Genomic DNA, 72,089 nt, shown 5'->3' with positions numbered 1-72,089 from the left:
TTAGCTCCCTTTTTGCCACCTTTCGTCAGGCGCTTGTTCTTGCCGACCGCCATGGTGCCGACCGGAGAGCCAAAAGGCGAGGGCTGCTAACTTACTGTCTGGTCTCCATGGCTTGTTCATACAGCCCAGAACCACCTGCTCATGGGTGGCACCACCCACAATGGACTGCCCCCCATATCCATCTTGAATCAAGAGTCTTTCCTATAAGCTAATCTAACGGAGGCAATTTCTCAACCGAGTGTCCCTCTTCTAGTTTGTGTCATGTTGTCAGACACTTACCAGCTCATTGGATATGCAAATGCCTCGGATACAGAGGACCTGCTGCAGCTGACGGGACATTACTTGCCACCTTACTTACTGCCTACCAGGTGTCAAAGTCCATTTTACTAAAGGGGAAAATCCTTTTGGATATTTTTCTTGATTTTTTTTCCCCAAATGGGATATGAGAAAACAAGTATAATGTTATTGTGCCACTATTGTTAGTTGTCAACTTGATAGAATCTGAAATCATCTGGGAAATGGCCTCTGGGCTGGACCCTAGAGTCTTGTGCCTCCCACGGAGGCACCGGCCCTTACGCTGAGCTACACCTCCCTTGGCCTCATATCTTCATTTCTAAAAATAATGTCAATGTCTAATTGTGAGGATTAAAATAACACAGAGACAAACTTGACTACACACTTTGCATGCTTCAAAGCGGAGTCATGCTTAGGAGCTGCCTAGAGTGGACATCTGTACCAGGAGTTGCCTGGGATGTTTGTAATGAGTCACAAAGTCTTCAACATGCTCTTTGACACAGTTCACGTCACTGGTAAGGTCTTAGCCAGCTGTTCTCCAATGTGACCTCTAACTGTATGCTCTGGAGACATGCCAGGAACCCCTCTGAGAACAGGCTTTTGTTGTGTATCAAGGCCTACAACACTTGGTTTTTGAGACACTATCTATGTTTTCCAGCTACAGCTGTTGGTGGCACACCCAGGCCTGTTCCAGTCTATCCCATGGAGACTGTTCACCTGCCTTTTTAATACTACATAAGTTTTCGGGTAAGCAACCTGGCAAGGAATGATGACTGTAAGAAGCCATTTCCAACAGTAGCTTAGGGTCCTGGTGGCTCTCATGATGCTCTTCTGTGGAGCTTCCGTAGACTTCAAGGACCAGTGAGCAGTTTCACACACTCAGTGGTACTGGCTGAGGGACTGGATGTGAGAGAGGCATTCCCTTGCTTCGCTCTCTAATAACTTTTCAAATTATATGAGTGTAATAAAAAATGTATTATTAAAAATTTTAACTAGGTATTTCACATACGGAGCTGTGAAAATTTTCTTTTGGTGCCAAAATATCATAGGGAAAAAAGTATGAGTTTTATGATTTGTGAACCTGCTATGCAGGAGACTCTCTTTCAAATTTACATTTTTCAAGAGGTGTTGGAACATGTATTTCCAGAAGGATCACAGGTGGGAAACTCTTCATATACTTCTTCTACAAGTTGGAAATTTTCCTTGTTTGAGAATAATGCAGAAAACTTTCAGTCCTCCATATTTGTTTGCTTTATTTCTTCCTTTAACCATACTGCAGAGAATTTTCTAGAAAAGAAATAGAACATGCACCAAGAAACTCATCCCCACAATGGAGCACGCACTGGTAAACAAGGTTATTTCTAAAACTGTACTTTATACATTTTTAAAGACTCAAAAAGAAAAATCAATGTGTCTCATTTTTAAATGTGTTAGAGAACATGTCCAGTAAATGATTAAGCAAGCTATAAAACACGGAGATGAAAAAGCTTCAGAACTTGAAAGACATGTTACTTGGATAATCAAGTAATTCATGAGAGAGTTGATATAGGAAAGAATTTCCATACATCCTCTAAGAAGTGGTCCAAATGATGAGCCTTTTTCCCATCCTTCTCGGCAGCCTTTATTGCCTATGTCTCCCATTCCTCTCCTTCAGTTGGAGTTCATTAAACTGTTTTAATTCAAACTAATTACCATTTAAGCCTTTGACTTTAAATCTCCTGGATGAAAACTTTGGAATCTCTGAGTCAGATGAACTTATTACATAAGTGTGCACCAAGGATTCATAAACAGAAAAACATATTTTAGCATTCAGTAATGCCAAGGGACATTCTTTCAGGGCATCATTCTTCTGTGCTTATCATTTTATCTCCGCCTTTCAGTTATAAGTCAAGTATTTGGTCAACATTTTAATTTAAAAAAAAAATTATTTCCACCATGCTAGTTACAAATGTCATTTTAAACATCCTTTGCTTCAAATGGTATGCATGTTTAAATAACATTTGAATATTTTAAAATCAATGTTAAGAAGCATGTGAGCCTGCTGCTCTTGGTTATTTACCCTGCATACCCAGCTCATGGTTATGTGCCCTTCAGGTACCTCTTCCTGGTACCCCATTTGTCAGTTTACCTAATGGAGCAAAATTAAAATTTAGATCCTAGCCCCCAAACATTATGTAACATAGAAGGGCTTTGGTTTTTGTGAACTTTGGAAGTGCTAGGTCAAGCTAAACAGCTTGAATGTAATTGTGTTTAACTAGAAAATCTGCATCTCTACTTTTTTAATGTCCCTGAATCACCATATGAGATTCAGTCTCTAAATGGGAAGCTCTCTGAAGAGCAGATTTCTCTGGGAAACAGGATCCGGTAAGTATGTAGAAACTAATGTGACACATGACTGTTTTGCAAGGTGACATAAGCATGCAGTTGCTTTGTGATTACCAACCTCATGAAAAATGAACAATGGACATTGGATGTATGGGTTCATGCTGTAGCCACTGCACTCAGGAAGCTGTGGGAAGACGAACCCAAGGTGGAAGCCAATCTGGATGCATAGGGAGAGCCTTCTAAGAAAACTAAAAAGTATATTCTGAATACAACCCAGTGACTTAAAGTATCACTTACAGGGAAACTGGAAACTTGCAAAACACATAGATTATTTTTCTAAGGTTCCAAAGTAAATGTAATCAGTAAAATTAAAAACTGAAAAGAGACAATTAAGAGCATGTATTAGCCAGATACCAGAAACATGGGAAGAATCAAAATCCAGATGAAACATTGGTTCTAATGAGGATGTGCCCCCCGAGCACTATGTTTGGTGGAAGTTCCACTAATGTATCCACCAATAATAAAGAGGACCTCTGCAAGTGTGTTTGTGCTGGGATATTTCTCAACTCTCTTTTCTTTTCCATTTCTTCCTGTCTATTCATTGCCAGTACCATTTCTCCTTAGTGTTCGTCACAGTGGAGTGACGTTCTGAGGTTGGTACTATGCCAGCTATTTGTAATACTCAACTTGACACAGTGAGATGAGGAAGCCCCTGGGTTAGGTTGGCCTATGGGGATGTTTGTGGGTGACTGTCTTGGTTACATGAAGATGTGGGACGATCCACGCACAGCATTTTTCTGTGGCTTTGGGTCCTGGACTGTGGTTCAGGCAGTAGCTCGTTGCATTCTGCTCCCATTACTGTGCCTTCTCAGCTATGGTGAACTGTCACCAGGAATTGTGAGCTAAATGAGCAGATTCTCCTTAAAATTGCTTTTTTTGGGGGTATTTTATCATAGCAACAGGAAAAGAAACTAATCTAGAAACTGAACTTTAAGAATTTATTTAAGCTTCACTTTGGCAACCTGATCACAGCAGCTAGTAAATGGAAGGGAAAAAACATTCATTCCTGGGGAGACAATTATACTTTCTCAAACCATCGTGCTTTCAGGAGTTATTACCATTTGGCTGGAATGGCATAGCCCTGGCTGTTTAATAATAATGTCATACTAGTTTGTAGCATTCTTAAGGAATGAGTGAAGGGCAGGTCTTGCTCATTCTTCCTGTGTGCACTATACATATCAAAAGAAAAATCTACCTAAGTTGACACCATCATTCCATCTGTTACCATAACTGCTTGGAGTTTGGGACCCTATCCACTCCCAAGAGCACATGGTTGAAGGCTTGGGGTGGAGTCAGGAACATTGGTTAACATGCTCACCCTGAGTAGATGCTGAGTCAGGCTATCATTACATCACTTCTGCTCATCGGCTGCCCCAGGCCCTCCTCCAGGCCATGCTGGACTCCTCCCTGTCATGTCTCCTATGCTTGGTGCCAAGCTATACTCTGCCTCCAGTCTCCTCCCGCTCTCCACATTGGAGGCAGACTCCGTGTTATTGTTGTTTGCTCTGTCCAGATTTTGGAGGTCTTTTTTTTTCTTTTTTCTTTTTTTTACCTTTCAGCTTAACAATGCCATGTTGGACTTTGCCCCACTAGCTGGGCCAACTAGAACAGAACAATGCAACGGTGACCAGTCAGGTCTTAGGCAATGATATTAGAGCTATTGATGCTCTCTTCAAAGGGTACCTGAGACCCTCACTTGGGATTCTAAACTATTATTTTCTCCCTAGCTGTTGGGAGATGCCTGTCCTTCTCTGAAGGGCTTGAACTGCTTGCTAATAAGTCTTACTTTTGCTTTGGACAATATTCTCAATTGTCTTTCATTCTTTAATTGACCAAACAGACAAACTCAAACCCTATATGGCAACATGCAATGTTCCCCCCACCCCCTGCTGCTACTACCACCTGAACCCACTCCCATGCTCATACATAGACTAATAAACTTAATCTAGTTTATTAGAATTGAAGTCCAGCATGTGTGTATGTGTGTGTGTGTGTGTGTGTGTGTGTGTGTGTGTGTGTGTGTAGGGATTGTTCATCTGTCCCTCCTCAGTTTGTTTAGAACCACAGGCCAGTTTTTCTTCTTTCAGGATGAGCCTTAGTTCCCTGTATCCTAGGAAATACTGGAGAAGTTTCTTCCCCTTAGCTTTCACTTGACAATGAGAGCCCTATGTCTTAATCTTTCTCCAGAATGCCTGCCTTCTGAACTTGAGAAACAGACAGAGGGAAATTGCTAGTTTGAAGCCAGCTAGCATCACATGGTGAGAACTTCTCAAAAGTGTTTTTTTACCAAGTACTTGAGAATCTAAAACTGGTTTATTTTTAGGTCATTCTGCTTCCATTAATCTAAATGGAAACAGTGGTTATCCAACTTTCCACATCTATAAATCAATGTGTTGGAGATGTGAGGTAAAGTGGTGTAAGGATTTTTGACTATGGAGTCAGGGCTCAGCTCTATCGTCCACCTGTGAAGGAGGCTGGCAACAAGTGTCACCATCTTAATCATCCTGTATCTTACATGGCATGGACATCCCACTGAGGGTCAGGCACCCAAAAGGAAGGGACATAGACTCATTCCCTCTTCTGAAGAGCTCACCACAAGCTGAGGATAGTCATTAAGTCACTTAGGTATGGCCCAGCTGTGACTGCCTTAAGTACATGACAGAAGACCCACAGGCCAGCTTCTTAAACTCGCTAGACATTTTCTGGAGCTTTAAAGTATCCCACTGTCCAGCCCATGGCTCTCCACTAAGTGGGGCATGACACCAGCAAGCAGGAATTCTGAATACCCAGATGCTTCCCTGACACAGCTGGGCTTGGGAACATTTCACAGGTTAGAGAATGTAGCTGATGGTAGCTGATCAGAAAGAGGCATCATCACATGTGACGCATAACTGTATGAGAGGTGAGGTATTTCTGTCACCTAAAGAAAGATAGGATTTGTGGGGATCATATGTGTGAGTCTAGTGAATTTGCTTGGCTGAGATACATGTTTCTAGATAAAAGAAGAGCTGTGAGTTGTTTCATGGTTTGTACAGCCAGGAGAACCTTGTAAGCTGCCACTCAAGGGTAGGCAAGCATGTTCCCAGACTCTCCAGCCAGCCATGAGCTGAGCACATTTCCTCATTCTCTTCAAACTACAAGTGCACAGCCACCTTTATCAAATATGCAGACTGTTACTAGCTTCCCAGGGGTGTGATTCTTGGCCTGAGTTTCCCATGCCTTTATCATTCATTGACTATTTGTGCGGGCAAACTATTTCTTCCCAAATCCATGTGTAAGAGTCCTAACTCCTAGTGCCTCAAAACGTAACTGTCATTAACAAAGTAACTAAGTTAAAAATGGGTCACCAGAATGATCTCTAAACCAGTCCAAGTGCTGTCTCTATCTGAAGGGGATGCAAGGACGCATGCAGAGGGATGCCCCAGGGACACAATGCCATCTTCAAGTCAAGCAAACAGGGCTTGGGAGAAACCTGTGTTGTTGGAGTCACTCAGTCTGTGATCCTTGTACTATAACCTTTCTAAAACCCTATTATATATTCCTCTAAAAATTAATAGACTTTGGATGAGCATGTACTTAGTGCTTCCAAAAATAGCAGGAATTTGATGAAGGGACTCCTAATGCCTATAGGCATTGATGAGTGTAATCCCTTGAACATGATTTCCTCAAGACGAATCAGATGTCTCTTTGTGGTTTTTATTCTCCAGAACCTATCCTATACACGGAGCTGTGTTTTCTAATTTCCAATACTCACTGCCATGTGATGTCAATTAGAAATGAAAATAGACTCTTTCTGAGCATCACCATGCCCACATTGAACAGCTCAGTGCTGAGTTGGGACATGTGTATGCCTGGGGCATTGTGTGATTGTTTACAAATTATTTTATACATGTCACTCATTTAATTACAATTTATCTGGCTTGTTTTATCCACATGGTTTCTTAACTATAAAACCCCTTTAAAGAGTACTGACTTTGGTTGCCCCCAGGAAATTTTTACTGTGTGATATTAAACCAGAAACCCACACAAATTCCCAATGAAAATAACATCCTTTTATCAAAACAATAGAATTGTCTCTCAATTCCTTGGTGCAGTCCTTGGTACCATGCTTCTAAATATAGAAAATGTCTCAAGTGCCACATTTCACTTGCTGACTTTGCTGGACTCTTTTTCTTACACAGATCCCACCTCACATTCTGAGTAACTGCCCCAGCTTCTGAAGAGCAAACAGAAAATATAAGGGAGGAAGCACCCTTGAATGGACTTCTGTAATTCTTTAGAACCGACCATGCGACTTTCTAGATTGAAGTAGATACTAAACCTGACATGGTTAATGGAAGGAAAGAGTTTCTGACTGAGTCATTTTGAAATTCCAAACAAACGAGGACAGAAATGATTCTAAAAGCTTTTGAAAGAAAAAAACCCAAACGACGACAGCAGCAACATAGAAGGAACCCAGGACAGGCAAGAGACAGGAACCCAGGGCGGGCAGGTGATGGGAACCCAGCTTTGTCTTTTCCACATAGCAGCATTGGGAGGTCGACTGCAAAGAAATGATATTTTTAAAATCTTTTAATTATTTTAAAGGAAAGTTATTCCAAATCTGAAACTATTCCCAGACAAATTGTACAACACTGGTTCATACACTTTCTTAAGAAGGTAGTGGAAATTAATGGTGGTGATAGAGATGTATTCCAGAACTTAAGGCCAAAAACCCAGTGAAGATAAATACTGACTCAGAAGCTGGATTGAGAAAGAATGAAGAACATAGCCCCAAGAATATGGTGGATGGAGATCTGCCAATGGCTCCTCTGCAGTAGGGATGAGGAGAGGGTGTCCAGAAGGGCAGACCTACGGCTGGCAGATGAGGAGTATGCAGATTCTTTATGGTCAACCACCTTATAGGCTAAAGAACATGACATGTGAAAGTCATTAGAGAGATCTATTCTCCTAATGATGCTCATGAGGAAAATGATATCAAATGGAAAGTCAAAAGTATATTTATTCCTGGTCTATGCTGTTCCTTGGACACCTGATCTATCTCTCCTGCTTACAAGAGTTTCAACAATGTTCACACATACAGATGCCCCCAATTGGGGATGCATCTATAAAACTCTATGTAAGTTGAAAGCATCATTAAATAAAAGGTATGTTGACTGCCTCTCACCCACTGAACATTTGCTCAGCCTAGTGGTCCTCCACTCTACTCAGAACACTTCGTTAGCCTACTCTTATAATAGAGTATTGACTACCTCCGTGGTTACTGAATACGGCACTGAGAGCAAAGAATAGAATGGTTGTGTAGCTATGCATGATCACAAGTTAGAAGTGGAAGTAAGTTGGGAGTGCTGATTGGTGGGAAAACTCATTAGAAGCTGCTACCCTGGGGAGGAGAGGAGCAGCGTGGTTGGAGGAAGATGTGCTAATATACACTTCACATATTTATTTTTTTAAGACGAGTTTTACCTGGAACTATAACAGTAAAACGTCAAAGAAAATCCATTCTTGAAAAACAGAAGGATAAGAAATAAAGGAGAGCTGATATACCCAAAACAAACAGAGTGGTCAGTAAACTTCTCTGACAACACGGGCTTGATCCATGTGTCTCACAGAGCACCAGGGATCAGGTACCAATAGACTGGGTCTCAAGATGTTAGAGTCCGAGGTTGTGGGGTGTGAGAAGATGAGGTTAAGCTGTACAAAACATAATAGAAAAGTTAAAAATGAAATTGAGAGCAAAACAGAAGAATTCAAGCACATGGCAGATCAGGACAAAAGCAGTAAGAAAATGGCAGCGTATTTAGATGTTACTGCCCGAGGTGTGCAGTGGCTGCCCGCGGTGTGCTGTGGCTGCCTGTGGTGTCCTGTGGCTGCCTGAGGTGTGCTTTGGCAGCTGGGGTGGCACTGTGACTGCTGATGTGATACCCAGAGGTGGGTGACAGACAGGAAGCTGCTAACAATCTAAGTAATGAATTAGCTGACCTTCCTCTGGAAAATGGAAGTCTTTGCTAGATGCCAGAATCCAAAATTAGTAAACACGAGACAGACACTGCCACTGCAGTTGTGAGGAAAGACAGATTCTTAAAACTTGCTGTTGTACAATTTATTTAATCCCAATCTGGGGTTCCTACCCTGCCTTGATTATTAAGTTTTGGATAAAAGACATATATAACTTTATATTTATAATACTCTTTAAACAGCATAAAAGCCTGGGAGATATCTATCCTCTATTTTACTAGAATTTATTCTTTAGTGATAACCGAATTGTTAATTGTTGTATTTTATTTGGGCTGTTTTTAATTTTAATTGGTCAGCCCTCAGGGCCATGTTTTTATGACTTATCCAACCCATGTGGATATTTATTTTCTGGTTGTGTTTTTTTAACACCCCCTCCGAAGCCCAAGAACTCTAAACTCTGCAGAGGGTAGATATCTGCCTTCCTCTTATGATGTTTCAGGCTTATTATAAAAATGAAAGTTGTGTGTCTTTTAGCCAGGAACTAAATGATCAAGGTGGGGTAGAAACTCTGGATTAGGATTTTTAAAATTATATAACAACTTACTACTCAGCCATCAATACGGTTTACTTTCGCCTCGGATCTTGTACCTGTTTGTAGTTTTTAAGATCATATTTTACTCTAAAGAGAATTCCTTCCTTTCATCACATCAACACTCTTTATCTTTGTGGAGATCAAACTTGGGCCATCCTTATGCTAAGCAATGCTATACTCCTAGCCCAGATCCCATATCTGAACTGCTTTTAAGGTAATGCTGTTGGAAATTACCTGCTTATATGTCTTGAATAGGTTCCTCAGAGAAACAGCCTATGGGGATGGGAGTGTTGGGCAGAAATCTCACCAGACTTCTGAGAAGTTGAAAAAGAAGTTGGCATCTCATTATGTGGAATTCCATACAGACACATAAAAGCCACCTCAAATCTAGCATGTGGAATTCCATACAGACACATAAAAGCCACCTCAAAATCTAGTCTGGGACAGAACTTTTTGTGCAATGTGATTCATACCTTCCCTGAGGAAGATACAATTCCTGGCCAGTGTTTAAGCAGTTAGCTGACAAAGTTCAATGGAATGAAAATCTCTGCTGGAACATGAACTTCTCCTCTCTCACTCTGTCAGGAACCTAAAATCTTAAGGATGTCTCTCCAAATAGCCTTTCCTTACAGTCACAGAGAGTTCAGTATAATTCTTGCTTGTCCCTAAAGTGTTCCTACTGTTAAATTAAGTTAAGTTTGATCTAAATTTCTTTCCATACTTTGATGATAATACTTGGTCCAAAGTAGCTTCTGTACTTAGTGAACCAGACTCTACCTTGATCTAAAACACTCTAAAGCCTAACCTTGTACCTAAGCATGGAGTCCCAGCCAGTCATAGCAACCAAACCAAAGCCAATTCTAGTCTTAAAGCTTCTAGATGAAGTCCAAGTATGGAATGTGCTCGGCTACGCTACCAGGAGATCTCTGTGTCACTGTCTCTTTACCAGCTAGAGAAAAATATCTCAGCAGTTGGGGTGGTGCCTTTGGGACCATGTTTGGCCTACAGCGTTATGATTCTAGACTGTTTTCTTGCTCAGGTAATTCCAAAAATATGTAACAGGTTCCTTGAGATTGTTATGCTTTGTTTTTTTTTTTCATTGTTTTCTTTTTAAAATCATTGTTTTCTTTTTAAAACTACAATCAAGGCCACTGATTTACTTGAGTTAATTTTATATCCAGCTACTTTGCTGAAATTGTTTATCAGGTTTAGGAGCTCTCTGGTGGAATTTTTGGGGTCACTTAAGTGTACTATCATATCATTAGCAATTAGTGATAATTTGACTTCTTCCTTTCCAATTCGTATCCCCTTGATCTCCTTTTGTTGTCTAATCGCTCTGGCTAGGACTTCAAGTACAATATTGAATAGGTAGGGAGAGAATGGGCAGCCTTGTCTTGTCCCTGATTTTAGTGGGATTGCTTCAAGTTTCTCTCCATTTAGTTTGATTTTGGCTACTGGTTTGCTGTATGTGGCTTTTACTATGCTTAAGTATGGGCCTTGAATTCCTGATCTTTCCAAGACTTTTATCATGAAAGGATGTTGGATTTTGTCAAATGCTTTCTCAGCATCTAATGAGATGATCATATGGTTTTTTTCTTTGAGTTTGTCTATATAGTGAATTACGTTGATGGATTTCATATACTGAACCATCCCTGCATCCCTGGGATGAAACCTACTTGATCATGATGGATGATCATTTTGATGTGTTCTTGGATTTGGTTTGCACGAATTTTATTGAGTATTTTTGTATCGTTATTCATAAGGGAAATTGGTCTGAAGTTTTCTTTCTTTGTTAGGTCTTTGTGTGGTTTAGGTGTAAGAGTAATTGTGGCTTTATAGAACGAATTGTGTATAGTACCTTCCTTTTCTATTTTGTGGAATAGTTTGAGGAGTATTGGTATTAGGTTTTCCTTGAAGGTTTGATAAAACTCTGCACTAAACCCATTTGGACCTGGGCTTTTTTTGGTTGGGAGACTATTAATGACTGTTTCTGTTTCATTAGCTGTCTCCTGAGAGGCTCTGACAGTACCTGACTAATACAGAAGTAGAGGCTCACAGCTATCCATTGGACTGAGTACAGGGTCCCCAATTAAAGAGCTAGAGAAAGGACCCAAGGAGCTGAAGGGCTTACAGCCCCTTAGGACAAACAACAATATGAACTAACTAGTACCCTCAGAGCTCCCAGGGACCAAAACACCAACCAAAGAGTACACATAGTGAAACTAATGGCTCCAGCAGCATATGTATAGTAGATGGCCAAGTCGGTCATCAGTGGGAGGAGAGGCCCTTGGCCCTGTGAAGATTCTATGCCCCAGTGTAGGGGAATGCCAGGGCCAGTAAGCAGGAGGGGGTAGGGTGGTAAACAGGGGAGGGGGAGAGGGAACAGGGGTTTGTTCTAGTTTTTGTTTATTTTATTTTATTTTATTTTATTTTTGGAGGGGAACCGGGGAAAGGAGATATTGTAAATAAGGAAGACATCTAATAAAAAATCATATTGTAAAAAGAAACTACAATCAAGAATTAATAATTAATAAGTAGTTCATTACTGGTCTTTCTCCTTAAAGAAATTTGGAAAGAAAATTTTGGTACATAGTTATCACTAAGGAGTGTGACCATTTGAAAACAATGCTTCCAGTTAATATCCTTGTTTTGGGGGTAAATAAATCAAATGGATCTGTGACCCAGGAAGTTTATTTTTAGCACCATAGAGGACAAAACCCCTCCAAAGTGCTGTCTAGTCATAGAGCCCTCCAAGGGTTCCAAAGCCCATCTTTATTTTGGCCACTACTTCCTCATCTCTGTCTTAATACATTCAAGTTATATCAACTCATCATCTTCTGGTTGTACCCCACTGTCACCTGGAGGCTTTCATCTCCCTGGTAGCCACTGCCACCCAAGGTGCCCCACACCTATGGTAGCCTCTGCCACCCTAGGTGTCCTACACTTATGATAGTCACTGCCACCCGAGGTGTCCCACACCTATGGTAGCCACTGCCACCTGAATCTTTTCTGTTTCAGGAATGTTCTCCACCAGCTCTCCAGCTAACAGGGCCCTTCCTCTATCATTCCTCCCTGTGTCCCTCCCTCTTTTCTGTGGGTTGTTAGATATGGAAGAGTAGATTATCCACCTGCTGACCCTGGATTGACTTCTCATACATATCATGTTTTATTTCCCATCCCTTAGTCTAAAATCTGATAAATTTGAAGGCAGTAGCTCCAATTTAAATCGCTGGAGCCTCTTTTCTCTCATTGTGTTCCATGTTTTCCCATTTTCCAAGTATGTTATATCATCATTCTGTCCTATTGCAGCATACTTAGTATGTCTCTTAGTATGTCATCTGTCTCTTTCTTCTCCCAGGTTTGGAACCTGCTCACATCCTGCCACTCAGACTTTTCAATATCCATATATGAATCTCTCTAAAATCTGAGAAATGTGTGCTTCCATGTCTCTCCACTCACACACTGATTCCCTTTTAGCTGCTTACTAGCACAACCGCACACAGTCCTGTACTCAAGGATGCTAAGATGAGGCTCATTGAAACCTGGGTGCTCACCTGAGCCAAAGGATGCTGAAGCTCTCAGGTAAATATACCTTCTGGTATATGTTCCTAATTCGTTGCAACAGGAGGTTTAAATACTTCAATGACGTGACGATGGAGTGTCTACTTCTGCTGAAGAGTATTAAGTCATCTACTTGAATGCCTATGTATTAAAGAGAAGGAAAGCCAGCAAGCTTAAGTTGCTGCAGCCACATTGGTTGATCACATTGCACAGGCTGTTCTAGTCACACAGAAAGTGCACAACTGCACCGGATATTTCAACTACACTTCATTGAAGCATCACAGACAGTTTGAGCTACACCTTTTAAGTCTAAAAGGCAGGTTCTACACTCAATTTTGGGTTCAGCATATTACAATGTCATTGGTCATTTCAGCCATATTGGTCACATCAGTCTTGAATAGTTTCAGCTACTAGCAGTTACAGTGACATGGTCAGCTTTTGCTGAACATTTCAGCTGCATGGCTACTTGAGGTCTTACGGGGTTCCAGTCTCACAAGTATTATAGTCACATGGTCACTTTCATTGCTGAGGTGGCCTGACTAGTCATCAGTGTCATTATTCCTCCTGAGTCAGCTGCTAGAGCTCACCGGAAACTGGGCTCTGTCTTTAAAAGTCCATTTCATTCTGTGCATCTATCACATTACACTTAATGTGAGTGTTGTGGGCGCCTTAATGTTCTTCCAGTGTTTCTCAAATGTTTTCAGTTTGGCTAAACCCCAGATATATTTTTGCCAAACTTCTTTTTCTTCAATCTGTCTGTGTTTCAAAGAAAATTCGAGCCATCTGTTTCTGTTTCATTGGCTTCACTCCTTAACGTTCTCCTTGGTAGAAATGGAGTGCAAGAAAATCTTTTCAATCCCAGCTCCAGCCTTCCACGCCCTTCTCTGAAGCTCCTCATAATGAAATCATTCACAGGAGCAAGGTCTTTCTAGAACTCCTTGCTTTGGCTAAATGTCCTCCCACCTGGATGCTGCCCTGTTCCTTAAGAAAAACCCAGAGAGCCAGTGCCCCCTCGCATGAATGAATTCTCGATCGGAAGTACCCTCCTTTCTCCACATCTTGATCTATTCTGTTTAGTTCAAGGCATTTACTTTAGGATGGTACCCATGGTATTTCTTTTCTATATTCTTCTCCATAGTTTTAATAAATGCTCTAAAATATGAGCCATTTATATTATGATACTAAATATGAACAGAAAGAATAACATGGTACCATGTTTCCTGTTTAAGCACCATCTGCAGGGGGAAGTAGTTTGTTTCATACCAAATTAAGCGAACTTATTGGAAATGATGTTGTAAGGATGTGTGTGCACATGCACACACATATACACACTCGCATACACACATACGCATGCACTGTATAACCTGCAATCTTTTCATGATCCCTTTCACTATGCCTAGTTTTAAAAAAATTATTTTATGACTATATATAGCATTTAATGAAATAGTTATCCTTTAATCTTCATTATTATCTTCATAAATCATACTCAGAAATACCTTCTAGGTAAGAAGCCTAACCCTGATGATGTCCTTAGGACAGATTCTTGGAGCAGGGCTTACTAGATAAAAGTTTGGAACTACTACAGAAACACTTAATGCCTGACGTACAGTCATCATAATACACACTTATGTAACATATCAGCAGTTCTCCAGAAAGTTGTGCATTTAGTCCTCATACATTTCTGGTCTTCAAGCAAGAAAATGCCAGGGACATAAATTTCAAAGCACATCTATTTTATTCAATTGTAGAGATTAAATTACTACAGAGCTATGTTCTGATCTTCTCTGGAATACTTTAAGAGCAAATAAAAGAAATGCCGTCCTGTGCCACTTAGATTTCAGTTACCCTGCACTGGATGGAACTGTACCACATCGCTTTAGTGTGTCTAGACGATGTCACCTAGATTGGTGTTGGTGTGTGCACTGAGGAGCCCGTGAAAGGGAAAATCTACCAAGTGCAAATTCTTCAGAATGGGTCATTGTCATTAAACAATGTGCAGAGGCAGATTCTGCTTAGAAAGGTAGTTTGAAAAGACATTGAAAAATTATTCAGAGATTAGCCAAAAGAGAAAACCATGTAAAAGTAAATGAACATTTTTTTTATCTATTAATACATTTCAAGGTTGAGGTAGGGCAGATGAGACAGAGAAAATTCAATAAATCCATCAAGGCAAATAATAAAACAAAGACAAACAAGCATTAATCCATACACAAATATGATGGGTGGAATTTTAAAGAGGAAATGATGATGATGATGATGATGATGATGATGATGATTATGATGATGATGATGATGGTGGTGATGATAAGTGATGGTGATGGTGGTGGTGGTGGTGGTGGTGGTGGTGGTGGTGGTGGTGGTGGTGGTGATGGTGATGATGGTGATGGTGATGATGATGGTGATGATGATGATGATGATATTACAGTGTTTTATAAAAGGTACATTTAACAAGGTACCAACGATGATAGAGATTGAAAGAATAATGAGAGGCCAGAGGGTAAGAGTCAACTCTGGCTGAATGTGAACTGTTCTGTTGGATAATTTACATGGACAATTTTAAATTTGATAATATAGCCCTAATGGGTAACCAAAAGCTGTAATGACTGAAAAAGAGATGGAAGTTATGCAGTAGAAAATTAGGCAAAATACTTTCTGAAAGGTGAGCTGACAAGAAACCCAAGCCTGAATTCTTGAAAAAGCTGAATGCATGGCCCTGGGTTAAGAGGAGAGAGGAAAAAGAGGAGGAGGAGGAAGAGAGGAGAAGGAGGAGGAGGAAGAGGAGGAAGAACAAGAGGAGGAAAAGGAGGAGGAGGAAGAAGAGGAGGAGGAAGAAGAAGAGGAGCAGAGGGAGGAGGAGGAAGAGGAGCAGGAGGAGGAGGAAGAGAAAGGTGGAGACCATTGAGAGAATACTAGACCAGTGGTCAATCTTCCTAATGCTTCAACCCTTTGATATAGTTGTCCCTCATACTGAGGGAACCCTTAACCATAAAATTATATTTGTTGCTACTTCATAACTAGTTTTGCTACTGTTATGAATTGTGATATAAATAGCTGATATGCAGGATATCTGACATGTGATCCCTGTAAAAATGTTGTTTGTCATGGTTCCCCCACCCCCACCCTCAGGTCACATCCCACAGGTTGAGAAGAACTGCACTAGACTGATCTGTAGAGCATGGGACTTGGCTGCTCTAAGCTTACAGTATGGACTTAATAGCACACACTACACTTGCTGCCCGGAGATGCTATTGGATGAGCATCTGAGTGCTGTGAGGGGCTGTGCATATGTGATCTGGGGTTCCTGTCATTCTACTAGAGGGCTGGAGATTGTTGGAGATCAGCACTGAGAGGTTTTAGATGAGATACAGGGCAAAGAGTAAGCCTCCTGGCCTTTGTCCTCTCTTGACCCATGTGTAGACGTAAATACCTTTCTAGCTTACAAATATCTCAATCTGCCAGGAGTGGTGCGAAGCTGTCAGCCTTAGAGCGTCCTCATCAGAGAGATGGAGGTGAGCTACGCATGTCAAATCCTAATAAGCCTTGCTGTGCAGTTTTTCCCAAATTCTGTCTCATGGCTCACAGCTGACCCCTTCCATCTTCCTTTGACCCCATTCACTTAGGATATTCCATTTCCTCATCTCTTCTACCTCATACACAGCAATCTGCTTTCTAAATTCCTACCCACAAGATTAGAAATAAAATCCCTTAAAGATGCCCAGGAGCATCTCACCCTTCCATAACGGAACATGCTTTCTTTAGAAAGCATTTGGACCAAAGAAGAGGAAAAATATGATTTAGAAAAAAATCATTTTTCTAAAAAGAGACACCCTTGCATAGAAAACAAATCAGTAGAAATTTTTATTATTTTAATTAGAATATTATGCTAATAATCTTCTTTTAAAAGTATTATTTGGGGGCATTTTAGAAAGGAATGAAATGAGTCAAGTAATAAAAAGCCAAAAACAAAAACACAAACAAAAACACAAAAACAAAAACAAAACAAATGCACAGACAAAACCCACATCATTTGAGGGGGTCCTTGACTATTAGAAACAAAGGTGCCAGAGTCAGGAAATTGCAAGTGAGGCAGGCAGCTTTCGAACACACATCTCAGTAGCTTCTTTGCCTTGTTTTCCTAGTTTGCCAAACTGGAGATTGTCTGATGGAACTTTCCAACTATATTTGGAAAACCCTCAAGTGTTAGTAGGGTTTTTGTTGCTGCTTGTTTGTTTATATTTTTTTGGTTTTTGTCAATTAGCTTTTTGGAATCTTACATCAAATTTTGGAAGAAAGAGCCTCAACTGAGAAAATAACCTCCATTAGGTTGACCTGTATGTGAGTGTGTGGGGCATTTTCTTCATTAATAATTGACATGGGAGGACTTGGCTTTCTGTGAGTAGTACCACACCTGGACAGATGGACCTTAGCTGTATAAGAAAGCAGGCTGAGCTAGCTCTGGGGAGCAAGCCAGTAAGCACCATTCCCCCATGATCTCTGCTTCAAGTGCCTACCAACATGTTCCTGCTCTGAGTTTCTGCTCTGACTTTTCTCAGTAATGGAGAGCATCCAGAATGTTGTATAATGAAATAAACCCTCCTCTCCTGCCTAAGTTGCTTTTAGTCACTGTGTTTTCTCATATGGATGGAAAAACACAAACTCAAAACACCCACTACTGCAAGAAGGAGGTTTCCCAAGAACAAAGCTGATGCTGCAAAATCCAGTCGCTGCCTCAGGGACTATGGCCCAGCTGTGAGGGGAGGGGCAGGAACTACCAGGGGTGCTCACTTTGGGGAAGTTCTGAAAGAGGTGTCATTGCTTCTTGTTGAGTCCAGTTTTAAGGCAGCTTCTCCCCAAGTAAGTGCTGAAGCAAGCAGATCGAAAAAGGAGCACAGGAAGTTCACCTTTCACCCAGCCTTAATCCCAGCACTTGGGAGGCAGAGGCAGGCAGGTTTCTGAGTTCAAGGCCTGCCTGGTCTACAGAGTGAGTTCCAGGATAGCCAGGGCTACACAGAGAAACCCTGTCTCAAAAAAACAAAAACCAAAACCAACCAAACAAACAAACAAACAAAACAAAACAAAAGAATGACAAATCTGAAAGCAGTGGCAGAGTCATTAGCTCCTGGCAAGACCACTGATGGTAAAGTCACCACTAGCCACAGTCCTGGCACTAGAGAAGCCAAGTGAGGAGGGTACTACTGAGTTTGAAGCCCACATGACCTATATAATGATCTCATGTTTTAAAAACCAAGCCAAAATGAAGAAAAACCTTTACATTTTCCTCCCTAGAATGGGTTCAGACGTTCTATAGGATTTTAATAAGACTTTTGGGGCTTGTAATCCAGTGAACTATTTATTTTGAAGAGGCTTGGATACAGACCAAAAGCCTTCTGAAACACAGTCATCGTTGATTCCGTATCTGGAGAAGTCCTATGTCTGGCCCTTCCCAGAGAGAGAGCCATACAACTTCATCAGCTAAGCCTGCAGCCCCTAGAACATGGCATCTGCCTGGCATACCCTTGGCCATGCAAATCACATGGGCAACATCCATCTGCTTCAAAATGGCTTCTTTAATGAGGAAGAAGTCCGTGCTTGTAAATAAGCCCAATTCATTGCTGTTAACGCTTCTAGTCTATAATGAGAATACCTACAGCCTAGTGGGGCATTTATAGTCGTCTTAATCAGTAAAGCACATCATTTCAGGAAATAACCTTTCAACAAACTAGGGGGTATCTTGTGTTTGCTACTAATTTTTTTTTTTTTGACTAATCATACTTACTACACTGATACTAGCTTTCCCTTTCTTTACTCTGTCTTGATTTAGTGTTGTCTGGAAGGAAAGAACTCAGCGTTGAAAACATTTGGTTTCGTGGAGGAAAAAGAAGATAAAGGAGAGATAATGTGGACATGTGAAAATAACAAAAGAATATAAAGAGTCACCGCCAAGATCACTGGTGAGACACTGAAGCAGGAAAACAGCCCATTTGTTCTAGAATAAAAATAGCATCATATGAGAATAAAGAAGATTCACCGCAATGGAGAATGGATGCCCTCTGGGCATCAGGAAGGGGCAGGTGCTTGGGCATTTGGCCTTCCAGTCTGTGTATCTTTCTGCTGACAAAGACCCAGATTCCCTGCAGCTCAACGAACCCTTGCTATTTGAGGCTAAACTGGGAACCAGATGAAAAAAAGGAGTAACCGATCATCATCTAAACAAACAAGGATAAATTACTTTTACAAGTCGTTACATGTGTTCATGTCTTAATGATTTGATAATTTGATAGAAGAATTTCATAACTAATTATATCTTGCTGTTAAGAAGCTAATTTTATTTTTAAACCTCTGCCAATTACCAGTCGCTAAGAACATAAAGACAGATAAGTAATCATGTAGTTTTATATTATAATAGTACAGTATTAAGATGTAGTATATGCTAGGCATCACATAAACTTAAGTATAAATACTTTCTCAAAGTTTCCACTATCTAGTCCATGTAAGTCATGATTGTGAATTAATCCCCCCTTAATTGAATCTTATTACTTTCAATTAAGTATGTTCAACCAAGCGTTTCCAAAGAGTTTCACTTTGCATTTATGAAAAGACCCCATTTGGAAGATGGAGTGACTTTGGAGGGGTTGTTTTCGTTTTGTTTTGTTTTCAGTAAGGATACAGTTTGGGAAGAAATAGTGGCACTGAGTTCTTAAGCCAAAATGAGTAAAAAAGAGTTACTCTGGTTTTTCAGATAACTGAAAAGTCAGACAGTACTTGGATTTGCCTGAAGTCTCTAGATTAGCACTGTTTGTAGAAACAGCACAAGAAACCAAAGTGTGCCATTTTAAACGCTGCAATACACTGGCAGTCTACCCTGTGCCTAGTGTGCATACAGCACTTGACAGGACCTCCAGCACATGACACACAGGCACACAGACACACTATATCTCACTAGCCACAGTTTTTTTTTTGACAAATGGAAAAATTTATTTTTAACAATCCATTTTCTTTAATCTAAAATATCACTGTTTGAGCTTACAGTCAATTAAAGATGGTGATGCAGACTTTACACATGCAAAGTCTGATATTGTAACTTGGCTGAGGCCTACTCAAGATATACTCAATAACTGCTGGATTTCTGTACTGATTAATAGCTACTATAAGACCTACGTAAGCCTGCTCTTAAAAACAGATGTGAGATTGTATCACCCTTTCAACTACTGATTTGTTTTTTAAAAATTTACAGGAAAGACAAAGCAAATGAAGGAAGTTGGTGTGATTAAATATGTTTTAAATCTAATATTTTAATACTGCTTTGGAAGATTACCATATTAGTTACTTGTGCTTCCCTCTGACCTGTCAGGAACGACTTAAAAGTGAAGATTCCTTTTGCTCATTTTTTGGTTCATAGTTGCTTGTCTTTGTGGGATTGGGCCATCATGACAGCCTGAGTGTCGTGGACATCTGTTTACATTTTGATGGACAGGAAATAGATACTGAAGCATGAAGAGGCCTGAGGATACCCCAGTGACCTATCTCCTGCATCTAGGCCCCACCTTATAAAGTTTCCACAACCTTCTCAAGTTATAGCACCAGCTGAGTACAAAGTGTTCAAACCATGAACCTGGTGGGGGCACATTTCATGGTAAATCTTCTGAGGGTTGCTTTAGTAGTCAACTTGACACAACGTAGACTCCAGGAGAAAGTGCTTCAGTGAGGGAATGTCTAGGTTAGGTTGCATGTCTGTGGGGAATTGTCTTGGTTGTTAATTAATAGGTGAACACCAAGCCCTTATGGCATCACTTCATGGGCAAGGCCCTTCAGTATATTAGAGCAGAGAAAGCTAGCTAAGGAGGCAAACAAGCATGATACACTTATTTTCTCTTTGTTCTTGATTGTGGGTATGACATGACCAGTGGATTGAGTTCCTGCTTTGATTCCCCAAGCTGACAAACTGTGACCCAGAATTGAATAACTCCATTCTTACCAAGTTGCTTTTTGCCAGGGTGTTTTATCACAGCAACAGAAAGGAAACTGGAACAAGCCTGTAACAATAGTTATAGTTTGAAATACCATGAAGGACTGAAGTTATAAGAATGGAATTTATTCATTGGCAATAACATTTACTACTGCCTTCCTTTCATACAAAAATAGACTCTACAGAGAAGCAGCTCATCAGAAATAATTGTGCATAATAATCTTTTAAAGCTTCAATTTATTTTTTAATGTAGCTAGAACTTGGTGGGAAACAATTTCTAAATTGTAAATATTGGCAAGATTTTCTGAGATGCCTTAAGAAAGGCTAGAAACACAAATTAATATCCTTTGAAGAAGATAGAAAAATGAAAATATGCAATCAGTCATTAGATAACCTTAGCAAAGTGCTGTCATTTGTTATTAACAGTATTGAAGGGTCAACGGGAAGGACTTGATTCCTGAGCCTCTACTGGTAGAACAGGGGCTCTGGGATTAGGGAAAGGTAATTCACCCCCAGGGTTTAGGGTGACTCATCTTAGGGATGGCTCCATGAGCTTTATGTGTTTTAGAACATAGATCTAGCCTCTGTGAGGATGGACAGGCTCTTCCTCGTCCACTCTCTGCTTCCTACATTAAGTCTTCCTGACAAAGCTCTGAAAATTGGTCCTGAATTCATTGCACATGTTATAAAGGTTCTAAAGGCTTTGGGACTCTGGGCTTACACTTCCTGGCTAGTTTTGCACATTGTAAATGTCTACGTTTCCATAGATTACTGAGTCTAGAAAAGAAAAACGAAAGACAAAAAAACAAACAATCAAAAAAGCTCCAATCCGCTCTATAACCACTTAGTATCCCCAACAGCAGGTCAGTAGAAGAGATGATTAATCTTGCCTAAAACTCCAAACCTCTGGCTTTCAAAAAACAAAAAGACCCACTTTTGACAAATATATGACAATGGGGGTGACAGGGTCAAGCCCTATCTCTTTTATTCAGTAATTGAACATTTGCACTTCAGTTTGTTCTGACCCTCGTTTTCCCAACCTATAAGTAGAAATGTCACAGAGAAATTAGACATACTAGATAAGATGACATATGTCAAACATTGAGCATGCCATCTGGCATGTAAATATACTTAACAATAAATGGCATTAACCCTTATTGATTAATTAACTCAATAACTTAGTAAGCTTTAAAACATTATCTTCAGCTTCATACTATGTTGGTTATCTGTCACTATAACAAATACCTAAGATAATCAACTTACTGAGACAAAAGTTTATTTGTGCTCATGTCTTTGGAGTGTCTAGTTCGTGGTGGGTTGACCTGTAACATTTCTGCACTGAGACAGCACAGTAAGGCTGAAAGGCACACAGAGCAAATGATTTAGCTCCTGATTCAGAAGAAAAGGCAAATTTTTAATCCTATAATCCCCTTTAGTATCATGCTGCCAATGCTCTGAAAATATCCCATTATATACTGACCCTAAAATGTTCTACCCTCCCCATCCCCAGCTGCCACTCTCCTTCACACTGGGGACCAATCTTTTAAGCACTTATCCAAACCACAGTAGTGTATACTAAAATAAAATGACAGCACAAATTTCAGAAAATCAGCCAAAACAGTTGATTTTATTAGAATAGTCACCTTACTTGCTAGTGTTTAGTTGTTCAGTAAGTTTTATTAAGTATGTGGTGTCTCAGGATAATGTGACGACAGGGTTTTGGAGGAATCCTGGGGGATGAGTGTGGCTTCTTCTATTGGACATCAGGGAAGCAGGCTCTCATGACCAGGAATTATTGAAGAAATGCAAGTGGATCCCTTGCTAGACAAGGTGTGGCAGTAGACATCGGATTCCACATTCAAAGGGAAGACTCCACTTAGTAGAGTTTCTTACCTGGACCCATTGCTATGCACATGTGCAATTGCCCCAGCCCAAATGGCCTCGGAGTCAAAAGCCAGGAGGTCTACCATCTTGCGTTGTACAAAGTGTTGGTGGTAGACTGGAGAGGACTGTGTAGATGTAGCAGCAGCTCAGGAGCCACATCTCCTGTTCATTCACTTCCTTTGACTTGACATATATGAAAATGGTGGATAGAAAAGTCCTAATAAAGGCAGCCATTATCATTCCCACTTAAATGAAATCATCCCAAAGTCAAAGTAGCTCCCTCAAGAAAATCAATCACCCTCATAAGAGACGATGCAAACTCAAATCTAACCCTTGAGCATGCTTACCTACTCTTACAATGGGAAGTTTATAAGCACATTGTGATGGCAAAGCTTGGTTATCAACTTGTCTGGATAGATCTGGAACCAAGTAAAAAGGTGAGCCATTGGGCACTAGTGAAAAGGACTTTTTTGAAAAGTTTATTTGGAGTGGGAAGACCTACCCTAACTGTGGACATTGAATTATGGTAGTACCCCACCCTGATAAAAGAACATGGAAGAAGCGAGCTTTGGTCTTTGGCTGCTTGCTGTTACTGTGTTAGCAAATTCACCTATTCTATTGCTGTACGGTCCAATATTGGAGCTAGTGTTCTGGGCCTTTTAACATAGTTAAAGACCAGGTTCTCAGCCTCTGGTGTGAGATAGTTACTGTTAGACAAACGCCAACCCTATCACATAACCTTATATAATAAATCTGTTTTGACACTCATCCTATAGGTTCTGATCCTCTAGTGAACCCTAATATAGATAAGAAGGTAGTCAAGTTCTACATGTTCATCTGGGCAGATCTGGAGCACTGAGTTTCTCAGAAGTTGTGAGTCAAGTTATAAAAAGTGCCCATTGGAAGTAAAGCCCTTGCCCTCTTCACCAACCTCTTCTTCCAAGGCACTGGATTGGCAGCTTCTGGTACTCAGAGGTATCATCTTTCCAGATGTTCTGCCCATTTTCAAACCTTGTGGCACAGTGCCTAAGTCTATCTACCCTGCATTGTTTGCCTCTTGCTACTCAATTGAGTGAACACACATGGATGCCAAAACACTGCCGTTATATTAGCTACCAGTCCCAGGGTACAGGAGTTCAATTGAAGTCTCACCAGGTTAAAATGCAAGGGTCAATAGGTGTTCAGGGATCCTGGCCCGGGTGGGGAGATCCTTTTCTTTGCCTTCTGTTGCTGTTTGGTCTGTTGCTATGTATTGTAATGCTAAGTTCTGTACTTAGGTCTAGTTGCCTGTGAATAAGTTCTCAGGGTTACCAACTTTTGTTGCTCAAACCTTGCTCCTTAATTTAAAACTATTGGTTAAATAAAAATGTTACAGCCAATTACTGGAGGTAAACTAAAATTGACTCAACTACAGCCTTTTCCAGCCAGAGCCTACCCATATCCCATGAACATGATCTCCTTTTTCATCTATCTCTGTCACACCTTCTGTCTGTGGTCCTTCTGCTTCCCTTGATAAGGACCCAGGGATCAGGTAGAATCCAACAGGATCATCTCACCACTGTAAAAGCCACATCTATGAAAACTCTTTGTCATTTAAGGTGGCATAGACACTGGTTCCAAGGATCAGGAAGTGGAAGTCATTGCTTAACTGACCAGAGGGGTGAAGGCAAAGGCTCAGGGACATTCCGAGGATAGATCTCCTGTCTGGGCAGCGTCAGCAGTGCAGGTGCCTGGCAGTGTACCATCCCACCCTTTGGAGGGCTTCCTTGGCTACTTCTCCCACGTAAATAACTCCTGTCAAAGCAATGGAATGCCTGCAGTCTATTCAGACAGAGAAATGAGTGTAAGAAAGGAGCACTCATCACACCTATAAATTCTAAGTCGCTCAAAAAAAAAAAAAGGAGTAAGATAAGGAGGGCAGGAGCATAATAGTAAACAATCTGATGCTTTCCCATGACTGAACACTATGCCTCTTTACATTTATGCATTACAGGATCTTTCCTTTCATAAAAATTGGTCTGACATTTTCAGAGCCATTAAGTTTGTTTCCACAACTATTTTTCTCAAGAGTCAATAAGGAAAAATAATAGAACCTAATTGGAAAATAAAACAGAGGTGAGCCCAGAACATCTCAGTTAATGAGCAATAGAGATTATATTGACTTCATTATATAAATAACATTAACCCTCAATAGTAATTAATAAAGAAGGAGATTGCTTGCTTAGTCATCTGATAAGATATATGTCTACATTTAGACTATTGGTATCCAGGAAGCCATTGATGTGTTCACTAGAATTAAAGTGGATAAATCATTAGGAGCTCTGTACATGAAACCACACTTTGACATAAGAAACCTGCTATAGCTGGTGAGAAGAAAATGCTCTGGATAGATGGGTATTCTAAGCTGAGATTTCTGTCTCATAACTATCGTCAAGATGGTTTATAGTCACTTATACATTCTATAGAATTATGTCTATGGTCTGAAAGAAAGAAGAATAAAGAAGATTCTCTATGGTCAGCATGCACCAATTAAGCTTGAACATGACAGCAAAATCATAACCAGCTCATCCGGGATTATGCTTTGAATGTGTCACAGGATGATCCTTCTCCTAGACCAGGAGCATCCTCTCAGCATAGCGAAAGGTACTCTGGACTGATTGCTAGTCTTCAGTGCAATCTAGGTCATAGTACCTTTGACTAGCTCTTAACACTTCCCATTTCTCCAAAGAACCCATCATTTTTTTTTTTTTTTTTTTTTTTTTTTTTTTTTTTTTTTTTTTTTTTTTTTTGGTTTTTCGAGACAGGGTTTCTCTGTGTTGCCCTGGCTGTCCTGGAACTCACTCTGTAGACCAGGCTGGCCTCGAACTCAGAAATCCGCCTGCCTCTGCCTCCCAAGTGCTGGGATTAAAGGCGTGCGCCACCACCGCCCGGCTAGAACCCATCATTTGACTAGTCTTTAATTTATTTTTTGTACTCACTGACAATTTCATATATATAGTTAATTTCTGTCATTTCCATACCATAATCTTTTCACACCACCACCATCCTGCTCATCATGCTAAGACTCTTTTCTTCCCAGTAAGTCACTCTTCTACTCTCGTGTCTTCTTTCTGAATGTGACCTACTGAATTTAATTAAATGTCCTTGAGTGAGCACAGGTTGGCTCCAAGAGCACCAGAATGTAGACAACTTATCAGTGGCTATACCACTGAAAAAAAAAATGATACCCTGTATTCCACCAACCATTAACTACCAATACATCCAGGGAAATCTGGGGCCTCATAGAGCCCTTCTTTATTCATGATGAAATGTTGAAAGACCCAATCTTGTGCCAGAATTCTGCAAGCAATCACAGCTGCATACATTCATGAAGTAGTAGCCATGTTGTATCCAGAGTTCCTGCAAATCTGCCCATCCTATTACATTCTTTCTGCTCCCTTTTTTGCTATGTTCCTTGAGTCTTGTACGTTGTGCTCAGTTTTGGAGAGTTGAACATTTTAAATGAAGAAATAAGAGACCCAATCCATTGACCTTGAATACTTAGAAATTGTCTTAGTTAGGATTTCTACTACTGTGATAAACACCATGGCTAAAGCAACTTTGCTGAGGAGGTTCATTTTATCTTATAGCCTGTGGCCTATCATGAAGGGAAGTCCAGGTAGGAACTCAAGGCAAGAACTCAGAGCCAGGAACTGAAACAGAGGCCATGGAGGAACTCTGTTTACTCTCTTGCCTGCCATTGCTCGCTCAGCCTGCTTTATTATACAACCAAAACTACCTACCCAGGGGTGGCACTTCCCTCAGTGATCTACGATCCACCCCAACCCCATCAATCTTTAATCATGAATGTGCTTCATAGGCTTGCATATAGGCAACTCAAGGGAGGGATTTTCTCAAATGAGGCTCCCTCTTCCCATATGGCTATAGCTTGTGTCAAGTTGACAAAAAAACAAAACAAAACAAAACAAAACAAGGATAAGAAACAAAACAAACAAATGAACAAACAAGCTCAACTAGTTCCTATTCTGGGATCCTTAAATAGCACATTTTCATGGTTTTGAATTTCTCAGGTACCACTCAGTGATAGGTCAGGAATGTAGTTGATGTGATTTTTCTTAAGAACATATAAAGCACTGCAGAATAAAATCTACGGTTATTGTAAAATAAATTACATTCGCCTGCACCGGAATTCAAATTCCTATTAGTACATGTTGGGTAAGACAAGGAAAGTACTGCATAGACCAAAAGCAATACAACATTGCAAAGAAAACAGCAGCTGCACATATGCACAGACCGTAGTCCTAGAAACACAACACAAGATGAGGTAGTCATCATTTCCGACCTCAAAAAGCTCAAAATAGAAATCATACCACAGCAAAGGAGAAATTTAGTGAAATACTATTCATGTCTAAGGAACCAAGTCAGTTACAGAAGGAAATAATATTTTACCTGAGTATGTAAGGTCAATCTATCAATGGGAGAAAGGTAAAGGAAGTTCCACCCAGAGACAAGGAAGAAGGCAAATCAAGGGCAGGGAAGGGCTGCAGTACATGAACAGAGCACTGTCCATTAAGAACCTAGGGTTGGTGTACCGTTGTAAGACTACAACCACAAGTGTTCTAGCAGTGAGCACTGGAACAGGAAAATTTGTAGCCATATCTTCATAAGGTCTTGTAGGATTCTAAGAAGAAAAATTGGAAGGTAGAAAGATTGGTAATGGGAAAGTCAGTTAGGAAGATGAGAATTCAGACAAGCGAGATTTGGAGAAAGGCCAAGTGGATACGACGGTACATTAGTAGACAATGGAAGGGTTGAAAGCGGGCTGTCAAAGATAGTCTCAAGTTCCTGGTATGCAAAGGTAAATTATGGGGTCTGGGGAGATAGCTCCGTGTTAAAATCCATTATTGCTCCTTCAGAGGATCTAGGTTCAGGTTCTAGCATCCTCACCAGTGGTTCACAACCATGTGGACTTCTACTTCCAGGAGGTTCAATATCCTCTTCTGGCCTCCTTGGACACCTACTCATAACTGATATACATAAACTCATACAGGCTACCTCTCTCTCTCTCTCTCTCTCTCTCTCTCTCTCTCTCTCTCTCTCTCTCTCTCTCTCTCTCTCTCTCTCTCCATCTCCGTCTCTGTCTCTCTGTGTCTGTCTGTCTGTCTATCTCTGTCTCTCTGTCGCTCTCTCACACATAGACACACACACACATCTTTTACAGAGGAAAAGAAGTAGATATGTCAGGGCCAATAAGCTGGGCAGGAATAAAACAGTTTTAAGGCAATGATGACTCTCCTGAGATCAGTGGTGGCCCTGGTATATGAGGGTACTCGAGGAAAAGAACAGGTAACAGGAAATATGACTGGGACACAATGGCTTTACAGAGGTAGTTGTCACCACAGGAAAAGAAATCACTTTAAAAACATGATGAGAACTTCATGCATTTCCATCTAGCACTAGAAAGAGCAGGGAAAACCACATTGATTTAGAACACTTAGAAGTTCCTTCAGTGAGGAAATGGGAAAAATGTTTCTTAAAAGCAAATTTTCAAGAGGCATCGAGAATGTCCTAGAAATTTTGCTTCTAAGATTTGTCCTAAAATCCAACAGGAAACATCATCAGAAAAAGTTAGCACAAATATTTTCTTAGGCAAATATCAAAAACCATGCAGAAATCAGCAAAAGGAATGTTAAAAGTGAGATAATTCCACATAGGATAATATTATATCATAGCTAAAATAATTATAAATTTTGATAGTGAATGCCATGGGGGGGAAATCCTCTTATTACAAAAGTCTGACTTGAGGGCATTGACTCTTCAAAAAATTTGCAAGCCTAGAAACATTCATTAGAAGGTAGAATAATTTTAATGTCTTTAGTATTTTAGCAGGTAATTTTAATCTCTTTAATATTTACATTTTAGCTATACAGTCTTCAAAGTATGCAATTATTTTTATAAAAAGAACAATTTTATAAACATATGCATACATATCCTAGATGCAAAAAGGAGAAAAGCAAAGATATTTAGAAAAAATTGCAGATCCTGAAGAACCACCACCAAATCTGAACAGGCCACAGAACAAAACTGAGCCACTACCAGACTAGAGATGTAGTTTCTTCTCTGAGGTCTCGCCACTTTTAAATAGTATACATTTTGCAGTAGAGGAAAATCACCTCTCTTAACCCAGCTTGACACGGGAGTGATGTGTGTATCCTGCCCACTTGACCACTCTCTCTGTCAGTTATGTCTCATATATAATTATGAGTTCCCATTTTAGAGTAAAACCCAAAAGACACACAGTAAAGCAACTTTGCTGGGCCTAGAGCAAGACCAGTAAACAGATTGCTGGCAAACTCTAGTGGCGTCTGCTCATTTGCTAACTAGTATTGATCGCAAGACCAGTGACTGTTCACTGGCTGTGTGTTGACAAACCATCCCGTTCACTATTTGTTCAATCAGTTGATAATATCCTGGTGCCTAAGTATCATAAAGTGAAATGGTCTGTGGAAATTTAACATTAAGATTGGAGTAATTTCCCCTCCCCACTTTAAAACAAATCTGATTGTTTTGGTTATCAGTGGCGCCAGGCTACATTAAAAGGAACTGAACCAGTACAGTGAAGGAAGCGATTTGTTTTTGCTGACAGCTTTCTTACATTTCACAGTCATGTGACCAAGGATACTTTGATATTGTATCTTTTCTTTGATACTTAATGTTCAATCTTTTCCTCTTTCATTTTATTGTCTCTTTATAACCCAACAAGTAGCTAACTATGTAACTTACATTTATTACAAGACTTTAAAGGCTAGTTAACCAGGAAGTACTAGATACAGGGAAGCTAAAGAATAATAAAACATGAGCCTCACAGAAGGCTTAGAAAAATCTTCTTCCTCCGTTGGAGGCTCGTTTATTAAGGTCTATAGAAGAAATGGATGAAACCAGTATCAAAGGATATGACAGAGGCAGTGGGAACTCTGTGGACAGATTAGGAAAGGTCACCTAGAACTAGAGGCTGATCTAACAATAGAAGGTAAGTGTTTAGGTAAGATTTGGAAAGTCAGGAAATCATGTGAGATGACAGATGACACAGAGTGAAACAAGACAGATGAATGCAAATACCCCATTATGGTGCTCATGTGTGACATCTAAATAAGAGGATTTCATACCAGGTGAGAGTTGAGTAATAGTCACTAGAAACTCAGGGGAGTAGAGACCTGTGGGAGATAGGGTAAAGTTGATTGAAGGGTATACCTCAGTTAAATAGGAAGAATACGTTCTGGTATCCAAGAGGCATAGCAGAGAGAACACAATTAATGGCCATGGTGTATCTGAATGTAGATGAGCATTTGGAAAGTCTTAGCATAAAGAAATGATATGAGATTTAGGTGATGCGTATGCTAATTACCCCAAGTTGATCATTATGATACCTACACGCATCAAAAATGATGCTGATGTAATGGTACCTCGTTATCTACTGGTTAAAAATAAAACTTCAAAAAAAAATCCTACTGTACCTCTTAAATACACACAAACGGTTTGTGTCAATCAAAAGTAAAGTAAAATTCAGTCAGACGTGAACATGCATGCCTGTAGTCTTGGCTTTAGGGAGGATCGAGAGTCTGAAGCCAACCTAGGCTACACAGTGAGTTACTGTCTCATATAAGCAATGAAAGAAAGTGAGGATAGGGAGAGAGAGTAGATGGGTTTTTTTTTTTTTCCTTTAGCAACTGGCAGGAGCTCTTTGCTGAACAGCTGGCAGATGAACTTGAAAAAGTTTTCAAAAATGCTCTAGACTGGGAAACAGGGACTCTTAGCCCTGGGAGGAAGGCAGCCAGGGAACCTCAGGAAGTTCTTCAGTAAGGAAGTAAGGCACTAAAGAGAAGAGTTTGGGGAAAGTAGGTTGTATTAGAACCCAGTGGTGGGTATAAAGAAAGAGGACAAAGACTTAACTCTAAGCCTGGGGTAGAGAGAGCAGAGCCTAGGACAGTCTCACATGGATGAGGGGGCAACACTAGGAGCAGGAAGAAACCTAGGCAAGGACTACTGTAGACATCGGGGGAGAGAGTGGGGAGCTAGTGGAAGTGTGACTTCAGGGCTTGCTAGCTGATCTTGAATGGGTTTTTACTCTCATTCCCTACAGGAGACTAGGAGTGGATGATTGAAGAATAGTGAATGCCAAGGGCAGGGTGTGAATGTGCTGGTTTCAAATCATCACAGCTTAGAGTGTCCTGGGTTGGTCGATTTCATTTTGAATTGGTAATGTTAATAAATTTTTTTAGAAGACCTGAAGTCCCCAACTTGTATTTCTTTAAAAACTATCAATTACTAACTGGTGACTGCACCTTTGGGGGCTCAAATTTTATGAGCTGTGATCTCACACAGCTAAGGTGGGAAGCATTGGATGGAGAGTCCTGGTGACCGTGAGATAAAAAAAAAAAACGGCTGTGTGGCTGGGCGGTGGTGGCGCACGCCTTTAAGCCCAGCACTTGAGAGTTCTGAGTTCGAGGCCAGCCTGGTCTACAGAGTGAGTTCCAGGACAGCCAGGGCTATACAGAGAAATCCTGTCTCGAAAAAACAAACAAACAAACAAACAAAAACCCCCGCTGTGTGTGCTGTGTGCACTGGTAAGGAGGAGAGCCGCCCCTTGGGTCTTGTAAGCATGGCACCTCTGATATCAGCCTCACTGAATGGGCATCGCTTTTATTCTTTTCATTTGCTTTGAAAAATAAAATGGAAGATTTTACTAATATTAAAAATTCAAGAATTTCACCAGCGAGGTTGAAGGTTCTTGGCCGTTCACTGCATGTCTCACTCAGCCACTGTGGGTTATAGCTTACATGCAGACTGACCCAAAGACTGAAAGATTGGGGAAGCGCCGGAAAACACAAAGGCTTTGTTTGTTCATACGGAAGTCAAAGAGTTTGAAAGAGCAGAAAGAAGCAACGCCTTATGAAAAAAAGCACCGGGAAGAGCTCCAGACACTAGGCAGCTCCCAACAGAGGTGGGGAAGCAGATACTTCAGCCACAGGTAGACCGACCAGCCAGCCAGTCCTGGTGAAAAGAAACCTGTAGCCCAGGTCGCTGTGCGGTGACTCCTCCAGAGCTGATACTGGAAAACTTACAGCCAAAGCCTGAGCCCTGGCGGTTCTAACAGGCGAGGAGGCCTGGCTAAGACTCTCAAGAAGCAATTAAGATAAGTAATAAAGAAAATCAGAGAAGGGAGATTTTCTTAATGTAGCCACGTCAAGAAGGAAGCTAGACGAGTTTCTCTCTTCGAGACTTCTGGAGGAAATATAGGAAAAGCACTCAAAGTTACAGATGTAAGCAAAGATTTTCTGAAGAGGATCAGGAAGAACAGCAAGAAAGGACAAACAGGATCACTCGAATATTGGCATTTCTATCCAGAAACAAAAAACAAAACAAAAACAAAAACAAACAAACAAACAAACAAAAACCAGAAAAAAAAAACAAAACCAAACCAAAACAAAACACATCAGCTAAGCGAAAAGAACCTGCAGAGAGGGAGAAACTTAAGATCTAGACTCCTGAATGAATCACGAAAGTAAAATATCTAACCAATGAAGCAATCCACGAATTAAAGGGCCAATTTTCAGAAGAACAACAAATGGCCAGGAAATGTATGAAAAATGTGTTTGATATCTTTAGTCATCAGTGATATGCAAATTAAAGCTGCTTGACATTCCATTCCATCTCATCCCTGTCAGAATGGCTGTCACCAGAAAGACAAGGACAAACAATGGTGATGATGTGTGAGAGGGGCCCTCAGACACTGATGGTGGGACAGTAAAGCTAGCCCAGCCACTGTGGAATCAATATGAGGTTCCTCTTAAAAGCTGAAAATAGAGCTACTATCTGGTTGAGTTTTGTGATCCGTCAGCACACCAGAGAGATGTCTGAGCCTCCATGATTACAGCTGCACTGTTCACAGCAGGCATAGAATCAGCTTAAATGTTCATCAGCAGATGAATACATAAAGGAAAGTTGCACACATTCACAACAGAGTTCTGTCCAGTCATGCAAGAGAAAGAAATTATACCAAGTAAAATAAGCCAAACTAAAACACAAATATTGTATGCTTTTACTTATATGTAGACTCTATTGTCTGTGTGTGTGTGTGTGTGTGTGTGTGTGTGTGTGTGTGTGTGTGTGTAGCATAATACAGGAGGGGATATTTGGGAAACAGAATGAACAAGAAGTAGTAAGAAAACAAGAGAGGTAATCTTGGGTGAATATGACCACAGTGTGAAATATGATGCACGTATATAAAAAATGTCATAATGAAATATATGACTTTTACCCTGATTTAAAGATTAATTCAAATTTTCTAACATTAGGGGCTGTCAGGACTGCTCAATGGATAAAACACTGACGTCACAAGCCTGATGACAGCACCCACAGAAAGGTGGAAGGAGGGAACAGACTTCACACAGTTGTCCTCCAAGGTCCACACGGGTGCCGCTGCACGGATAATGTCTAATTTTAAGAATCTAACTATAATAAGAACCCTAGAAAAGGTATTTATTAAATATACTTCATTTGATTCACCTCACTGCACATTGTCATTTATTTTACATTGCTGCTTTTCCTCATCTTGAATTTTCAAATGCATTCTTCAAATAGTTCCATGTGTTTCCATCATGAAGATACAGTGATTGCCATTTGTTTAACTCTAGTATTTGTGCAGTGTGTGTGTGTGTGTGTGTGTGTGTGTGTGTGTGTGTCTGTGTCTGTGTCTGTGTCTGTGTCTGTGTGTCTGTGTGTATAACTGAGGTCAGAATCTTTGGGTTATAATTCTTTTTTCCTCAAGACTGAACACATCACTACATGGCCTCTTGATGCTTTATGCTATAAAGAGGTTTAACAGTGTGTTTTTATTATATAAGTTATATTAAAACATTATTTATACCTAAAGGATACATGTTCTTTATTGAATTTAAAATTTAAAAAAAAAATTCTCTTTTAAAAAAAAAAGATGTGAGAAATTTTATGCCCCTGGTCCAAAAGTTTTGATTAAACTCAAATGTCAAAATTGTGCCATAGTGACAACCACTTGAAAGGAAACCCATATAAACCCAGTGACAGTACGGTGACATGATAGCTATCCTTAAGTAATGGGTACTTTTATACAAGTTATGAGCCAACTTATCTCTGAATATACTAAAATCCCCTTGGTCCTGAGCTGTTTGTTTTCCTTTGAACAAGCAGCCATTTGAAGCACCGTTGCCAAAGACAACATTGTACCAGTTAGACACTCAGCACAGATGGGTGGGTCCTGGTGCTCTGTGGATGGGAACCTTCAACTTGAGCCCTTGGCATCAAAGCACATAAATATCTTTCGAGCCCCACCCATTAGCCCTACCTGAGGTAATCTCTCTCAGTATGATTGACAGCTCCAATTTTCATGTTCACACCTACTTCTACAGAGCCTAATGGATGAGTTAGTCTTAAATGCCTCAGGGTGTCTTTGGGAAGGCCATCAGTACACTGTGCCAAGCAAAGCTTACAACATCCCAGAAGAGTCTGACACTGACAGGTCCCAAGGTTGAGTAACCCTGATTGTGAAACACAAGTAGAGTTTTGATACCATATTTATTTTTGTATTGATACCATATTTATTATTGTAAGCAAAGATATTGTGATAGTATAATGTTGCTTCATTAGGGACATATCCTCAGCAACTGCAAACACAAAAGAGAAAGCATGAGACACCTGTTAGAGTTTCTTTGAATGCAAATAAGCAGATTTGATATTTTTATGTTGTAAGGAACATACGTGTTGTATCGGGCACCAATAATGTTTCTGGATAGCCTCAGCTCCTGGACAGTCTCAGCTCCTGGACCAGCATGAGTTCGTTCTGGGAACCAATACTCATGCTTTAAACTACTTTCATTTAACCAAAATACTTGGAGAGAGAGCTGGAGTCGACTTGCAAGTTGTATGTTCAACATATAATGTTGCAGTTTCATAGGGCTGTGTTGCCATTACCTTCTATCCCAAACTACTCAACTCAGATTTTTTTCTCTGGAGCCTTCTTTCCCTGATTCAAAGATACATCTAGAAAGGAATTACTATTATGATATTCCATCAACTTCCTACCACTCCCTGTTCACTCTGACTTTGTTGATAAGCTTCTCTCTCTCTCTCTTTCTCTGTATATACACACATATATACACATATACACATATACATATGTGTATATATAGAGACATAGACATAGACAGATATAGGGATAGATAGATAGATAGATAGATAGATAGATAGATAGATAGATAGATAGATATCACACATACAAATGCCCTTTGTATGTGTATATTTTTTGAGCCAATGATGAGGAAGAAAGTAGAAGGAAATCTACATCTAATAGAGTTGGAATTGAATGAGTATGCTGCTCAGAGTGAGGAAGCTGGAGCCCTGGAAATCAGTAAGCCCTGAATGTCCTTTTCTTATTTGAGTTTGTTTAAGAGATAATATAGAGACACTAGCAAAGATGAGCACACACTGGATCCTGACCAGTTTCTCTCTGGGCATGTGACCCTGAGAACATTTCTTTTTCTTCTCTTTCAGGTTCTTCATCTGTGAGATTGGGAGAATAATGGCTAAGAGGGAAGGCAGATGGAAGAAGGTTATGAATGAAGCCATCTAAGCTCATCTTATACGCAGAGACCCTGAAATACCAAGAGGGAAGGAGTAGAACCAAGGAGTTTGTCACAAAGAGGAAGTGAACACCAACCTCGTTTTCCCTTCTCTGTTCCCTTGGAAGTGTATAACTGGTAGCATTCACTTCATCTGTTTTGCGAGAGACTGAGAAGGAGACAAAAAAGAAAGACTGGGTCCATAAAACCTGTTCCCAAGTGTGGAATTGGGTGTCAAACCCAAGGTACCCATTCCAACAGGCTAATCCACAGCCTTGTCCTCCGCAGAGAACCCAAGTTTTATTCTTAGAATGTACACCAGGAGACTCACAATCATCTATAACTTCAGCTCTGGGGGCAAATTTGACATCTCTGGGCTCCAAAAGCTACTGCACATACATGCATATACCTATTGGCTATTCACTGGATCAATCGCAGCACAGTTCTGCCTTGGACTCCCTTTGTGAACTTTGAATACTTTGTAAACCCTCAAAGCAGGAAAGTGGCTAGGCCTGGACCTGGGGAGATCCATCGGCCAGGCCCCGCCCCCAGACTTTCCAATTGGCCCTAATAGTTGGTTTTTAATAGCTGCACTGTCATTCTCAGCCCCAAGGGATTTAAACTTGCCATAGAAACCCACCAATCCCCGAGCTTCCCTGAGCTCAGAACATGTAAGCCTACCAATCCTTACCCTGAAAAGCCCCACCCTAGGGAGCTCTGCCCTCTAAGAAGTCCCATATAAGCCCTGCCTACTGTTCAGTTTCCTGCTGTCTTCTCTGAAGCAGAACTTGCCAACCCTGAATTTGTCCTCCCAATAAATCTCTTTTATGAGATCTACTGCCTGATCTAACTCCCTCATTGGAAGAGCCAAGAGGCAAAGACAGGAAGAAGTGAAGAAGTAGCATGGAGCTGAGGCTCCTGGGCTCCTCAGCTGGGGATACCTCCCCTGCGAGCCACACTGCCTCTGCTGAGGAGGCTTCCGCTCAGAGCTCTGGGGTTCCTATGCTCCCCGATACCTTTCCACCCAAGCAGCAATGCCAACCATATCAAGTACAGACATATACTTACGCATCTACAACACGAAAAAATGATAAAAATAAAATTTTAAAAAGGGAGAAGACGAAGAAAGATTAGGCTGAAATAAGACTATAGCATAGCAGGGCAAACATCTAGCATGGTGTAAAGGATCTAATATGCTTAGTTGCTTTGCCTGTGCAGGCTTACGGAACCCTGCCCCTCCATCTTTGATGCCTGTAACATGTAATGGCCTCTGTTTTGGGATAGCTCCACTTGTTTCCAGCTTTTCTTGGTAAAGCGTCTGTGCGTCTGCATCTCCAGCATCTTGGCATCTTCTTGATATCTGAAGTTTCACCTTCACATCTTTAAGCCATGGGTTCTCAGGCTTTACTTAAGACAACCTTACTTTGCTGCTCATCACAGCATCCTCAAGTGAGGGCTCTCCCATTTCAAATTAATCCGTCTTTTTACAAGTTGGAGTCTTCCCTCAAGGCATTTCCCCCATTTGTCCTCCTGTGAAATGCGTGCCTTGTCTTTGCCTGCGCCAATCTCTACCTGGTATGGACACTTTGTGCTCCCTACACACCTCTGCCACCCTCTTTCTTCAGCTCCAACCACGTTCACACTCCTGTCCTCGTCAAACTGCAAATTTTCCAGTTTTGCTGCTTTGAATTTTCATTATAAAGCTCACTAAATACAGTGGCCAGTAGCTATGTCACAGCCAGACCTTTGGACTCTCTTAAAACTTCCTCTGCCAAACAATTTAGCCCACTACTTTTGAACTCAGCCTCAAGTGGCTGGGACACAGGCAGAATACATACAGATTTCTTGTGAGAATGTGGCACAAATGGCTTCTAATCTAATTCCTGATAAAAACTCTTCTTCTGAAACCTTGGAAGTAGACCGTACTCTTCTCCTTTTGTTAGTATTCTGGTTTTTAGTTCTCCCAGGAGAATGTTCCGCTGAGTTCTGCATTCTAGGACTTCTCCAGACCAAAGCATTAAACCCTCCTGCATTCCCCACCTCATTCCAGAGTCCTGTAAACAAAGTGTTGGGGTTTATCGATGTAATGACTGTACTTCTCAGTACCAGTTTTATATGTTAGTTACTTTTCCAAACATCTTACAAAAAGCAACTTGAGGGAAGAAGGGTTTGCTTTAACTGAAGAGCATGGCAGAACATCTGAATGCTAACCTTGGTATGGGAGCTTGCCCCTGGACACAAGACAGCAGATCGTATTGGACCAGGCTATAACACAGAAGCCCTCCTTCAGGGGTCAGCTCCACCAGCTAGATCCTACCTGTTGAAGGTTCTACAAGCTCCTATAACAGCACCACTAGCTGGGGGCCAAGTATGAGCTGGGAATCAAGTGTCTAACATGTGAGCTTGTACAGACATTCCTCACTCAAACTATTACAAAAATTGAGTTATCCACACCTCTCTACACACACACACACCAGGAACATACATATAACAAGACAAAGAAATAGGATTTCAAGCAAGGTTGATCTGGCTAATTGCTCATGCCCACCATTAATTTCTGTTTATCTGTACATGCCATGTGCCCTATGCTCTTCTCTGTGTCCTTATGATGAAAGAATACAGCAGATTCATGGTAGGGAGAACCAGTGTCAGCCTGCTTCTTCCCCTAGTTACCTAGGCTGGGATCTTGGCAGTAACTTCTCCAGGTGATAGAGATGGAGGATATTATTATGTCAGTTTCCTGAGCCTTGGAGGGCAAAGACTTGTTGGGTTCAGGACCATAGCCCCAACCCAGTTCCCACAAACAGAGCATATGAGAGAAAAGACCGGAAGACCAACTAGCATGAGACTTGAAGTAACTTTCCACTACCCCAGAGCTTAGTGATATCTAAGAGCCTCCTTCAAAGATCACACTCCTGTCGGGTGGGCAGAACTATGATAGAATGGGCTCCAGATGGACAGGCCAAGCAGACTCCTGCCTAGAAACCATGCAGTGTACCTTATAAAGCTGCATGACTTACAAGCTATGTAGACATGGAGCAAATATCTGGCTGGCATGGGCACTGGCATCTCTAATTATTCACAGAAACACCACAAAACTGGTAGATTGGAAGTCAGTAACTGAATAAAGCTTGTCACTATATAGATGCTGTGTTCCACATCACTGGAATCCTACCAGGAGGCAACAGAACCATCAGGAGGCAAATAAGAGGAGATGATGATCAAGAGCCTTTATTGCAGTTTCCAGGGGGAAGTACCAGACAGTGGAAGATGAACAGGTTTTGGGTATGATGGCTTGAGAAATGCTGGAGCTCTGGAGCACAGGGCTCCCTGGGCAGTTGGAGAAAGTGTTTGGTGGTCTGGGTATGAATGTTGAATGAATGAGTCATCTGGATGTGGGCCCTGGGCTTGTGGGCTTATAGGTAAAGACTTTGATCTCGAGTAGTACAAACAAACAAAGAGGGGTTTAGAAAATTAGAGGCTTGGTTAATGTGCTCTAACAGCAGAATGGGATGGCCACGCCTTTATAAATGCCCCCACGGGGAGCATTGTGTTGCAAGTGGGTGCTCAGAAAAAGTGAGGATGGGTGGGACCAGCTCCCTCTGGACATCAAGTATTTTCCACATGGAAAAAAATGTCACAGATTCATGAATACCCATCCTCAGCCAGGACCTTCAGTTTCTGCTTCTCCACTGCTACCTGAAGCAAATGTACAGAGGACACTTATTGTAAGCCATCTGGCTCTCTGGGTGAAAACCACCCCATCAGGCTTCCATCCTAGGCCAGTGTCATCAAAACAAGATTCTTTGATGCTCCAAAGCTGGTCATGGGCTGAGGACCAAACACTCTGTGCTTGGCTCACATCTTCACAGATGCAGGATGCTGTGGTCCAGGTGGTGGCAACTATCTGCATTTTCCTCATAGAAAACCTCCAGAAAACTCCATGTGCTGCATAGAGCACTGGCCCAGCCATCACAGTAAGTCACATGAGGTGGTTGGAGCAGTGCTGCTCTGATCCAAGAAGACCTAAGTTCCCCATGAGGTGCCATATTTCAGCCCTGCAGCCCCAGCAAAAGCACCAGTATATCCCTGTTCCGTTCCCTTATGTGAGAAGTGATTATTTAAGCTTCCATGTGTTCCACTGGCAATGTTGTAGACGTGTGTTGAGAGCAGACCAGTAAAAGGCTTCAACTCTCCTGCTATTTGTCCCTCCGTGTGCAGCTTGTTCCTTAGAGTCCAATATAACCAGGTTATTGCCAGCTGCTCTGATAAAATTTCACTTTCTTACCATTTCCTGAATGCCCATCTCCTTTGTATGACCCTTCCAAGGGTGAGCACAGTATGTTTAATACCAGGATCCAGATTAGCCAAAGCATCATGGGTACTTATTAAATAACAGAATCTGCATATGAGAAGCTGTGCTCTAGCATTCAGGAACTTCCCAGCCAGTCCCAGCAGTGGGTGGGTCTTCTCTGCATTCATTTTTCATCATTTTAGCATCAATCTGGCCTAGTGAATGTCTCTTGACATTTGGCCCACCTAAATCCTATCCACTCTCAGATGCCAACAGGCTAGTGATGAAGATGTGGTAAAAGCATCTTATGTTCATGGCAATTTTCATTTTGTTGCCTTTAAATTTCCTACTCATATCCTTGTCCTATATCTATGCTGTTCTTTCTACCACCCCCTCTTTTTTTTGTTAATCTCTTTGAGGATATGTTTTAGCAAGGATTTTTGTCTGGTTTATTTAGTATAAATAATTTCACTGAGCCTAGAACTTGTATGGGTTTTCCTGTGTAGACATGTGACATCCATTTAAGGTATGTTATAATTCCTAGCATAGTTGTGAGTAGGGTTTTCTTCAGAGTCCAATGTTGGTGATATATGGAAGATACATTTATGTGAGGTTTGATATTTAATTCAACAAACTTAGTGCACTATCTTTTAAAAGCTTAGGAACAGCATCAGCTAAATAAATATATATACGTAAATATACACATATGTGTACATATATATATTCTTTACTAAGTCTCAAGCTCCTTGTTTCTTTCTAGTTCACCTGTCTAAAAATTAATTTTAATTGATAGTTCCATACACATGTGTAATATATTCCAATTCTACTTCCTATGCTCTCTCTTCTCTCTCTCATCCTTATCAGCACGCCTCATCCCTGCCCTTCCTTTCTCAGTTTCATGACTTCTGGTTTGGTTTTATGACTCGTTTAGTTTAGTGTGTGGCTGTTGTATTGGGATTTTCACCAGAGCCTGGTGAGGTCTGCGGAAATGGTAGGCAATGATTCTCTCTCTCCCCGAATCTGTCAGTAGCAAATAGTTCAGTAGTGGGGGCTAGGCCCCCCGAACTCATCCTCATCCATTCCTGACTGTTGAGTGCCCATTCGTGAGCAGACACAAGGGGTGGATCCAAGGCTGCTGTGAGTTCATGGTTGCAAGAATTGTGCCTTACAGAGGAGATGGCATTTGCAGCCTTTCTCCTAATAATCCACACTCTTTCTGCCTCATCTTCTACAACTTTCCCTGAGACCTAGAGGAGATGGTATAAATATCTTGATTGAGGCTGAGCACACATCAAACACTTATTCTCAGTGCTCTGTGCAGCCTCTGCATTCACCACTGATCACTAGAAAGAGGACTTTTCTAATGTGCCAGTTACTTTTTACTGACAAAACCAGTCACCTGGGCAGAAGGTTCTACTCCATGTATGCAGCTCTCTTTGTCAGATGGCTCTGACATCTCCAAAATGTTGAAGTATCCAATGCAACCCTGGCTTCACTTTCACAGATTCACACAATGGTCTCTCAGGAACACCATGCAGGGCCGCCCCTGCCACATAACTGGCTTCAACAGCTCTCTGAAATGAGTGACAAAGAGTCCACAAACTTTTTATTCATGTAAACTTCATGACTTGGTCTATCCCAAATAGCACTTTTGAATATTAAACTGACATTCTGGACTCAACCCAGCTTCCTCATCTTGCATTACTACCTTGCCTATAGTGGGTGGACTTTCTTTTGAGAAGGTAATTTTCTCTTCTTTTCAGCATGTTGAGGATATATGTATATGTGTATGTATACATACATATGTGTATTTGTATGTATATGGGACAATTTCAGAGGTTACTTCTTCAAGTACTTTCTTATCTGTCGTTCATGAACCTGTAGCATACACACTATGTCTGTGATAGACTGCCAGTGTCAGAAAGGGCATCCTTGTGTTCTCTGTCACTTTATCCCTTCTACCTTGCATGAGGTCATTCACAGGTTGTCTTTAAGTGCACTTTAAACCCCTGTCTACATTGTTCATGTTCGTTGAAATGGTTCAGTGCATCATAAATGTCAGATGTACTTTATGTTCTGGGAATTTCATTCTTGTTCTAAGATCTGTGTCTGCATATACAGTTCTAGCTGGCAATACACTGGGGCAATTGTGGATAATGATATCTTTCTTTGATGAGTGTTAAGGCACCCTGACAATGAGTATAATTTCTCACAAGCTCTCATAACTTTGTCAAGCTTTATTTATTCCTTGGCTGTACATATCTGTTTTGTGTACTCAGTCTGGCTGTGGATCTCTCTGTGAGGCGTGGTCCTTGATGCAGGGCTCTCACTTGAGCATCCAATGTGCTCCATTATACTGTCTGTCTTCCATCCAGGTCACAGCCCTTTCCGTTCTGTCCATAATGCAAACTTCATGAAGCATCCTACCAGCTCTTCAACCCCATAGCACTCATTTGCTCTCAGAGTTAGCAGACCTTGTGGAGTATCATCTGTAAACCACCGAATAAGCCTGAGCCATGAGCACATGAGTGACCTCCACACTGACCTCTGGGCCCTTCTTACGTGATCCTCCTCTCTAGTAGTACTTCCTCAACTGGTTAAGCAATAAGCTATGCATCTATGTCCCAACTGAATAATCTTCAGAATACCCAGGCAACACAAGAGCTTAGAGTTCACACTCTCCAAGGGACCATCTTCTAAATCACAGTTTTGGCTATCCAGGAATTGGGGCCCATGGGACATCCCTAGTGTCTTCCTCTCTGTGTGCTTTTATTAAGGGTGTGACCACTAACTCTGACACACTTTGACTATTACCACTTGATCATGGACTAGAGTTTCCAAATCTGTGAGTTAGATAAAACATTCCCCTTGAGAAGGTCAGCTACCTCAGGTATTTTGCAGTAGAAATGTGAACCCAGTTGACACTGAAAGCCAAGGCAATCATGCTGCCTTGTACACGTATCCTGGCTACCACCATGAACTACCCTCTGCTCAGCAGCTTACATGTTTATTCTAGTTTTGTAGTTTCTAAGTACATGAATGGCTGGTCCCTGAGACTTGAGCAAGAGTAGGCATGGGTTTCACACTATGCTATAGGCTGATTCCATTCCCTTATTTATATGGGCCTCTCAGAAATCACTTAGCACCATGCTAAGAAACAGAGCAGGCCATAGCAGAGTACCTCCACCTCCTTCTTAGCCTGCTCTACTGCCAATGTCTCTGGTTCAGTCACTTTATCAGCCAAGACTCCATTTCTTGGGCTTGGAGGTAAGGCTAGTGAAACACTTCTGCCTCACAAGATTGTCATGGGAATCCAACACATTCATCCTTAGAAGAAGGACCACATCCCTTTTCTTTTTCACAAATATTAGTTGCTGTCAAGTACGTATGCTGCTTTGTGTCATGTTGTCCAAATTCATCTGTTTTCACTCTGATTTTTTTTTTACATTTATTTTAGAATAGTTTGAGAGTTACAGAAGAATTTTAAAACAGCAAGACAGTTACCTGTTTTTCACACTTCTTCTCCACTTGTATCAGCTTCCAGATGTGTGTGGCATCTTGGCTGCTGTTAGCATCTGATATTGATGTGACCATCAGATATGGAGCAGGCTTTATTCATATTTCCTTAGCCTGTACCCAACCTGCTCTTCACCAGGGTGCCATCCAGGGTCCTACTTGGTCAGTAGTTAAGCTTGCTTCACTCTGGCAGTTTCTCAGATCTCTCTTGTTTTAGATTCTCTGGGCAACTCTCAGGCTGCCTGCTCTGGGAACTTCACAGAGTATCTTTCAGGTGGAGAATTTGTCACTTTGCTATTGGAGTTTGCTGAATTCCCAATTACTAGTTCAGGTTTTTGTGACCCTAGGGGGTGAAGTGCCCATATCATCACACTGTGCTGTGACTGTGCTGTGACTGTGATGTGTCTGTGTGCTGTGACTATGTGTTGTGACTGTGTGCTGTGACTCTGTGCTATGACTGTGTGCTGTGGCTCTGCACTGTGGCTGTATGCTGTGACTGACTGTGTGCTGTGACTGAGTGCCTTGACTGTGTGCTGTGACTGACTATGCGCTGTACCCACATCATTACACTGTGCTGCCAACATGAAGCATCGCTATTGCCATTGCCCTCTATCACCGAGACACAGTACATTCTGTGGTTGAAGTTAACTTTTCAGAAAAGTTGCTCACACTTGCAATCATAGTACTTAGGAGGCTGCAGCTGCAGGATTGCCACCTTAAACAACAGATTGAGACCCTGCCTCCAAAGTCCTAATAAATAAATCTAGAATCATAATGGAGATTTCTCTGATCTTTATCCAGCCAATAGGAGAACTTTCTTGACCCTCAGCATGTGCCGATTGTTGATATCTGCCTCAGACTCCACACTACAATGCACATTTACTAGTTATCTCTTATGCTAGACAATAAGAAACCAGTAGACCAGTCTGATTCTGGAGAAGGAGAGAAGAGAGTCTGAGGTCAGCATCTATCCACTACCCAGGCTAGTGCTCTTGGGACTGTAACATCAGTGAGATGGACAAGGCTGTTCCTATAATCAGTAAAAGATAGAACTTCTCCAAGCTTGCCTCCTGCTCTGGTCCTGTCCTTGTCATGACTCCAGACAAAGATTTGGAGTATATGGAAAATAAGGGAAGACAAATTAGAAATGTTTCTCAACTCTGTCACCATCAGACAAAGCCATGTTGTCAATGTTTGTACTCTATGTAATTCTGTTCTGAAAACTCTAGTGAATTTGGCTTTATTTGGATTAATCATCCTCTTTCAGTTGATTCTATCTTTAACTTAAACTATCAGTCAGTTCTTGACCTTCCTTTGAAGGGACAATTGAAGTGGAAATTATTAGTAAATACTTGGAAATTTTCCATTGAGACTTGTGGCCTCAAAGCAGCTGATAACATTTAAATAGCTCCATCATAGTGAAATTTTGTTCATGATTGTGCATTTTAAAACATCTAGCCAGGGGCTCTGAAAGTAATTCTATAACCATGTAATGGTCTTCAACTCACTAAGGTACAAAAATGTGCCACAGAAAACACTTTACAGAACTTGTTCCATGTTTACAAGATTGCTTTTATCCACCATAAGACATAAAAATAAACTTCATATCTCCACCATTTGGTCCTTTTGACTCTTTTGTTAATATTGCAACTGCTTTCTAGAATTTAAAATTTAAAAATAGCTTAACTATGTTTTTCATTTGTTGATTACCTTGCAAAGTTTCTTGGCGGTGATCATTTCCACTGAAAAGAGAAGAGGTTCCGGCTGCTGAAGAAGGACATCTCAGAACACAGCGTCCCTTGCTATTTTATTTAGAATCTCTGCAGATCAATGAGCCTGTGAGTTCCTTTCAGAGGCAAGGAAGTGACCCCAGAAGAGAAGAAACTCAACTCGACAAGTTCTGAGGTCTTCTGAAGCTCATGAGATCAACAGACTATTTTAGGAAAATAAATACCACCTAAGGTTGTGCAAAAACTATTGCAACCTATGCAATGCTGTATCTTACTTAGTTTCAAGAGCTTCTCATAGTGCAAGAGAAGTGCATCACATCTGAGAAAATGTTAAAGAGAAAGGAGAGCCCTTGAGAGCTGCCCACCAGTGCAAAGCTGGTGGAGCCAGACATCCCCCTCCCAAACCTTTCCCTCTGGTTTTCAGCTTGCTTCAAGACCTTTCTCTTCCTTCTGATCCTAGACTCATTCTGCGGGTACAAATATCTTCCTTCAGTTTCACATTCTGTTAATTAAATTTAATAAATAATATAAGGACAATAAAGTAGTATGAAGGTTTTCTGATTTTAAGCAAGTCACTAGTTCAGAGAAAGTGAGTGGGACTCTCCAACACACCCCAACTTTATTGATATAATGATGGAAAAAATATCAGCTCGAAGGAGCCCTTATTCAGCTCATTGCTCCCAATGTTGAGAACCTTCTTGTTTCCGGGTACCAAGGAACTTGCCCACCTTCATTCTGAACTGTAATCTGATTTCCCAGACACTTTGCCTTGCATCTGAGATGAGAATGTAACTTTGCATCCATTTCCAATTTCTTCTGGAAAAACAGAACAGAAAAGCTTCCCATGCATTTGAAGGAAGCCCCATAGAGCAATGTGAATAATCCCAGCTCGGCCTGTGTGCCTTTACCTCTGGCTCTCTTGGATCATGATGACCTGCTATGGTCATTGCCAGGTTTTCAAAGCCTGCCATTGCCAATGCATAATTTAATCTCACCATAGCCATGTAAGATAATATGAATCCTGTAATGGCTGGAATACACACAGCCAAGGAGTTCTACTTGTCTTACACTGGCTATTATTAGATGGCAGACAGCCATCTAGAACAATGTGAGTACAACCTGCATGAAGTGAATCCATGAGGTCCAAGGCTTAGGAGTCGGACCTGGACGTGATTTCTTTCAGCTCTTGGGTTTGAAAATCAGTCCGATCACTTGGCAGACTTGAGTCAGGAGAAAAAGGAATTCAAGGCCAGCCTGGGCAGCACAGGGGAAAGCTCTCAAAAAGCAAATAAATAAAGTATCAATGATTAAAATAAGAAAGCTTCTGTCTAAAAAGTATGCAATTTTAATTTTTCTTACCTCACAAACTTATCACATAGCTAACTAGGCCCACCCATGATTAACTTTTTGGATTCTCCAGAGAGGGGCCTGGTAGGAGACAGGCTAATACTTTTTTAAAATGGTGAATGTAGCTTGGGATGGTTCTGGATTGTTTGAGTCCTTCTCCAGCTTCCTTGAGTACTCCTTTAAAAACAAACAAACAAACAAAAAAACTTTTCCAGAAAACCTGTGCTGGTTGTTTTGTGGCAATGTGACACATATCTGAGAAAATGTCTCCTAATATTGGCTTGTAGGCCAGTTTACGGGTTAATTTCTTGATTAATGATTGAAATGGGAGGACCCTGTCCACTGTAGGTAGTATCAGTCTTGGGCAGGTGGTCCTAGATGCTATAAGAAAGCAGGCTGAACAACCCATGAGGAGCAAGCCAGTAAGCAGCACCCTTTCATAGCCTCTGCGTCAGCTCCTGCCTCCCATTTCTCTCACTGTTTGAGTTCCTCCCCTGACTTCCCTCAGTGATGGACTGTGATGTGGAAAAGACAGAGAAATAAACCCTTTCATTTCCAACCTGCTTTTTGCCACGGTATTTTATCACAGCAATAGAAATCTTAACTAGGATAAACCTGAAGGGGAAAATACTGCTGTCGAATCTGCAATCAAAACCATATCTTGAAATTCTAATCTCTGTTGAAGCTGAAAGGAAAGCTGCTGGGGAAGCAGCTCACTGAAGGATGTATAACAGAGCCACTGGCTTGAGTCTCGGCTCTCTTCCCTTTCCTTCTCTCATACCCCACCCCCTTTCTCGATGGTGCCTATCAGGCTGTGACTCTGGATGCTTTACCATACCTTTCTTTCTTCCCCACTCTGGCTCCTATGTCTCATGTCTACAACACTTTACACGACCACTACTTCTTCTTGCTTCTTCTCAAGGCATAGCAAGGCATGCCTAGACCTGTCCACTGAGCACCCCAATTTTCAGACCAGAAGACTTTCCTTCTGCCAGAGGGTATGTCTGCCTCCTCCTTACTTAGCTAACTTTAACTATCTTCCAAGAATCAACTTGGGACTCGAGTGTTTAGGAGCACTTGTTCTTCCAGACGACTCACAATCATACAGAGGCTCATAGCTGTCTGTAATTCCAGCTCCAGTGGATCTGATACCCCATTCTGGACAGGCACTGCACACACATGGTTCATAGACATCTATGAAGGCAAGCCACTCAAACACCTTTTGCTTTTTTAAAGAACCATGTCTTATTTCTTCACAGATGTTCCCCCTGCCCTGCCTCTCCAGGGCCAGTTGTTCTCACCAGCTCCTAAGAGATGTCCCTAATGCATCCCCTTGGTGACTCTGTAGATTTCTTTTGCTGAGAAGGAGAGCAGTTATCTGTCTCTTGATGTGTAACATTCTTGACTAATACACACACAGATGCTCAATTTAAAATTTGACAAGTTACTTATGCCTTTGAAGCCCCAAAATAATTGTCACAACTATAACCTTAGGAGAGCCAAGGATGTGAACATTTCAAAGGAGGTCAGCTTCCAGGGATACATGTTACCAAGAGACCTCAGGGTATGGCCAGTCAGCCAGCAAGGTCTTCTATATCCAATCCAGGTTAATGTCTTCTTGCAGGAACCCACAGATGTAATTCCTGCAAGGTTACCTAATTTGGAGGCACCAGTGTACACAAAATAGCAATCTGAACCATTTTAGCCCCTTCTAGAATGTCTGCACCAAAGAATTAGCTTGTCTATCAACAGAAAGGAATAACACAGGGGTAAGAGGGCTTTCACATCTATTGAGTCCTCTTTCCAATGTCTAATGGAGTAACAGATGAGTACCAAAGCAATAGACTCGGGTGTATTGTCCAAGTGGAAAGGGCTGAGGAGAAGAAGTCCAGCCTGCAGCCACCCCATGTGCTAGCACATGACGTCATTCAGGGCTCAGGTAAATATTCTGCCTTGGAATTTTAAATGCCAGATTCTACTCACCTACTTGTCCTTGTGGATGTATTTTTAATTTGTACTTAGAACTTTGTAGGAATGAAAAGCAATAGCTTCAAGACAAGATTGTCATGAAATAGTATCTGTGGCCTCTATCTGTGGCCAAACAGTGGACGTTAAAGAATAAAGAACAAAAGAAAGGCTGAGGATAAGTCAATGACAGACCCCTTATCTCTTTTATCTAGCCTGTGCAAGACTGGTGTTTGAGCCTCGCAAGGAAGAGATGAAGTGCTAAAGGAAGGGAAGTAGAAAGGAAGGGAGTAAAAAGAAATGGTAGAGGGAGAGGGAAAAGGGAAAAGGAGAAAAGGAAGGAGGGAGGAAAAGGAATGTTAGAGCTGATGCTTTGGGTCAAGGAAAGAAGCCCCTTTCTGTAGGTTCAAGGAGGTTAAGGCTCTATGAAGGACATCCATCTATGTTTACAAAGTGGTGGAGACCATGGAGTGCTCACTACATAGAGGTAATGGGGGCTGGGGAAGTCAACAGCTTTGTTCTTCAGTGGACGCTTATGCATTTCTTTGAATGTTACTGGACAGGTCGATTACTAGACACAATACTGCTGCAACTATCAGTGCAGACACTGCCTTTGTTTAGAGCAACCTGTGTGATAAGAGCTGTTGGGGAGTCAAAGGAACCACAGCCATTGATAAGCCAGTGAAAGGGCTTTGAGTCATTCAGAGATATAGACCCAGTGGCTGACAACATTCGCATCCTCCCATTTCCCTGAGGCTACTATGTGGCTTCCTGACTGTGTGGCTTCCTAAGACTTCACTGTTGGAAGTTTCTAGAGTCTGGCCTAGGAAAAGCACAGATGGAGAAAACCTTTGGGTCCAAGTGTGTCCACATGGAAATGAAGGAAGCCATACAAATACCAGAGGATGGCTTCTGATGGTGGGGGAAAGTCATAGCATTGAGCATCAGGACCAATATTCTGGCTTTGGTATCTACAGCCTAGTTGTGAGGCTTCAGGTGACTCAATTTGTTTTTTCCTGAACCTCATCTGTTTCTTAAGTATCTATGTGCTTACTTTAGAAAGTTAGATGGTCCCTCTGGTCCTGGGAGGAGCCTAAGCGAGGACCAGGACTCAGGCCACTACTCTCAGTAAAGCTCTGCAGTAACAGAGAACAATGATATCAGAATAACCTGGGAGAATAAGAAAACATATAGAAACCATATTGGATTTTTCCAGCACACTCATCACTAAAAAAAAAAAAATAAAAATAAAAACTAAATTTAATCTTTCCCAATTAGAGTAAATATTTGAATCAGAGTGAACAGAAGGGTCCCGTGCATAGAAAGGAGTTTAGACAGTTCCTGACTCATGCAAACATTACATGAGCTATTGAATATACTTATTGAAGAATAGGTCTATGAAGCAAGAACCTGTTAAAACTATTTATTTCCATAAGAAAAACTTGTAGTTAGTTCTAGAGTAGCCTGCACTTGAGTTCTACTTTGAAGCCTCAACTTGATCCTTGAATGCCTGTGTGACATGAAGTTAGATGCTATCAAATTGAATTATTATTTATTAGTTCACATGTTTCCTCTCACCTACGTTTCAACCCAGAGGATGCTTGTTCATATTCCTGTTCCCCGGATATGGTACACATTCCAATCAGGTGTTCAGGAAATGTTTTACGAATAAAATATCTAAGGGGGAAAGCCATGAGTCAAAGTTTCATGAGTTCAGTGAATTGGGGTGATGGGGTAGCATACGATATGGAGGTGACAACTCTGCAGTTTCAAACACATTAAAAGTGAGAGTCTTAAAAATCACCCCAGTTCTGGCAAGACAGGTTCTGAGACAGTAGAGCTTATATACTTCTTCCCTTTAGGTCCCCAGTGAGGCTCTGTGATATTAGAGATAATTGCATCAGAGCAGTCTGGAAGAAAGGGAAAATAACAACTTGGCATGCAGAAACCACCCTGGGTTTTTTCCAACTCATTCATCAGTAAAAATCTCTTCCCATTCCTGGGCTGAAATAAGGTGATGAAACCAGTCTTAAGTCACCCGGGTAGCCAGATGGTCTCTCTGTTCTGGGGAGAAGCCAGAGGAGGGAGCAGCAACCAGAGCTCAAGACACTGCTGTCCTCTTGTGGCCTGCTGGATGCTGTGCTTTCAAATCCATTCAAGAAACAAGAAGCTGCCGACCTTCCTGGAGCTCGGAAAGCTGCCATAGAAACGGGCTTTCTTTTCTCAAAGGGCTGAGAGTGAAGAATATATAGGCATGGGACATTGCCCAGCAGGTATTTCTTGCCCAGGCTGGGCATGAGTGGATGGAAAGGGCCATTCCTGAGAAGTAGGGAGGTTGCATCTTTGAGTGGAATTTCCCCACCTCTTAGTGCTGGTAGAACAGTGCTCTTCCACAGCATAGTATATACTGGTGTGTTCACTGGGGAGGAATGGGCATTGTTGATCAGTGGACAAGCTGGAGCAAACAGTGAGCCTCACCTTAGCCTCGCATAGAATAGAAACAAGTAGCCGAATAAGTCTAGATCCAAACTTCCTTCTTCTAAACTCAGACCTACAGAGCAGCTGATAGTCTACCCTTGTCTGACCATAAGTCCCTTATTCTGAGTTTAATAAATATGTACGCATTTTGCCGTGCATTCACTTAACAAACAGCATCAAGTACCAGTAATGTGCAGGTTGCCTTGGGGGCTCATCATTTAGAACCACCCTGTCCTCTTGGAGCTTAGAGTCGGTGTTGTTAGCTATCAGAGTTGTTAGCTACCTGTCTTTCAATATGAAATTCATACATGTGTCACATCATGAGGTAATTTATATAACATTTTCAATGTGCTCATGTCTGAGTATCATCTATCACTTGAGGTCAAGTATGGAATTTTCCATTTGTGGCATCTTAGTGATGTTAATTTCTGATTTCAAAAACTCCAGTTGGGAGGTTCTTGTCTTAAGTGCTGACCACAGAGCAAGCGAATGTTCTCCACATTTTCTTATCCAGGGAGCAAGCTTACTTGTCTAATTCTGGGTCTAACAGCAAAGTCTTTCATGCCTCAGAGAACTCCTTGACCCAGGCTTCAAGTTCTTGTCTGACTGGCAAGCAGCTCATGAAAGAGAGACCCAACAAATGAGCTGATGTTCTCGTTGCCACAAGAACCCCATTTGAAGACTCCACAAGAATATGTAAAAAAAAAAAAAAAAATAGAATCAGTAAGAGAAATAAAGGAGATTTTTAAAGAACTATATGAATGCCTTCAAAGGTCATAGTTACAATTATAGCTGGCACTGTCCAGAGGCCTGGATCCCACCCTTAGGGTGGCACAGGGAACTGCAGGTGTTCCCTACCCACCAGCCTGTTGCCCATCAGAGAGACACTCTCATGAACCTAAAGTTAGGGGACAATCTATTTGAAAGGCACCATTCAAAGGCAGCACTGTGTGATGTCCTGAAGGAAGTCATTGGGTACAGAAAAGGTGACTCACGAGCAGATCTGAGAGGCCTATGGGTTATTTTGTCTACACTGAGGGAAGGTTACAATAAGCTGATGTCATTGTGACGGGCATAGTCTGTTTTCCTCTGAAAGAATTCATTTCCAGCGGCGGGGGGTATGTGTTAGATCTTTGTTTACCTTGCAGTGGAATTCCCAGCCATGCCCATGGAGTTTTGAATTGCCAGCTTTTGTGAAGTAATCCAGAAGGGTAAAGAATTCTGTTTCCCTTCCTGATACAAAAAACCTTTCTTTATTAATTCATGAGAGGAAAAACCATTATCTCCTTATGAATTTTTTTTCTGTATACTTTCAAATGAACCTGAAAGAGGGGGGACTGTGGTGCTTTCAACAACAGAAGTCAGTGGCTGGTCTCATTATTCTTAAGATACTCCACAAAAAGCAAGCATAGCACTAAAAGGCTAGGCCACTTGTTCTGAAGAAGTGTTCTGATTTACCCACGCTGTGTAGTAACTATACAGCATCAGTGAGATTTAAATAAACAAACAAACAAGTAAATAAATGCTGACACACACACTTGACTCATGGTGCCTGTGTGGAGTTCTTATTGAAAAGCAATAAGCATATAGCAAATAGGTATACGGCTACAAACACTAAAAATAATGCCATGATTTTTGATGGTGGATTTTTTTGATCATTTTGATTCTGGATAAATAGGAGCTGATTCTAACCGTAATAGATAACTCATCAAAAATAGTTCACGTAATTGAGATGTTCTTGAATATAGAATGTAGTTCAGATATATTCAATATAGATTAGATTACATATAATCAATGTAATGTTGTGATAAAGTGGATTAGAAATAAAAACAGTCAGGCATGGCCACACACTCCTGTAACACCAGCATTTAGGCATCTGGGCAGGGAGAGTCAGGAAGTCCAAGGGCAGCCAGACTACATAGCAAAAGCTGTGTCAAAACCAAGCAAATACATAAAAATAAAAGAGACATGTTTTAAAGCACAGGAACTTATGATGGAGAGGATCCTTTCTCCATCTGTCTTGGTGAGATCTGTCCATTCTACTACAGTGGCACTGTACTCTGCTGTAGTATTATTATCATCCAGGATTTTTCCGAATCAACTCTGCATTTCAGCTTTCTTATTGAGAAGCAATGAATTGGCCTGGGAACAATTGTGAATTGTCTATTATCCATTACCCGGTTGCTTAACAAAACCCCAATTTCTTCCTTTCTCATCCTCTCTTGCAGTGTACAGTGACCGTTTAGGTGGTTCTGGGCAAGCAAATCTAAACAGAAAAGCTCTTGTGAAGTGGACAGGTTATCCACTTATCCCATTGACTGTCAGTCTCATCCTTCATTGAGCAGACACGGATATGATGGTTTGAATGCCGAACCTACCTTGTGACCATAACAAACGAACACATACCTTACAGACAGGAGAGTGGGGACCAAGGTGACACACACTTGACCCACAGTGCATATGAGGAGATCAGAGAACAATTCAGAGGACTTGGTTTTCTTCTCTATCATGTGGGGTTTGGGATTGAACTCAAGCTGCCAAGCTTAGCTGGGGGCAAGTACCCTTACCAATTGAGCCACAGCAACTCTTATGTTCTTCTACCCACACAGGAAAGAAATGAAGGAGAGGAGAGAAGGGGGAGGAGGAGGAAGAGAGAGAGGAAGAAAGGGATGGAGATGCAAGGAGGTTTATAAATTCAAACATATACATGTACACAAGCTTGCAGAGAGAGGGGGAGAAGGAAGGAGAAAAGGGGGAGCAGAGAATACCATACATCCAGAACTTTTGACATACACAGACTTGAGAATTTTTACTGTACTCATCGATATCTGGAGGACATTTTATGGCAAGAAGGATTTTGTTACATCTTTTATAGAGCATTAAAGATTTCTTTAAAATGTTCTTTCAGTGCTGTATATACTGGGCAAGAAATCCTTAATGTTCCTGAATTTGTTTCAGCCTCAATTTAAGATTATCCCGTTAAATAAAGTGTCTTAAAAGCCGCATGCCAGTGTGTTTTGACTTAAAATTAAAAGAACTCTGCAATTCTTTTGATTTTGTTAATATTCCAAAAATAAATATTTGACTCATAAAGGTTAGGGGATCCGTTCCTGTTTACAGCCGTGCACATGTCTTGTGTGGGTGCCAGTTCTGTCAGCCACACAGCTGTCCCTCCGTCAGGCTGTGGCCAGCCAGCTGTGTGCCCTAGGTTGTTTGAGGACTGTTAAAAAGGGGGTTCGGACTTTCATGTGGACAGGTGTCTCAGCATAAAGCAAAGTTGCCTTCTAAAGAATGTAATAAGAGGGATCCCTGGCTGAACTCCATAAAACACTTTAAATTGAATGCAGGTAATGAAACAAAGGGGTGCTTACAACTTGAACAATGGGCTTTTTTTTTTCCAATTTGCCTTTTGCCTTTTATGAGCGGGTACCTGATGTGGTTAAGCCCCACCCAGGGCATCCTCCTCTGACAGTCAGGATTCTCTACCTCCCATAAGGTTAGGCTCTCACTCATGCAGGGCTTCTGCAGAGCTCTTTGGCTCTCATTCCTCCTGTGTTGCTGGGCTTTCTTCAGCTGCAGGACTAAGGGACAAGGAAAGCTCTCCTATTTCACACACTTCTCCATCCTGATGCTGGTAGAGTCACTACTCTGGCTAGACTGGTCTGTGCATTACAAACATGCTGATGCCATTCAGTTAGAAGGGTACACTGGTGTTGCTTGGAATTCCTTTCCACAAATCATGAGCCAACCTGCCCAGCAACATTTGAAAAGAAATTGAATGTAGATATATAAAAATTTAACTAACAAGATTTTAACATTTGATTTCAAAACAGTGGCAAATTTATAGACAAATTGCCAAAAGGATATAAAAAGCTTCCTTCTGAATATTCCTCACCCAGGCTCCAGATTTGCTAATATTTTATCACAGAATAAAAATATTCTTTGTATGTCTGTGTGGGAGTGTGGTATGTGTTTGTGATATATGTTGCATCTATACAGTATGTGTGTATGTCTAAGAATACATGCTATATGGTATGTTTGGTATATGTGATATTTGCAGTATGTTTGGTGCATATGGTATGTGTATGTGTGATATGTATAATGTGTGCATGTGTGGGATATGTGGAGAGTGTGTGTATGTATATATATATAGTATCCATAACATGTATATGGTGTGTGAGCAGTATGTGATGTTATGTATGTATGTGTGCTGTGTTTATGGTGTGTATGTATGTGATATGTCTGTGTGTGGTGTGTATATGTGGGGTGTATTGGTATATATGGTATGTGTGCTATGTAGAGTTTATGGTATATAGATTGATACATTCTTATATGTATGTCTTAGTTAGGGTTTCTATTGCTGCAATGAAACAGCATTAGCAAAGTATGTTAGGGAGGAAAGTGTTTATTTAGCTTACACTTCTACATCATAGTCTATCATCGGAGGAAGTCAGGACAGGGACTCACACAGGGCAGGAACCTGGAGGCAGGAGGTGATGCAGAGCCATGGAGAAGTGGTGATTACTAGCTTGCTTCCCATGGCTTACTCAGCCTGCTTCTTATAGAACCCAGGACTGCCATCCAAGTGTGGGACCACCTACAGTGGTTGTGCCTTTCCCCCATCAATCACTAATTTAAAAAAATGCCCTACAGGCTTGTCTACAGCTAGATCTTATGGAGGCATTTTCCTATTTGAAGGTTCCTCTTCAATTAGATTATGCCAAGTTGACATAAAACTATCCAGCACAGTAAACACTACTCTAATCAATGAATCTGGATTTTATGAAGAGAAATAAGCCAGCAACTGGTACTAAGATGCAAAGTTTATCTTCTTTCCTTGTATCTTATTTATTAAGGGACAAATCACAACATAAGAAAATAGACTCTACTTTAATGTGATATAATTTTAATAAGAGCTGGCCTGACAAACAAGAAATGTTTCTCAACAGACTCGAGTTTCCTGAGCAATCCATCTTTAGGTTAATGGGCAAAGGCATTATGCTAGCATTTCCAGGGCCTTTCCTGGCAATGATGTCAACAAAAGTTTAATATGGCAGTCTTCCCCTTTAAGGTCACGCCTTGGGGGACACATTCTCAAGTCTTCTTTAAGAGGGCAACTACAGAATACGGCTGCCATTGCATGGTGGTGATAGTTAAAGATCACACAGTCAGAATGTAAAGATTAGAACAAAGTTTTTATTATTCCCTCAAGGAGAGACTTTCAAATTGCCTGATTCTGATAATTCCATTACTTTAATAAATGTAAGTGGCCTGTGAGAAATCTCTGACCCAACTGATGAAGATTTTAGAGTTTCAATTAGGAGTGAAAATGGCCTGGAACTTTTAGTTCCCACATCACAATATGCAGAGAGGATAAGAAACACACTGTAGTAGTTAACTACAAGAAAAGATAAACACTACAGTAATCCATGTGATCCAAAACAGCCAGAAGCAAAAGGCTAGTTTCCCCATTGAGAAGAAAATGGTCAGACTTAATAGATAAAAATTTACTTATTTAGAAGTATTCAGAATGCCAACAAAGCAGCTTCATTTGTTTGCATTTACAGAATAGTATTCAGTTAACACAACAAGAATTATTTCTGTATAAGCTACATCAGAGATAACTGAAGATGAAAAAAGCACCTGCCTTCCCCATGTACAACAAACCTGTGCTGTGCACCAACAAATGTTTGCTTTCAGTTTCCACTCTAGTTTATAATCCCCATGCTGTGCCAGGCAAGATTAGTGACCACTAAAACTGCTAGAGTTAGAGAGATTGCTCAGGGGATAGAGCCATCCAGAGCACATGGGGTTTGATTCCAAACACACTCATGGAGACTGACAAGCTCTTCAGTCCCAGAAGCTCCAGTCCCCTCTCCTGGCTTCTGAGGGCAACACATGCATACATTATGCATAGACATACATGTGACCAAAAAAAACTATTCACATTAAATAAATAGGAGACAGATAGGTAGGTAGGTAGGTAGATAGATAGATAGATAGATAGATAGATAGATAGATAGATAGACAGACAATAGATTTTTGAAAGGGAGAAAATATCACCAAGAGAAAGTGTCTAAAGGCATAGTTGATATTTCGTTAACTATAAAAAAAGACCAGAATCTTACATTTCTATTCTTTTCTTTAAAACAAGTGAGTTATACTCTGTAGGGTGAAAGGCATTATAGACGGAAAGAATCTGAGCCACCATATTCATTGTCTTCCTCTTCCTTCTTTCTTTTTCTTGCCCTTTCAGTCTAAATAAATCACTTTTTTGTAAACTTCTAAAATGTATGAGTTTTTGTATTTTTTAGATTACAGTATACATCATTCCCCCCTTCTTTTCCTCCCCCAGACCCTCTCTTCTGACAGCTTCCTCTTTCATCAGTCAAGTTCTCCATCAGCTCCGAAGGCTGCAGTGTCCTATTTGTATTTTTTCCTTCTGCTCTGCATCCTTCCTCTCCTGGGGCTGCTCATCATCTACAGCATGGTCAGTCCACATCTCTCCTAGCTTCCTCCTGGGGCTGCTCATCATCTACAGCATGGTCAGTCCACATCTCTCCTAGCTTCCTCCTGGGGCTGCTCATCGTCTACAGCAGGGTCAGTCCACATCTCTCCTAGCTTCCTCGATACCCCATCAGTGGATTCTGTGACGCCTTTGATACCTTTGCAGTTTCCTCTTTAGGATTCCTCTAGGTTTCCACTTCTCTTTCATAATGAGTCTCATCCACTGTTGCCATGTCTTCTAATTTCCCATTTTCTTTACAGGCAAGGTCTTCCATCTCTCTGAGAATGTGGCAGAAAACTGAGAAGTTTATTCTAAGCAGGTTTGTAAAAAGAAAGATGACATTTTTCTCTTGGGTTCTGAGGATCTCTTTTGCCCATCTCTAGCTGTGGTTTTCTTCCAAGTTGGTCTCCCCTTCTCCTCCTCAGTACCCATCTGACTCTCTCTTACCCTGGCTCTGTCTCTATGGAGCTCAATATACTGCACGCAATGGCTATGCCAAGAACAACACATTTGTACTTGATTCAATTTGTACAAGACCCTATGTTGGTCTTGCTCTATACTTCTTTGTTATTTGGGCACCAAGGACAGAAATATCTCATTAAATAAGACTTTTCTCAGTGTGCCATGTCCCATGTCCATGGCACCCAGTGTTAAATCATCCTGACACCAGCAATATTCACTTTGTCATTTGGTTAAGATACAAGCTGCAAAGTTTAACCCGTGGTCATTGAATACCCTATTCTTATTTATTAGGTTAAGTAATTAGTGAATATTTGCAAGAGAATCTCTGTCAGAGAGCAGATAGGTCTCTTCCATCGTATAAATGTATGGGCACCTATGGTGTTCAAAAGGTTACAAAGCATGACCATCACTATTTTGATGCAGAATGGTCCATATGGTCAGGTGAATGCCTTTGAACTGGCTTCTTATATTTCGAGAACTCTGTAATTTCTAAACCAAATTAAATGCCCCAGGTTGATCTTATATTTCTCCATCCATTCTTAGAGTTGGACATGCCTTTAAGGAACCTTGGTTCCTTTAAGTTAGGTGTAGCATCTAAAACTCAAACTACAGGAACTGGGGCTCTTCACTGTCATTAGGGCACCATGGTTTCTAGGCCTGTCCAGGCCACAGCCAGAAACTATATATGTGCATGAATGCTATTAAGTGTAAAATGCCCCCCATAGTATGTGTTTCAAACCTTGCTCCCCAGCTGGTGGGATTTTTAGAGAGGCTACGGAACCTTTGGGACAAGGGCCCTAATGGTAAAAAATAGATCATGCGAGGTGGGCCTTAAAGGATATGCCAACAACTAAACTCAGTCTTGAACTCTCTGCTTCCTGGTTCACTAAGATTTGAACAAGCCATTTGCCCATGTTCACCACCAAGAACAGACTCTCTCCTAAGTCTTCGTTGCCATAGTGAACTGACATCCCCTGAAACTCTAAGTCAAATTAAGCCCTCCCTCCCTCCTTTCCTCCATCCTTTCCTCCCTCCTTCCCTCCCTCCCTCTATCCCTTCCTCCCTCTCTCCCTCCCTCCCTCCTCCCTCCTTCCTTATGTTGTCAGGAAATATTCACACCTTGGTTTTCCTCTGTCTGTAATAAAAATCACAAGCTTACAATACTGTGTCCAGTTTACCCTGACACTATAGGCTTTATTTTGAACTATGATTACTTCCACTCATGTAACTTCCTTTTCTAACAACACTGAACACATTTAGCCTTCATGAATTGGCACCATTTTATGTCCAGAGCCAGTCTCAATTGAAATGACTAAAGCTGGGCCCACATAAGGTTAGGGTCTCTTCCTAGCCCAATGATGACTTATGAAGACCAAACATAAGGGATGAGAGTAAGGAAGTTAACAAGGGTAAAGGTGAGAGGGGGAGGGCAAGGAGGATAAGTGCCACTTGCATACAGTGATTGGACAAAGTGGTTTCATGCCTTGGGTCTCATGGTAAATGATGATGTTTCTATTACGGATCTTCAGTTGATTTCCAGTAACTCGTTGTACTATATTTTGCAAAGCTGATAACCTGTCATAATTTTGATTTTGAAATAAAGAGCCCACACCAGCCCATCACCACAGGTAACCTGAAAATTCATCCAACTTAAGTTAGCACTTAAAGCAAAGGACCACTGGGAACTACCATAGGTGCTTACAGCCCCTGCTTCATGGAAGAGATGTGTAGGTTGGTTACAAAGTCAGAAGTGTTTACTAGCTGTCCCTTAGGAAAAATCTATGGATGCCAGGTTGTTCTCTCTCTCTCTCTCTCTCTCTCTCTCTCTCTCTCTCTCTCTCACACACACACACACACACACACACACACACACACATACACAGAGTCCTCTCCCTCCCTGACACTAGGCACCTTGTCTGTTGTTCCAGCATAATCTCAAGTACCTGGTACATTGCCTAGAACATAGTAGTTCTTCATTAAATTCTTACTAAAATCCAACCAGGGAAAGGGATTTGGAGATTGCTATAATTTGGATCTGTTCCCCCAAGAATGCATGCTTTGAAGATTTGGTTCCCAACCACAGTGCTACTGGGTTCTGAGGCCTTTGGGGAAATAGTCTGATTGGAGGTCTCTTCCTTTCCTCTCTTGCATGCTCAGCCTTGACTTTGGTAGGCTTTCTCCGTTCTGAATGCTTACTGTGTTGCCAGCATAGTCCCAAAGGAACATGGGTGATAACCGGAGCCTCTAAATCTGGGAGTCAGAAATAAAGCTGTTTTCTCCTTGAGTGGATTTCTCTCCAGCCCTTGTTAGAGTAGAAAGCTCCCAGCCACAGGATCACTAATGATGCTGGCTTTAGACACGTAAACTGTCAGCTTCCTATCATGACCGAGAGACCAGGTCTTCCATCTCTGTTAGTGCCCAGTGAGCTTCCCTTCCCACTGTTTAGCTCACTGCTAGGGTTGGGTCTGCTCAGTTGGGTCATTCATCAGACTCCTAATTCCAGGCTCAATTGTCTGTTCTTGTTTAAGGCCAAGATTCTATTTATATCATTTGTAGTCTACAAGTATTAAACAAGTAGCAAGACTTTTCAAATTCCCTAGGAAAGGACCAAATGCAAGTTCGTGGGTCTAGAGGCTACCAGAGTCTCAAGACCCAAACAATATAAAGCTCAGCAAAGACACATGCCTAAAGTGACTTGTCCTAGAGCCATGAAAGGACCATCTTTTAATTAGTGGCCCCAGCTCACATCCTAAAAGTGACAGTCTCTGATTGCTTGCTTGGAGCATGGCTAGAATGTTCTTAATGAGACATGATGTACTGCCCCAATTTGGCCTTCACTGTGAAAAGAGAGGAGTTCATTAGGAGTGTGGGGGGGGGAGGGGGAGTAAGGGGCATAGATGACAACATCTTCTGCCTGTACACCATCTACTTGCATGATACATGGGGGGTGGGGATACTCCTGATTCTGAATGGTATTGGGTTGTAAGTCATACCATGGATAGCTTTTTAGGGAAAATATAAATGTTCTTGCAATAAGTGTGTATATCAGTTAAAGAAGAAATAAAATTGCAGAGATCAAAAAAGGACAAGTGGGGAGAGATTTTTTTTTTAAAAAAATACAGTATCCTCTGTGGATCTCTGTACCACACCCAGATGCCAACAGCCACCTGCTCAGGTCACCTGCCATGCCATCCCCTGCCCTGATCTGAGCAGTAGCTAGTGGACTCTTGCCCTTGGTCCTGTGTGCATCTGTGTTATGATCATAAAAAGAGAAAGAACTATAAGAATATGTTCTGGCAAGGTGTTGAGGAAGGGGGTGCCTCGGCAGGAGTTTATTTAGGACATGGGGAGGGGAACAGAGGCAGAGAGAAGGAGAGAGTAGAGAAGTAGGGGACAGCCATGACCCCATGGAGAGAGGGGGGAAGGGAATGAGGAGAGAGGGGGGAACAAAGGGGCAAGAGGCAAGGTAGAGAAGAAAGAGTACTAGAAAGAGGAGGGAGCAAGCAGCCCCTTTTCTAGGGCCAGGCCTACTGTTGCCAGGTAACCATGGGGAGGAGCATACTCTGTGGGGTGGAGTTTATACAGAATACCAACAATCTGCACTGTGGGAGGAAGGCAAGGTTTGCTCCTGCACATCTGTGGTCACCCTGGTTTTTTATGTGGTCTTTTCTCTCTTTTCTACCTCTAGGTAAGAAGGGAATAGATTACACGTTTAAACATTGGACCAGTTTAGGGGCAGGTGTAGGAGGAAAGCTAATGGCGCACGTAACAAGCCTGCTCTGTCAGCTGACTTCAAGTCCCACCTCTCATTAACGTATGTGACACTTACTAGACCTGAGTGCTACCAGTCCCAGATGCTTAACAAGGCACTGTCTGATAGTCTAGCTAAGGCTTCCTGATCTCCAAGCGAGAGGCATATGCTAGACCTTTGTTGCAGGCGGCACTCTCAAATGCAGGAGATACTGGCAGGAAAGGAAGCCAGTAAAACCCTTGCTCCCTGTGAGGCTCCAATTTAGAAAAACATAAAATGGGGGTAAAGTTGGTAGAAATTAAAAAAAAAAAAAAAAAAAAAAAAAAAAAAAAAAAAAAAAAAAAAAAAGCCATGCGGAGCCAGCAAGATCAGTGGGCAAAGGTGCTTGCCACTGATTCTGACCACCTCAGGTCAATCCCTGGGATACCCATGGTAGAAGGAAAGGAACTTCAGCAAGCTGTCTTATGACCTACACATGTGCAGCTGGTCTACAGACCGACCCACAAATAAACAAATATTTTTAAATTCAAAATTTCTGGAATGAAGAAACCAACCATCTGACAAAAGCTGGAAGTTGCCACCAGCCCTCAGGCTGGAGGGACGACAGTCTGCCAGACTCCAGGAGCTGGGGCCTGCAGGAACAACACCATAGAAGGACTTACATGAAAGGGGTGGAGCCGAACCTATGAAGCTGGCAGCTAGGCATCATGGCTCCGCCCTGCTCCTGCATAATGACTACCTGAGAGTCACCTGACACACTGGGGATACTGTGACCCAGGAATCGTAAGTTCCCTGCACACATCAAAGTGGGCTGTTGTCAAGTGATATGAGGAGAAAACTCAGACTAGAAAAGCAGTCGCCATGCCTGAGCCATATGCCCCAACCAGAACAAGTGAGTCTTGGGGTACAAAGAAGGGAAGGATGGGATAGTAAAATCATGTGATCTGAGAGGAAATGAAGTAGGCCTAGGCCAGCTCACGTCACCACATCCTCTGCCAGGACATACATTAGAGTAAAATAACACCAGATTCTGGCAACACAGCCCCCAAGTGCTTTCTTCAGACAACTTGCCATAAACACCTCCAAACATCTTTGCAGAGAAATTCCAAAATGCGGCCTCCTAAGAAACATTCACGGCTAGACTATTCACTGACAAAATGAGAAAAATGAGAAAAAGACAACAGTCAGCATTTGTGTCTTCTGTGTCCCTCCAGAAGTTACAATCCAGTCCCCTGTATGATGGGCGGAGGGGTTTTTGGGGTAGAGGGCTAACCTGTGAGGCCACCTAGAAAGCAAGTTGGGACTGATGTTCAGTAGGCTAAGCAAGGTAGAACTCAAACCTGTCTATTACTCAGCACAATGGCTTTCATCTTCACCCTCCAAACTTCCTCCATGGCTCCGGCCAAGATCTGAAGGCAGCTCTAGTTCTTTGAAGAGCAGAGAGAAGGCATCCCACCAGGTGGACCACCCACTCAGTACTGGCCTTATTCCTCATCCAAGCATGTTCACTGCAAGTGCAACACTCTGAGTCGGGTAGATTTTAAGTGATTTTCATTAGAGTAATAGGATTTTGATTAAAGTGCTTGTAGTGTTCAATATTTAAAAAAAAAAAAAAAGAGTCCAAAGGGTCCACCAAGATGATAGCTGCCTTTGCATATCGCCCATAGCAGAAGAAAGCTCAAATGCTTCATACATTTTTCTCTTGTTTTAGTTTTTAATGTATATTTTCATCTAATATATTTTGTTTCCCCTCCCCCAAGCCTTCCTAGACCCTCATTTCCCTACCCACCTAATTTTGTGCTCTTTCTGTTGCTCTCTCTCTCTCTCTCTCTCTCTCTCTCTGTGTGTGTGTGTCAAAACAAAACCACAAAGAATGAAAATCAAAGCAAATAAGCAAAAGACCAATAAAATAAAGAAAAAAGAAAGAAAAGCAAAGAACAGAACAGAAAAGAGAAGAAATGAAAAGAGAAAAGAAAGGTGCAAAGCTACATGGACTTAGTTTTGTGTTGGTCAACCCTTCTCTGGCATGGAACCTGTCCTGGAGTACGGGTGCTGTCCCCAGTGATACTTCACTGGAGACTACTGAGTTTTTCATTTGTCAGTGAGCATCAGTTAATAGCTTCTTGACTAGAAATGTAACCCAGAGTCTATTTCCTCCACTGAGGGCTGGGATCCCATCTGGTTTGAACCTATGTATGTCTTGTGGATGCTGCCACAGTCTCTTTAGGTTCATGTGTGCTTCAGCCTTGTTGTGTCTGGAAGACACTGTTTCCTCAATGTCATCCCTCACCTTTGGCTCTTTACAGTCTTTCTAACTCCTCTTCCGCATAGGTCCCTGAACCCTGAGGGAAGGAGGGTTTAAAGACATTCAATTTAGGGCTGAGTGTTACAAAGCCTTTCACTTTTTGTGTGTTGTCCAGTTGTGAGGCCCTGCAAAAAGTAGCTCCTCTGATGTCGATTGAGTGAAGAACTGTTCTGCATCCCAGCCCAACACAGGCCCCTTGGGTTCCTGGTAGAGAATGTTCCTCCAAGTCTAAAGGAATTGAGGCGGACGACATGAGAAGGTTGCAAGTGGTTCTAGAAAAGAAGCAGAGGGAATCTGGGGTCGGCCAAAAGAGGTGGGGAACCCAGAAAATTTCTTCACACATTTTGTTTTACTAGTAATTAAAATCACCATGAGTTAGATCTCTAACTCCACAGTAAATTTTGCAAGGCCAAAGATATGGCTCTGTTTATTACTCATGACCTCCTATCCCTACTCCTAACCTAGCCAGAGAGCATTGAAAGAGACAGTGTAGTATGGAGGTAAAATATCTCAATAATCTATGTGTTAAATGCTGGGTTCCAAATCTATGGGTTGTGGGAGAGTGCCTAGTAGAAAGTTAAACAGGTGGAGCTGAAGGGAAGGTCTTTCAAACAGTGGCAAGCTCTTGAAGGGATGAGAAACTCTGCCCCTGCCATTTTCACTTGTTTCCCCCTCAATCCCAGCTGTGAGGTGAAGGGTTTGTGGTGTACCACAACTATGCCATGCTACCTCACTATAATCCCAAAACAATAGAGCCAATCACTAACAACCCTCCAGACTGAGCTAGGAAGACCTTCCATCTCTGTAAGCTGATTGCCTCGGGTGCTTGTTACAGTACCAGAAAAGCTTTCTAAGGAAGCTGGCTGGTGACAAAGATGCTCTATTTACGCTGTCATTGAGTGACCAGCATGGGAAGGGGCGGGAGCTGGGCAAGCAAGGTGGCAGCCTTAACACTGAACAGGTACCCTTCCAGAGGTACCTATGACAAACGAACATTAAGAGAGCCACAAACACACACACAAACAAACCCATTCAGAGACTGGACATGGGATCAGAGAGAGAAGGGACTCTGCCACTCTTTCTTTCAGATGACCCAGTTACCACCCAGCTTCTCCACTGTGTAGGACAGAGGAACAAGGACACAAAGATGTGGCCCAGAGTCTGTCCAGGAGCTGAGGACCTGCAGACAGCTGGCCCAGGGAAGGTCTGCGAAGACATCTCAAGCATTGTCATGGCTTGTTCCAAATTTTCCTATGAAATTTCTTTCTCCTCATTTCTATTAACTTTGCAAGTTAAACTGTCAGGCCGATTTTGAACGGGTATAAAATCGTCCCTCCTCCTGTGCTGAAGCCAAAATCTATTTTGGTTCACATAAAACTGATCAAATTACAGCTTTTGGCATGTTCCTTAACTAGGAAAAAAATAGATTGGATTAACTAGTGCCAATAAACTAAGTATTTTCAATTAAATTCGAACATTAGTAAAAATATCAGCCACAGCAGACTAAGCCTTAGCCAGCTTTACAGGCAGCATTGTGACCTCTGAGCAGCTGTCTGCAAACGGCCCCCATTATTCACATGAAACTCCAGACAATAAAAGGAATTACTTGGAGGGACTCAGCATTCAGACACAAAGACAGCTGTGGTAGTCTTGGGCTTTCTCATACCAGGTCATTGTAGCTTAAAAAAACAAAACAAAACAAAACACATATACAACAAAACAGTAACAACAACAAAGATTGTCCTCACTCCCACTGTATTCCCAGAGAGAGCCTCAGTAGGGACACCCAATTGTGGTTGGAGGCTGACAAAATAACCTCAGGTTCCTTTGGGTTTGGTGACATGAGATGGTGTATTTCAACCAGCACGTTCTCACTGCACAGACACCATCCAACACTTACCAACACTTACTTAACACACGGTGGGCAAAGGCCTTGTGGCATATCTGCATTAGCACCCTGTGCGTAGCTGTTTTTCTCATTCATAGCCTCAAGCAGGACTCCAGGTACATATGAACATTAGAGGCTACCCAGGGAAACCTTCAACCTTTCAGATGTATATGACTACTGGAGCCCACCTCCCCTGAGATCACCATTGAGTTTTAGACTTTATTCTCCTTGTACGAATGAGAGTCTTAACTAGCTACTGGTCTTCCAATTCTCCATTCAATAGTGGTGTGCCCCTCTTATGAGTTATACAGAAAATTGAATAAATATGATCCTGAAGTAAAGTTACCCATGACTTCCTTAGATAGACAATCACCAATAAATAACTGCTCCATAACCTGATCGGTACTTTACTCTGTGTGGAGAACATGATCACAGGAATGCACAGAGTACCTGCCCCCTGGAACAGGGACTTTACCAACAGAACACACAGCCACTGAGGAGAGGAATTGAGCAAAAGATGCAAGGGGAACACTCGGTGTGAGTGTAGGATGTTCTACAGGTTCACAGAACACACTATATGTGTGTGATACCCTAGGTGAATAGCTTACCGTATATGCATCGATGCATCCCATGTGGGTGAGGTATACTGAGTGTGTGCTCATAGACAGAAGACTGTGGTGCCCTCACACCTCAACTGCTGGCACTACTCAATGGCATGAAATAAACAGAAGACATTTATCAATCACTATTGGTTCAAATTTTGGAATAAAGATTATGAGTTTATATTAAGATCTGATTAGACTGTAATTGTCCATTAACGTAAGACTGCCTACATTGAAACTGATTTCAGATGTCAAACCAAAAGCGAGAGAATGGGCAAGTTTATATTTGCCCATTCTAACTGACACAAAAAGTCCACACTAACAAATTATTAACATTAATTTCATGAATATAAGCTGTTTGACTAGTTCTTCTTAGTGGGTTGTTGATTTTTTTTATTCATTCAATAAATCAGTTTCATGGGCTGAAGTGAAAGCTAAGTAGTTTTGCACAGAAGAGAGTAGTTTGCTGAACCAAGGCATGTTTTTGCAGGGCAGTTAGCAGCTAGAGTGCTTGAGCTTCATAGTTTACCACACTCTGTATTTGTATGGTGGTTGTAGCTACTGGTAGGCTCCAGTTTGAAAAACTGAAGCCAGACTAGGGGGTGCTTGGACACAAGGACGTCTCCATGTTTCTGTTGGGACTTAACAAGCATGTTGTGTTTGGGTTGGTTGCTTACCTCAGTACTGGCCGAACAGTCCCTTGCCAAAGACTTGGGACAAGAAATTCTTTATATTGGAGGTATTTTTACATTTGGAACGTTTTATGTGTGTGTGTGTATGTGTATGAATATGAATATCATTTATGTTTCATATATACTTTAAATGCATAGCAATGCATGCAATGAAGGTCATTTTATACAGTATTTTTAGGGCACCTGCACTTTGACTGAGACCTATCAGTAAGAGCGTAAGGGCTTGTGTGCAAGTTTCCCTTTGTAATATCATGCCAGCATTCAAGAAGGTTTGAGCTATGGAGTTCTTTAGATTCTTAACTATGTCATCTGGTTTGGGATAATTGTGAGGAACAGCTATTAGCTATGGGATATGGACATAGAAAACTTAGATGTTGCCGGGTGGTGGTGGTGCACGCCTTTAATCCCAGAACTTGGGAGACAGAGGCAGGCAGATTTCTGAGTTAGAGGCCAGCCTGGTCTACAGAGTGAGTTCCAGGACAGCCAGGGCTACACAGAGAAACCCTGTCTCAAAAAAAAAGAAAAGAAAAAGAAAAAAAAAAGAAAAGAAAGAAAAGAAAAGAAAAGAAAAGAAAATTTAGATGTTGGTGTTATCAGTACTTCAGAGATCAAAGAGCTAGGGTATAGATAGATAGATAGGAGAAGGTGGGGATGACTCCTGGATGATGCTCTTGCCTCTGAGGAAACATGGCAAAGCAATTGGAGGAACACAGAAGAAAAGGTAAAAGGAAGCAACCAAGAGCTCACCAGCTCTGGGGTATAGTAACTAAAAGGAGATGCTTGCCCCCAGTCTCCTCTCCCAGTGTCACGGTCCTTTTTCAGACTGTCAGCTTCTTTTCCGGTACCTCTAGCTATCACACTCTAGCTAGGAGCTTTCAGGCAAAGGAAAACAATCCCAAACTCTGTTGCTACAAAGCAAAGCACACAAGGGAGGATTCGACTAGAAAAACAAACAAACAAACAAACATAAAACCCAAAGACTATGAGTGTAGCCCAGTGGTCAGGAGCTTGCTTGGTATGCGTAAAGCTTTGGATTTTATCTCCGGCATCAGAAAGGAAGGGCATGAAGTGTGTGTGGCCCCACCTGCCATTTTTCTCCCTTCCTCCTCTGCTCTGGGGCTGACTGAAGTCCACTGCTTAGCCTTCTGTGCATTAGGGACAAATGGCTTGGACCCAAAGGAGTGTAGACAGAACATGGTTTTGCCACTTCTGAATCTGGCTGTGATATTTCCTGTGGGCAGCTCCCTTCCTTCTCCTTGCATTGGTGCTGATGACGTCAGCACATACGGACCTCATGCCTTCTCATGAACGCCATCAAATGTGTTGGAAGCTACAGAAATATTGAGACTCTCTTATCATGGCTTAAAGCAACCTGTTCTGACATGCACAGTGAGAACTGAATAGGACTTCACTGTGCTATTCAGTCAGGTGTGCGCGGGTAGGCCTTTATTCCTTCGGAGAATCCTGACTTACAGTGCTGCTTATGAATGATTCAAAGCACACTTTCTTGCTTTAGAACTTTCATTTTATTTTATTTAGAACAGATGGATTGAAAACCATGCCACAGTATCCATTCTTTCAAGTGGGACAGAGGGGACGACTGTACCCAGCTCTTCTGACTCTGAGTCAAATCTACTATAAGCAAGATCCCTATAAATTATCCTAGTTCCTATGGGCATTTCCCTCTCTGAGTGCCTGCCAGAGAGGCTGCCTCTTTGTGGTGAGTGCTGGTGAAAGGATGAAGGGGAAAAGCAAAAGGCACACAAGTACCAACAAAGACAGAAGGCTTAAAGGAAAGAGAAAGAATTTGTTGAATTGATAGTTCCTGGGTACTGAAGATAATACAGGAGTTCTTTTCATTGAATGCCAGACATATATGGAAAACTACTGATAATCACTAATTTTAAGAACTAAAACTGAGAAAGATTAGAAAACATGGTACATGTTACCCTTACTACTTTTTATTGGTGTTGTTGGTGTTGTTTTCTTTTTTTTTTTTTTTTTTTTTTTTTTTTTTTTTTTTTTCACTCAGCAATATTTTTCTTCTTGTTGTGTGCATGCTCTGGTCATGGTGAGTGTTTCATAAGAACCAGATAGGTCAATGCAAAGACTCTTGGTCTACTTCATTCACTTGAGCTCACTGTAGTCACAGACCTAAAGATGTTCAGTGCTTCATCCAAATTGTGCAATTGAGTATGGCATGAGTGTTTCAGGAAGCCTGGATGACTTGCAACGCTACATTCCTCTAGGAAGCCTAGCTTCAGGAGAAAACACACACCATAACGGGAATAAAGCCAGTTCTGGAAGCTGGTTAGCTAGAAGTGGGAAACTTCCTACTTCTCAAGTTAAGAGGAGTTAAGCTGGCAAGACGGTTAGCTGTTAAGAGTACTGTCTGCTCTTCCAGGGTTTGATTCCCAGAACACACGTTTATAACTACTGTTTACAACTTCAGGTCCAGGGAATTTCATGCCCTCTTCTGGCCTCCATGGGCACTGCATACATGTGGTACCTAGACATGTCACCAACATGGCATACACATAAAATAAAAATAAATAAATCTCATTAAAAAAAAACTTTTTAAAAAGAAAAGTACTGCCTTCATGGCGAACTCTCCTGCTCCTCTTTGGCACAGCATACCACTCATACAGCTGTAGAGGTCTCTTGGGATGCTTTCAAGGTGACTGAGCACAGTCAGCGAGCTAAGGATTGATATCAGTTAGCTGAGATGGAAAAGTAGGCCTATTCCAGTTCCATCAGAAGCAAACGAACAATGATAGCACACCTCAAAAGTCATGTGGGAGAAGGGGATACCATTGCCTTCTCAAGCACAGTCCATTCAAAGACTGTTTAAACTTTCCTTGCTCTCATTGACAATTAGTTATTTTACCCCAGAAACAAATGCAATCACTTTGTACTGGTGAAGGCTAAACCCCTAGGAAATGTTCTAATAGTCTGTTATGTTGATCTACACTATTGAGGTGGATTTCTGCTAGTCATTTGTGTGGGTGGAATTGTGTCCCCAAGTTTTCATGTCATGTGATGGGGCCTTTGGGAGTAACTTGGTACAAATGAAGAGATGACAATAAAGTCTTCCCAGTGGGATTAGCATCTTTCTATGATACCAGAGAGAATTTGTTCATGTTATTTTCTTCCTTTATCCCTCCCTCCTTTTCCTTTCTCAAATGTGACTCCAAGTACAGAATTCACGAAAGGATCTGACCCTGCCAGCATCTCAGTGTTAGGAATTTAGCCTCCAAAACTGTTAGTGTAAGCAAGTGTCTGTGTATTGTTCTAACTGTCCCAGTGACTAGACAGTCATATGTAGGGATATATGTCTAACATACAGGCACAATCATCTCTACATTATACAAGTACTGGTGTATATGCACAATGCATAGACATGATGGACAGACAGACAGACTGACTGACTGACAGACAGACACAGAGAGAGAGAGCTAGAGCTTAAGCTAAGACCCTTTGCTCATTTTAAATATTCCTGTGGAATAAAGAGACTTATAAACCCGAAGCAGGAAATTCTCTGTACACTCTGGAAAATAAAATAGAGCAGGGAGTGGCCCAACAATAATACCTTTTCTTTGCCCTCCTAGGGTGTGGGCTGACATTTGATTTGATTGGGAAACACCCACAAGGAAAGGGCAAGTGGTTGAGTAGACCAACACAATCTCACTTCCTCTCCTTACATAAACTCATTAGCAACATCATCGATTATAGTCATTGCTTACAGTCCTGAATCCCATTTCCTTTTCTGCTCCTGTAGGAGCAGAAGAACAAGCACTGAGAGGGCTGAGAACAAGGCTGAACTCTGTTCACCAGCTTGCCACTTAGAACTGTACAGATTTTCCCATCATAATTCCTTGGACCTGTAAGCAGAAGGCCTGAGAGTCCATGGGCAGTCTTGCTATGCCATCTCATCCCCGACCCCCAACACAACTGTTCTGTTGCTTCAAAGTCTCCATTCTTCCCCTCTTCAATGATTCATGTCACACCCTCCTTCTACTGTGAGTAATCTCGATAGGGCTGCAGTTATTTCCATCCCTAATAACTTTATGGTGTTTACATAACCTTGCTTTGATACTGCTATTGACTTTGGAGTTATAATTACTGCTACTAATTGAGAAAACTAGATGACAGATTGAGGCAAATGGACCAACCACTATGTAGGAAACATGCAACGGCCTTCATTAGAAACCAAATGGCACAGAACAATTTTAATTAGATGTGACTAACATCAGCTGCCTCCACTCTTGGGTGATTATGGCCAGGAGCTCAAAAGAAAGGCAAGTCACATTGTCACATTACCTTGTTTGATCTTGAGCAGGGAGAGACTGTCACAGAGCTCACTGTTCTCTCTCTCTCTCTCTCTCTCTCTCTGTCTCTCTCTCTGCATGTCATTTTAATTTTAATTTAGAAATGAGCAATGAGACATTTTCTTTTGTATGAAGAAGTCATTTCAAAAGGTTTTTAACCAACCACACAGGAAGGTAAAAGTCATCCCTGAGAGCCTTGGGACCTCAGGAGAGCTACTCACCTGTCTCACTGATAAAGGCCAACGTTCCCTGCATCATAAAGGAACACGTAGGAGGTGTGTTCCCTGCTCTCAGTCTTCCTCTAAGATAGGATTTGCCTCAAAGGCTCCAAACAATGAGTAAGTGTGGCCCAAGTACACACTAAAGGTCAGTGATAATTCTAAAGCTTTGTTTTGGAAGTAACTCTCAATAAAGTCAAGTATAGAAAGCAAGCCAGTACTAAAAGTTCCCAGCACTAACTTCCATCAGAGTCTAATTTTTTTTTTCTTCAGCTATTCATCTCTGAACAGTTATACTCAGAATCAGGAACCAGCTACCTCTCTGTGGACTTGTCTATGGTCTGCACCCCAAGCCCTTCCTCCCAGTATGTCCTGAGCAGCAATCTGTTGAACATCCACCCCTGGGTCACTGATCACCCTGCAGACACAGATGGCAAGAGCCATGACCAACATTGCCAGCCCTTGCTCCTCCTATTCTTGATGTCACTTCTTCAACTCATCAAGGATTAAGATGGCTTTCTGTGCTGGCTCTTTCTCGGCTTTTACATTTTTAGAGCTTTGGAGTATTGTGCTCTATCTGGTCTTTCCATTCCTGTCAATACCCTCTAAGATGTGACATGCATTCCTGGTCTCCTGGAGTTTGTGGAATAACCCACTTGCTTGTCCTGCTTCCTCCAGCCCTCCCTGTGACCACCCTCCTGACAGCTGGTCC

Source organism: Mastomys coucha, unplaced genomic scaffold (genome assembly GCF_008632895.1).
Source record: "Mastomys coucha isolate ucsf_1 unplaced genomic scaffold, UCSF_Mcou_1 pScaffold7, whole genome shotgun sequence".
Classification (NCBI taxonomy): domain Eukaryota; kingdom Metazoa; phylum Chordata; class Mammalia; order Rodentia; family Muridae; genus Mastomys; species Mastomys coucha.
The sequence above is the reverse complement of the archived record's forward strand: the minus strand, read 5'-3'. Positions refer to the sequence as shown.